The sequence below is a fragment of the Ostrinia furnacalis genome, unplaced genomic scaffold (assembly GCF_004193835.3).
Source record: "Ostrinia furnacalis isolate ACB-3 unplaced genomic scaffold, ASM419383v2 OfSCF0060, whole genome shotgun sequence".
In the NCBI taxonomy this organism is placed as follows: domain Eukaryota; kingdom Metazoa; phylum Arthropoda; class Insecta; order Lepidoptera; family Crambidae; genus Ostrinia; species Ostrinia furnacalis.
This window is the reverse complement of record NW_021130299.1, coordinates 6164-77505: the sequence shown is the minus strand read 5'-3', so window position 1 is coordinate 77505 and position 71342 is coordinate 6164. Positions and strand designations below refer to the sequence as shown.

At 39.6% G+C, this 71342-nt stretch overlaps 2 protein-coding genes and 13 non-coding genes across 16 annotated transcripts; 10 read left to right on the top strand and 5 right to left on the bottom strand.

The window, feature by feature from the left end:
• Positions 1–4393: 4393 nt before the first annotated feature.
• LOC114359040 (rho guanine nucleotide exchange factor 11-like) lies at positions 4394–30860 on the top strand. 2 transcript variants are annotated; one of them, XM_028313317.1, is made up of 20 exons: positions 4394–4626; positions 9033–9136; positions 9739–9867; positions 10376–10617; positions 11422–11606; positions 12428–12589; positions 13639–13795; positions 14341–14453; positions 15325–15438; positions 16276–16373; positions 18896–19130; positions 19658–19797; positions 20345–20485; positions 21363–21473; positions 22459–22722; positions 23214–23269; positions 23412–23526; positions 24986–25180; positions 28170–28225; positions 28434–30860. In XM_028313317.1, exons 1-20 carry the CDS (start codon positions 4523–4525, stop codon positions 28455–28457), a joined length of 2745 nt encoding a protein of 914 aa, XP_028169118.1. In that variant the 5' UTR covers positions 4394–4522; the 3' UTR covers positions 28458–30860. The 2 variants fall into 2 exon arrangements, with proteins under 2 accessions (XP_028169118.1, XP_028169195.1); XM_028313394.1 differs by lacking the exon at positions 23412–23526 and having other exon boundaries at positions 23214–23384.
• Positions 30861–32215: 1355 nt separating this feature from the next.
• LOC114359187 (putative serine protease K12H4.7) lies at positions 32216–68502 on the bottom strand. Its single transcript, XM_028313509.1, has 12 exons — positions 68427–68502; positions 66856–67010; positions 66226–66404; positions 50101–50211; positions 47117–47250; positions 45467–45605; positions 44674–44731; positions 42766–42871; positions 42119–42247; positions 35946–36078; positions 33168–33365; positions 32216–32471 (listed from the first exon to the last, which is right to left on the bottom strand). The coding sequence occupies exons 1-12, from the start codon at positions 68428–68430 to the stop codon at positions 32315–32317; spliced, it is 1503 nt and encodes a 500-aa protein (XP_028169310.1). The 5' UTR covers positions 68431–68502; the 3' UTR covers positions 32216–32314.
• Positions 50589–50680, bottom strand: TRNAR-CCU (transfer RNA arginine (anticodon CCU)). The gene is made up of 2 exons: positions 50645–50680; positions 50589–50623 (listed from the first exon to the last, which is right to left on the bottom strand). It is a non-coding gene; the product is annotated as a tRNA-Arg (tRNA).
• Positions 51897–51983, bottom strand: TRNAR-CCU (transfer RNA arginine (anticodon CCU)). Its single transcript is given in 2 exon segments — positions 51897–51931; positions 51948–51983. It is a non-coding gene; the product is annotated as a tRNA-Arg (tRNA).
• On the bottom strand, positions 52519–52612 carry TRNAG-CCC (transfer RNA glycine (anticodon CCC)). Its single transcript has 2 exons — positions 52578–52612; positions 52519–52552 (listed from the first exon to the last, which is right to left on the bottom strand). It is a non-coding gene; the product is annotated as a tRNA-Gly (tRNA).
• TRNAG-UCC (transfer RNA glycine (anticodon UCC)) lies at positions 53273–53359 on the bottom strand. Its single transcript is given in 2 exon segments — positions 53273–53307; positions 53324–53359. It is a non-coding gene; the product is annotated as a tRNA-Gly (tRNA).
• On the top strand, positions 54683–54769 carry TRNAR-CCU (transfer RNA arginine (anticodon CCU)). Its single transcript is given in 2 exon segments — positions 54683–54718; positions 54735–54769. It is a non-coding gene; the product is annotated as a tRNA-Arg (tRNA).
• Positions 55246–55332, top strand: TRNAR-UCU (transfer RNA arginine (anticodon UCU)). The gene is given in 2 exon segments: positions 55246–55281; positions 55298–55332. It is a non-coding gene; the product is annotated as a tRNA-Arg (tRNA).
• On the top strand, positions 56121–56218 carry TRNAR-CCU (transfer RNA arginine (anticodon CCU)). Its single transcript has 2 exons — positions 56121–56156; positions 56184–56218. It is a non-coding gene; the product is annotated as a tRNA-Arg (tRNA).
• TRNAR-UCU (transfer RNA arginine (anticodon UCU)) lies at positions 56957–57043 on the top strand. The gene is given in 2 exon segments: positions 56957–56992; positions 57009–57043. It is a non-coding gene; the product is annotated as a tRNA-Arg (tRNA).
• TRNAG-CCC (transfer RNA glycine (anticodon CCC)) lies at positions 57614–57707 on the top strand. The gene is made up of 2 exons: positions 57614–57648; positions 57674–57707. It is a non-coding gene; the product is annotated as a tRNA-Gly (tRNA).
• TRNAR-CCU (transfer RNA arginine (anticodon CCU)) lies at positions 58249–58342 on the top strand. Its single transcript has 2 exons — positions 58249–58284; positions 58308–58342. It is a non-coding gene; the product is annotated as a tRNA-Arg (tRNA).
• Positions 58910–59003, top strand: TRNAR-CCU (transfer RNA arginine (anticodon CCU)). Its single transcript has 2 exons — positions 58910–58945; positions 58969–59003. It is a non-coding gene; the product is annotated as a tRNA-Arg (tRNA).
• TRNAK-CUU (transfer RNA lysine (anticodon CUU)) lies at positions 60123–60209 on the top strand. The gene is given in 2 exon segments: positions 60123–60158; positions 60175–60209. It is a non-coding gene; the product is annotated as a tRNA-Lys (tRNA).
• On the top strand, positions 61032–61129 carry TRNAR-CCU (transfer RNA arginine (anticodon CCU)). Its single transcript has 2 exons — positions 61032–61067; positions 61095–61129. It is a non-coding gene; the product is annotated as a tRNA-Arg (tRNA).
• Positions 68503–71342: the final 2840 nt, after the last annotated feature.

The following is a 71342-nucleotide window of genomic DNA, read 5'->3' as shown; positions in this document are numbered from 1 at the left end:
AGCGCAATAACAAAANGAGTCATCATCGTCATCATCATCATCATCATCATCATCAGTGAACAAGGAGCTGCACCAGTTCCTGGCCACGTGCGACCTACTCGCCTGCGTGTGGCAGCGGTGAGTCATCATCGTCATCATCGTCATCATCATCATCATCAGTGAACAAGGAGCTGCACCAGTTCCTGGCCACGTGCGACCTGCTCGCCTGCGTGTGGCAGCGGTGAGTCATCATCATCATCAAGTCATCATCAGTGAACAAGGAGCTGCACCAGTTCCTGGCCACGCGCGAGCAGCTGGCCTGCGTGTGGCAGCGGTGAGTCATCATCGTCATCATCATCATCATCAGTGAACAAGGAGCTGCACCAGTTCCTGGCCACGCGCGACCTGCTCGCCTGCGTGTGGCAGCGGTGAGTCATCATCGTCATCGTCACGTCATCATCAGTGAACAAGAGCTGCACCAGTTCCTGGCCACGCGCGACCTGCTCGCCTGCGTGTGGCAGCGGTGAGTCATCATCGTCATCANCAAATATTTAAACAATTGCAAAACAATATTTATTTATCTTTCGTACTACTGAAAAGACCAAATATTATATCCATCCCGCACCAACGCATCCAGCACCTAAGGTCAATTCGACCCGATAACGCAGTGTGAACGTGTTAAGTATGCTTTTTTAATAAAAAAAAAATCTTTGAACATCAAGTGCCTTTAAATAGTTTCCATCCTTTGACTACAACTTAATAAAAATAAGTACCATAACATAATTATTTTGAAGATTATTTGATATAGACAAAAAATAATTTATACAAATCGAATTATTTAAAAAAGTATCACAATATTGAATATTTGGTGCTCATTTCTTTTATTTTTGAGGACCAACAAGTAACGATCAGATATAATTTTTACATCTCAAATTTTTTTTGCGTAGTTCAAAAGAGGTTAAAATATCGATCGATTTTATTTATTTTATGTCTCAAAGAAAGAGGATCAATCATTAAAATAGACGACCAAATAGATTTTTTTATTTGCCTTTTTTGCTAATTTAAAAAGATCATTTAAATACATGCCATAACAAAATATCAAACTACTCCGAGTAACAACCATGTAGATTTGAAGAGCCAATGTTTGGTCGCCAGCTCATCAGCCTCTATATTTTTGTTGCAAAACAGCATCTATGACAGCGACACAAGAGCCACAGTGTTAGCCTTGATGTGCCGCCATCCATACACTTTATTTTTGCCTGACCGCACAAACGGTGAATTTATTCGCATTGTAATTACGCTAGAGAACTCTTAATTTGTTGTTGGTATTATTATCAGTGCGGAGAAGTGTTGTGTTCATACTACGAGTAGGTACACTTGATGATTTCAACAGGTTATCCAGTTTATCTATAACTCATTTGTCTAAATTTGAAGTCGCCTTGTAAACAAAAGATCGTGTCTCCTTCACTCTAAATGTTATAACAGCACGAGTTATTAATAGATGTTTGTTACGTATTATTATAGACGTTATAAAAAATAATGTGACAAGAATTGACAACGTAGGTCATCACCCCTTTTGTTTAGAAGCAGACCTCTCCCAAACAATCTGTGATTGATCTTGATTGGACGTGATTGTCCTTTATGTAGAACTGCATAAGGCACAAGCTTATCATGCCTATGACCTTCAAAACTTGTGTTGTCTATTCTAAGGTACATGGAATAGGCAATACCTAGTTCGTGATCACCCTTGTTACATAGAGTCACCCCCTATTTCTATGCCAGTCGCGCTTACCGCCGCGCGGAGTTCACACGCGTTCGAAAACTACGCCGAAGCGTTTTTCATTGTAGAAAAGACGTGAGGCGCTAAACCTTTTTTCGCTTACGGTTAGATAGACGATTCTTTTTCGATTCAATTGTGTTTATCGATAGATTTAATCGAAATTAGCCATTGTTTGACATAGGGGAAGTGAGAAAAGTGTGTGAATTTCTATGAGAAAATAACATTTTGGTTTTTCGCGCTGTTACTGTTAGTGATTGGTTTTGTGAATAATATTTCTCGGTGTCTGGTTATAATTAGTTATGGTAGTTGTTTGTTTAATATTGATCTAATTGGGTGTCTTGATAATTAATAAATTGATGTTACACGATTTCTTCGATTGATGTAATATTTTATTGGAAGGTAATTTATTTTTGGTGAGTCTGCTTAATCGATTCGTCTCTTTTGTTTAATTAATCAATTTCAAAGATTTGATCCTCAAATATTTTGAACACTCGTTCGTGAAAAACTCTTATTTGAATTTAAAGTTAGCAACTTTCTTTCTATTTTGGATGTTATTTCAAAGACGAGGTGTCTAAAACACAATGAATTTTGAAAGCTGTTTGCCATGCATCACAAACTGTTGCCCAAAGCGAGCGAGACGTAGTTAATTAAATAAACAATTAGCCATGGAGAGATTATGGAAAGTGCACCCGTGTATTATGTTAATATGTAACTGTATGTAGTGGCAAAACTATGAAGCTATGACTCGTTACTAGGAAGTATTGCTTTGTTTATATCTGGTTATTTTTTGGCTTATTTAACTCAACGAGGGCCAAGAGTTTTAGTGTCATATTATCTATGTAAATGATTAGAATTCTGTTAATTTCAATATACTTTGGTTATCAGGTGAATAAATTATCTCCAGACATTGTAAAACATCGTAAAAACTAAATCACTCGTCACCTGGTCTTGTAGAAATAAAATTAAAGCGCTGCTCTGTTTTGCTAATTTTCAATAATGTTTAGACTTTGCCAAAATATTAACAAGTGTACGTATTCATAAACTCAGTTTAGTTGTCATTCAACTTGAAGAAAATTAAAAAGAAATATCTGCAAAAAATCAATACATACCAGGCGTATCTATTAATAAAAAGAGGAGATGAGCTTCGACTGCAAGAATCTCATTTCCAGCGATCGCCATCTTGTGAAAATGTTTCAGTCGGGACGGATAAAAGAAATGATACCATACAATCATGATTGGACGAGCTAAAAGTAGCATAAACCTTGATTAAAATGTTCGTTACACTTTATCATGCATGAAAGGTATAAGAATAAGCAAAATTGCATGTTCACATTTTCCTGAATACAGACGTGCGCTTCTTTTCATTATAAGTGAGGCAAAGATTATTAGATTTTATCTCATTGTCAACAGCATATACGAAAGGAGATTTGCTATAACTTCCTAAGTTAAACCATTAATCTTTAATAAACAGACAAAGTGTTTTATAACATTAACCATAATGTTCAAACACCATGTACAGTCGTGCGACAATTCCTCAAAGTTTGATTATGGGCATAATTACCATCAGTGTTAGGTCTTAATTGGATCAAAGGCATAGGCATTGACCAGTATGGCATATGGAGCGGCGTCTATGGGTGCAGTGAGTGGCGTTATTGATCATGATGACGTTAACGATGACTTTGCTTTGTTTTTTAATATGGGAGATCGTATAAAGAGATCAGTATCTTCAGTCCTTTTAAACAAAGTAAAACAGATTGCAGAAATTATCAATAAACGGTTTCGGTAAAATATCTTACTCCTATTATAATAATTTATCATTATGCTTTTGTGACTTTCAATTTTGAAGTCAGTTTCGTGACTGATCTTTAGCAATTCATCGAGCATTCGAAATCGAATTCAGTGTCATCGAAATCGAATCATCAATAAAATTATTTTGGTCTGAATCGAATTTAGCATTAAACAAATAATTGAAAATCGATTATCGGTTTCAAGTTGATCGGAATCAGAATCGCCAGAAGCACACCCACCTGCGTCCATTACATTATCGTAAGACAGCGCGATATTTTGATGGGTGTTTATTTCGGCCGTCATTGTATTCTAGATTCCATTTACGCGTGACGTGCGGATTCTACAAGCTTAGGATATTTGTGCCTGTCCGTTAGGTGTGAAATGGGTTGTATTTTAGATTATTATATTGGTTAAATTATGAGTTTCATCAATTTCGTCTATTATGTAAACGTCTTTGTTGTTGGTTTTTATTAAAGTTTGTCTTCTTGTCATAAGATTCTTGTTGCTAATAACTAGGTTCCCTCGCATATACTTATGTAGGTACATTTGGTTCATTTGTACTGGTTTGAACCAGATTGTTAATTTTATTTTAAAATCTTGGTTTGTAGGTTCATCCTTTATCTTAATGCAATGCAGCTAGGAAATGTTATGATCAGCTTACTCGTATTTTAGTCGCCCCAGTTTGCTTTTGGAATATTTCCGAGGCTATAAATTAGATCATTGTTGTGCTCTACATTTATTGTCCAAGATATTCTTGTAAACATTATTCGACATAATTGATGATATAGTTTTGTACATGACAAATGATCTTGAGTCTGTCAAACATTCATTTTTATCTTATTACAGTGAAATCTCTAACTCACACAAACCCTATAAATTAATATCTAAGTATCAAGAACCTTAACCAGTGCTCCAAAACATTATGTGAACAGAATAAAAAGTGCAAGTGAAGTGACAATAGTGTTAAATATCAAAATGGCCACCTCAGTGCCGCCCCGGGTGTCCCGGAATGTGTCGTTGCCTGCTGGAAGACAGCCGCCGACGGTGGCCATGTTGGCTCGGAGGACGCTGTCTGAAAGGTAATTTTAGATTTAAACAGTGTTTTAGATTAAAGTATAGTCACTGGTAATCTTTAACGCCTGATGGATAGAAAACTTACAGGGCAAAAGCACCATCCTAGACTGAATTTCAATAACATCAAGTGTGATTGCAGTTGAATACCTGACTTGTCCTATTTGAAAAAATCTACGTTTTGAAAGGAAATAGTGTGAAATTATGACTACCGATCTGTGTAAGGCTTGCGATATTTATCTTACCTTAATATTAATAGTGTTTGTAGCAACAGAAAAAATATTGTTTTATCGCAATTCCTAATAACAAGATGGTCATAGGCAGATTAACATTACTCTCAAAAAAAAAAAAAACTTCAATGCCTAATTTAAATTCTAATTATTCGTGTTCGCCAGGGCTCAATATTGGGGCCGCTATTGTTATGAAATAGGTCATGATTTTGAAACACGTAAATTATTTACCATCCTCAGTGCTCCAGAATGTTCGGCATTTGCTGAAATGCCTCCGTCTGTCGTGACTCGTGCCTCCCTTTTGTCTCACATTCCCGATTGAAGTAATTGACGGCGAACGAATATTTCCCCAGAGGCTCGCGACTGGGACATAACTAATGGTTTTTTTGGATTTCGTCGAAAGATTTCTTTTAGCTCGGTATTATTATCGGTATATTTCTTGAGTTGTACGAAAAAGGTTTTCTGTTTTTTCTTTTCCCAGGTTATCCGCGATCAGTCGGATGACTTTAATCGGATCAGAAGTTATTAAGGCGTTCGAATTTTGTATGTGCTGGAAATTTTCATGTCTTTTTAATTTGATAACGCTCAAAAAAATTGTTATGTTTGTACACTGCCTTTAAATAGCTAAGTTCAAAATATGTGTATAACCTTCATTTTGCTTGTGTCTTAGATTAAACAAGTTCCTAAAAGCTTTGTCAAAGCATTGACAAAGCTGCTTATGCAAACATGAACTGGCGGGTCCATTAAACATCTGATGGATGTTCTCCTTTTGTCTCATTATTAGATTTTCAAGATTAATTTTGTGCTCGATTAAAGTTATTCTTTTATCATCACCCGGAACTAAGTGGTCGGCTGTCAAACGTGTTGTGTACACGAATGCGGTCGGCGTCAGTTCGTCTATCAGTTCATTAGGCTCTGTAATCGCTCCCTGAGTTACACCGACTGGTGCAATTATGATAACGTTGTGGATGTTTTTACTTGGACTGGTAGGTATTTTGTTTGTTGTTGATGACGCTTTGTGTTTTCGGATTTATCAGGTGCGTATGATAGTTGTGTGACTGTTGTATAGCTGATAGGGTCTGTTTTGATTTGGCGAAGTCTTCTACCATTCCTTTGGAATCATGAACATATTGATCTTGGAAAGTATTGATAAATGTTTGTTGGATACATATTGTTATTGAATGAATGAAAGAAAGAAACTCAGTAAATTTTGAAAACCCACGTAGTTGGTTTACACATTACACAATCTAAGTACCTGGTCTAATAATATTTGTTGAAATTGGTAGAGTTTTGAAAATGTGCCAATATTGACAAGAATCCCATTAGTCTGTCGTATCAATTTCTTTCAGGCTCAAGTGGTGTCAAGGTCCCTTATTATCGGGCAAATCAGTTTCAATTGTCTCTGCCAGTTCGGTGCTCGGTATATGCTTCCAAGATCTTCGTAGACTTTAGTTATTATTCTATGTTATGTGTTATGTTTCCGCCTGGCTAGCTACAACCCTTACCTAAGTATGCCGCCACAACAACAATGTTAACAGCATTGTTGTGTTCCGGCAGTTAAAGAGGTAAGATAGCCAGTTCCTCTGTGGGTGAGGATTCCGGGTGAAGCTCGTTTCCACCTTCGGCCTGATCATCACTTACCATCAGGTGAGTGAGATACAGGCCAAAAGCTTCCTCGTTGTGGTTAAAAAAATGTATATTATGCTGTATACCAAGAATAATATTCGCATGACAAACTGACATAGCCAGGGGATTTGTGAGGGGATTGCGGAATACATATGGGCCCCGTTTGATGCCATTGGAAAGTTTTGTACTCACGCGCGTAGGGATTTGTAATTCAATGAAAGCGTTAGAACGGGTGTGTCTGTGGATACAGCGATTTGCGAAGAGGGTGACAATAAATGACAACTTAATCGTTATTAAACACTGTAATTAAATTGCTTTTTATAGCGGCATTAAAAGGATTTTTTAAATTTAATAAATCGAAAACATATCTTATGAACAAGACGTTCAAGATAGAATCAAATGGCGACCAATTGAGGCGAGGCAGAAGAAGAAGAAGAAAACATATCTTATGTAGTTGGCGTGCTGTGTATGTTACACGATATTTAATTTAATCAGTACATTCAAATGACCTAATAAGAATTCAATTAGTACCGGTGGATTAGTAGATTTTTTTCCAATCGATTTCATAATCTTACGACACATTTTTGAATCAGATAATAATCGCTGGACTCTCGTATTTATATTTTTTGAGGTCGCAATTTCTTCATAACTCTCCTCGGGTAAAATAACTTCAAATTGCCAAAATTTTCATTTCGATGGGATACACTTTTGTTTGTTGTTGTTTTGGAATCGCTGCTTCGAGGGACCCACCCTTACTTCTGAACGGTTTCTGATGACGGCCAGTCTTACAAGGGCGCCGCTTAACCCCTCCATATTAATTACTGGATTGATGGTAATTGACGGAATTTTACAACAGCTATGGCAAGTTTTAATTGCGTTATGGTTCTGAGTGATAGTTCATGTTTAGGTTGAATATATGTGTTAGTATGCAAGGACAGAAGGGTCGTAGTATCAATCGGTCATCTGGATAGCAGCAGCAGTTGCAAGTTCGTATTCGTTGGGGGCAATAATATGATAAATACGAACATCTATATCTTGATGCTCTGGCTCATGTATCTTTGTATCTAGAACAGTATTGTTTTTAAGTTCACCAAGTAATTTATGAATTTTGGTTAGAATTAGAAGATGATTCAGAAACACCTGAGTTCTTCCCCCTCTGTCAATCGATTTCGATCCATAACCTGTCTGATTCACGAATCATTTTAAAACAGCCGGTCCCGAAATAGCGGTAATCGGTAGCAAAGGTCGGCGCGCGCGCAGGAAGCGCCGCGCAAACACACGCGGGATGTTGATGGAAGCGAGTCGCATAATGTCAAGGATTTGGTGGATGGATGAATGGGATTTGTATGGGAAAACTCGTTGTTTATCGCTGTCGCACATGCTAGCGATTCGGTTTTGTATGTTGACGAAAGCGAGTCCGAATCGCATAATGTCAAGGATTTGGTGTATGAAATTGCTTTGTGGCTCTGCGTATCTACGTCTACACAGTAGGGCTACTCCGAAAAACGTTATCTGAAGTTCAAATGTTGCCATCCTTCTCACGCACAGCGAGATGCCAGCATGAGTGACGATGACAGATAGATACGAAACTACGTAAACAGCATTCCTTAGAATCCCTATTGTTCTCTGGTTGGTCTATCGCTGTCGCATATGCTATTTTGTCTTCACTGAAAGGATGAATGAATCCCAAAATACAAACGATGCTTATAGCTCTTCTGATTTGAGCCAATAAATATTTTTAGACGCTTGAAAAATGATTTACTAATGCGAATGACGTATCTATTAACGATCGTCAGCAGTCGTCTTGTAGAATCAACATAATTGATCTTAATTGTGTTTGGACTAAAATGATATCTGTAGTCAATAATAGTCATACCTTAAATACCAACATTCGAGTGATTTGATTTTGATAGATCACAATTTAATTCTGTGTGCATTCAAATCTTGTTTTGTCATAATGATTGCTGTATTTCGTTTAAACTCCTGTGAGATTAGCAGTATGCATCATTTCTTATACGGGGCTAGGTTTGAATTTAACCCATTTAGGATATTTTTGTTCTTCCCTTTTCCTTATTGCCTATCTACAAGAATTCTATCCATCAGATGAATTATGTGCCAGAATATAAGCACTTGAGCAGGTCCACATTTGCAGCAGGACCTTTTTAGACTTGTGACGTCACCTGCGTCAATTTTCGGTATTGTCGACCTCAACCTTTTTGAGAGAGATCCCTAAATTCCCGCCAATCAGAAGGGCAGGGTACTTGTGACACACCGTCGGCGAGTGGAAGACAGGGAAGGCTAGGTTTTCTTCTGGATCCGATCCGCTCCTAAATGAGAGCGACTTATAGATTTTTTGAAGCCACGATAGCCGAACGGTGTAGAGGTCGGACTGGCTGACTTGTGATCCGGGGAACGCGGGTTCGGTCCACGCCGCCGCTCGACTATTGTGGTCACCTCACTCGTGATTCAAGCATATTTAGCTTAGTACGAGGGGCTAAAGGGACTTAAAAAAATTATAATTGGAGATTCGATTTAACATCACCGTTCTTCTTCCGCAGTGACCTGGAGCCGGGAGCAGCTACCGCGCCGTCTGGGTCGTCCAGCAGCTCGAGTCTCTCCTCCCGCAGCAACGAGAGCAACACCGTCGCTGCTGAGCAACAAGGTATGTTTGAGGACCGTTTCAATGAGAGTTTTCCTAATTGCGCTCTAGCAAGTAAGATCCTTTCACTTTCCGCAGTTGTCATTTGCTTTGCACTGGAGTGAAGTCGAACCTTAACTTCGAACTCTTATGTTCTTTTGATTAATTTTGTTGCGGGTCCAATGACAGTTTTAACTTTCCCCCGGGACGAACTTGACCTTCACTGGTTGGGTTTTTATTGGCGGTCAAGCTGTAGATCATAGCTACACAGGAGTTGCAGCGGTGGCAACGAGAAGTGGGAATAGTCCTGTTGCCACAGTGGCACAAATAACCTCATTAAATTGACTTTTTGGTCAGTTAAGAAAAATATGGTCTTTATTTTGGACATGGACCAGCTAAGCTCGAACTTCTGTTTTGGGCGGACAATTGTGGCACCAATGCAGCCTTGAGAGTGAACGATGCATGACTCATCAGATGAGGCGAACAGGAGGAGTTGAAAGCTTATTTTTCGTTTCAAACAAATATGCCGGCTGCTAAATAAAGACCTTTCCCAAAGATTTTAAATAAATAAATAAATTTTGACCTCGACCGCTCGTGTTGCTTAAATGGTGTATTTATCCTAACAGCGTCCCAGTCTGACTGGTCGGAGGAGGACGAGCCGCTGGCGGCGCAGTGGGCGGACAGCCTGCCGCCGCACGTTCTGGAGGCGCTGCAGCTGTCCTCCAGGTTGAGGAAGCGCCAGGAGGTCATCCATGGTGAGTGCTGTGCGTCCCCGCAGCGTCCCAGTCTGACTGGTCGGAGGACGAGCGCAGTGGGCGGACAACCTGCCACCACTGCTGATTCTATTTGGTTCTTATAGAGTTCATTAGATCCTTATCTTGAGGGAGGGACCTCATGTCCAGGAGATCTGACAAAATTCACATATTGTAATAGGGCCGACGGATTTTAAGCTGTTTTTTGAAGAATTAAATTATATACCACCAATAATTATGGGACACAATATATCCTCTGTGTATTGGATACTTCCAAATACGATCGCATCGCCCACTTTGAAATTTTTCTCCATTTTAGTCGAGGACAATAGATGCTGAGATTTTTTTGATTAGAACTGAACTCTACCATATGTGTGCTTAGTGTTAATGTACTGCTCAATGTTCAAGAGTTCTCTAACTGATAGAGAGATAAATGTTTTTTTTTTTGCAAATCACAACCATCATCAAAAATCATCATAACTGTTATAAATGTACCGTCATTCGCCCGCAGAACTGATTGTATCCGAGGGCTCTCACGTGCGCTGGCTGAAGGTCCTCTGCCGCGTGTTCCTTCGTCCCTTGGAGGCGGCACCATCGCTACTGCCGGCCGACGAGCTTCGCGCGCTATTCCCGAACTTGCCCGACGTGCGAGACTGGCACGCAGCGCTGCACGCGCGTCTTCGTGCGGCGAGACATAACGCGCCCTCGCATCTCGTGCCGTTGAACGCGCTCGCCGACGCCATGTTGGCCACGGTAAGTGTTTGTCTACTCTTCACGTACTTCACGCCCTTCAGGCTACTAGCATTACGTTGATTGATGTCTAGGGGTTACTAACAGAACATTCTCGACGAATGGCAACACACAAGCCTTGTAAAGCCAACAAAAGAAAAAAAACAGTACATTCAACTGTCCTTCGGGTTACCGGTACAATATGTGCCCTTCAGGTTTTTACCGGTACATTGACTGGTCTACAATGGCATCTTATCTGTTACCGTTACATTTTGGTTACCAGACTGTTACCGTTACATTGACGAGTCTACAGGCTACCACGTTACATTAATGACTCTTCAGGTTACCACCCGTACAGTGACTACCTTCCAGGCTGCCTTATGTATGGACAGACGTCATCATCAATATCATAATAATATAAATGTTTTATTTGACAAAAAGGGCGAAATCACATTAAAATTTACATAAATTACAAAAAGAAAAACATTGTGCCCTGCTGTCAAATAGGGGCCCGCTCAGCATTAATCGGGCCACGTCGTGGGAATGCCTCGACACTGATTTTCAGCGGGTCTCTTTCATTCGGATTATCAGGTGCCTATTTAGGCTGTTACCGTTACATTGACGGGTTTACCAGGCGACCACCGGTACATTGGGTGCCCTTTGGGGTCTGGCGCATAGACAGGTCATTTTAGGTTGTCACCATAACATTGGCGGATCTACAATCAAATTGATGGGTGCCATAATTGATCAATCTCTAGGCGGCCACCATTGCACTGAGTGATTTCTAGGCTACCTGCGTTACATTGATGTGTGTATTTCCCCTTCCAGCTGGGCGAGCCATCGTACGCGGCGTGTTTATCCCGCTTCTGCCGCGGGCAGCGCCTGGCTTTAGAGGCACTTCGAGAGCGCCGGCGCAAGAACAAGGAGCTGCACCAGTTCCTGGCCACGCGCGAGCAGCTGCCGCTGTGTGGGCGGCTCCAGCTGCGCGACCTGCTCGCCTGCGTGTGGCAGCGGTGAGTCATCATCATCATCAAGTCATCATCAGTGAACAAGGAGCTGCACCAGTTCCTGGCCACGCGCGAGCAGCTGGCCTGCGTGTGGCAGCGGTGAGTCATCATCGTCATCATCATCATCATCAGTGAACAAGGAGCTGCACCAGTTCCTGGCCACGCGCGACCTGCTCGCCTGCGTGTGGCAGCGGTGAGTCATCATCGTCATCGTCACGTCATCATCAGTGAACAAGAGCTGCACCAGTTCCTGGCCACGCGCGACCTGCTCGCCTGCGTGTGGCAGCGGTGAGTCATCATCGTCATCATCATCATCATCAGTGAACAAGGAGCTGCACCAGTTCCTGGCCACGCGCGAGCAGTTCAGATCAGAGATCAGTGCAGATCAGTAGTGCAAGCGCTAATTGGAACTGCGTCAGTTGACTGTGGAGTGAGTCTACTCAGCTAGCCCATGCATATTTAGCAGTACTCACTCAATGGGGATACTAGTAATTAAGAAAAGAAAATCATCATTTAGTCTCTATTACAGCCCATTACAGCCTTCTTTGATTTACCAGAGGAAGTCAGAGGGTTTGACCTGCATTCTCCATAATAGCTAGACGAGTTGGAGAAGGTCATCATATTTTTTTTTTAATTTGACTAGGACTTGCATAATTTGATCTATGTATTTAGGCCCTACCGTTACGTCAAGACACTAATGTGGGCTTTACAGCTGCTTCAGAATAGGCTGGTGTTGAGAAGAAATGGCGGAAGAAGCTCAGGCACCTTTATCAGCCTCATAATACCAGACTTGTGATATTAATTTGATTCTTTTTGCAACTCCCCAGGCTAACCAAATACCGCCTACTCCTCGAGAGCGTACTCAACACAGTGTGCGAGGAAGAGGATGACCCGTCTGATGTGGTGCAGTTGAGGCGCGCACTCGACGAGGCCAAGTATATGCTGCACAGCGTTGATACCTCCATCCGAGCCGCTGAGAACGAGCACAGGTATGTAAGGGGTGGTATAATGTGCAGGGGGTGGATATAATGTGTGGGGAAGAATATAATGTGCAGGGCGTGGGTATAATGTGTAGGGGGTAAGTTAAATTGCGTGTTTGGGGAATGAATACATGCTGCAAAGCTTTGTCACTTTTGCGGAGGATGAGCATAGGTATGTGGGGGAGATATAATGTGTAGGGTGCGGGTATAATGTGTGGGAGAGTCTCCAGGAGTAGACGAATATTGTAGAACGTCCTCAATAGTATGTGAGGAAGAAGACGACCCGTCTGATGTGGTGCAGCTACGGCGCGCGCTCGACGAGGCCAAGTATATGCTGCACAGCGTTGATACCTCCATCCGAGCCGCTGAGAACGAGCACAGGTATGTAAGGTGATATAATGTGTAGGGTATAATGTGCAAGGAGGAGGGTATAATATGTGGGAGAGTCTCCAGGAGTAGATGACTCTTGGGGAGTGTCCCGAGAACGAGCACAGGTGTGTTGGGTGATATAATGTGTAGGGGGTGGATATAATGTGCAAGGGGTGGATATAATGTGCAGGGGGTGGATATAATGTGTAGGGGGCGGATATAATATGTAGGGGGTGGATATAATGTGTAGGGGGTAAGTTAAATTGCGTGCGTGAGGGATGAATACATGCTGCAAATCGTTGAAACATCTATCCGAGCCGCTGAGAACGAGCACAGGTGTGTGGGAGGTGATATAATGTGTAGAGGGCGGGTACATTGTGTGGGAGGATCTCCTGGGAAAATCCAAGATATTGGAGAGCGTCTTCACAGGTACGTTGTGTCCCCGGTAGATAAATGTATACATTTTGGTAAATAAATTGCTAGAGAGGCGGAAACACAAATGTAAAGAATTGGATACCTTCTGTGTGGGGATAAATATAAAGTGTGGGGATATTAGAGTACGTCGGAAGTGAGTACATTGTTTTCTTGCGGGGAAGTGGGTAAATTGAAGAAGGTAACTTCTATGTGTAAAAGACCCTGCTCCTTTTCGAAGTATACACTCGGTTCTAACCAGCCACCTTCAATTCCAGACTGCGCACAATCCAGAGCAAGCTAGAAGTGCGCGTGGAGCGCGGCGCCGGTGCCGAGTGGGACGAGCTCAAGCGGCTCGACCTTACGCAGCATCGTCTGCGGCTTGAAGGAGACCTCAGCTTGCGCCACGAGTCGTCTAAAAAGACCGCCATGCTGGTGAGAATGTTTACATTATCAGGTCATTTACGCCCGTATTCACAAAAGATGCTTGCTTAAGTGAAGCACTCTGTGCGTCCACGTGCACTGCCAGACCTCATAGTAATGTTTTTGAATACGGGCGTTAGTCACCACTGTAGGAGGCGACAACCTTGTCTAATTTATCAGAGGCAAAAGGAGATTTTGAGCCCCATCGTCAGGTCATTTAATATCCACTAAAAACTTTTACTAAAAGTTTTACCTACACTTCAATAATCTGGTACGACGACTTAGGAAGAGCTGATGTTCGCATATTGCTCCCTTAGAGAGCTCTTACAATATCCACGAAAAGAGGGGGGGGGGTCCTATTCTACTCTGCTGGAATCGCACGGCTAATATTTACATCGTAATTGTGAAAGTTTCAAGACGTATACTTCGTCTATGTAAAATAATTACAGTCGCATAGAAAACCAACTCGCAAAGTCCCCTTTCCAGAATACCTTGCTGCATAGATATGCATTTAGACTTGTCATGGAGTTTATGGTATGTGATGTGTTGTGTCGCAGGCGCTGATGTTCGAAGAGATGCTGGTGTTACTGCAGCGCGAGGGCGACAAGTACGTGCTGCGGCCCATCCCGCAGCCCTCGCAGCACGCCGCGCTCTCGCCGCTCATCAAGTGGTCAGTACTACTGTCCTTCAGTGGACTTCTGGTTCACTACCGTTACATTGTCGTACTATAGTCTGCTAAAGTTACATTGAAGAGTCTGTAGGCTGACCGTTACCAGAGTAAATAAAAATGAGTAGGTCATCTTCATAGAAACGCACCGAGCGCGGTTTGTATGTGAGCGCGCCAACACGTATGCGGCGCGCACGCACACACGGTGCGTTTCTATGAAGATGACCTACTCATTTGTATTTACTCTGCCGTTACATTGTACTGCTATTAGAGGCTACTTCTGTTACAATAACTGACCTAGGCTACTAACGTTACATTAACCGACCTCCGGACTACCATAGTTACATTGTTTGCTACTGTTACATCAACTGGTTCCAGGCTACCAATGTTACATTGACTGCGTCTCAGGCTACTATCGTTACATTGACAGGCTCACAGGCTACCAATGTTACATTCACTGGCTCCCATGCTACCAACGTTACATTGACTGTTTCTCAGGCTATCAACGTTACATTAAATGGCTCCCAGGCTACCAACGTTACATTGACTATACTCCAGATTTCTACTGCTATTAACTCATCGTTACACTTGACTAAATTGCTGGCTGGCATTGTTACATTTAATGAATTATACCCCGTCATCGTTACATTGAATGACCTGCTGGCTGTCATCGTTACATTTACTGACCTACACCACCGTTACATGGACTGGTTTCTATATTACCAATGTTACATTGACGAGTTTTTAGACTGCGACCGTTACATTACCAATCTATTACCGTTACATTAACTGTTTTTCAGGCTGCTAGTGTTTAGAATAACATATTTTCGTAATATTAAATAACATTTGCATAATTTGAACCTTATCACCACAGGGACAAAGTCCTGTTCCGGCCAAACGCAGCGGTCCGCAACACGTTCTTCCTGATGAACATCAATGGTGTCCAGATGCACGAACTGTCTGCTAACTCCAACGCTGATTATAACACGTGAGTTTTTAGTTTGTGTTTGTTCTATTTATTGTAATAGGTATAAGTCATAGTAAAATGATGTAGATGAAAGTTTTGAAATATAAAAAACGAGACGTTTACACTTACATTTGTACACACATAAGACTTTGGCCAGCGTCAAAAAAGATGTCATTTCAGTCACGTAGGTATTAGACATTTCCAGGATATAATTCAGAAAAATCTCTGCTTCTTTAACAAGCAAAAGCAGTTCGAGGATACCTACGCTTAAAGGTCATAGCAGACTTATCAACTCAAATGGATCAATATCTTATAGCCTTTTGCGCGCTGTCAACCGCAAGGCGATGCGTTTACTTCACAGAGCGAATAAGTGCGTTGCAGTATGGAGTTTCATACAAAGAATATTGACCGCCTCAAAGTTGATACGGTTACGCTTTCCGAGTTGATAAGTGTGCTACGTGCTTAAAGCCCGATTCGACTAAACTTTTGCCCGAGAATAACTCCTGGTATAACTGGCACATTGATAGTTTCAGTATTTATTCAGTATTTTATTACATTTTTTTGTCCCTGCGTACAAGGTACCCACTGAAAACCAGTGTCTTGGCACTTGGCAGTAAAATGTCAACTGTCAAGATGATACTGAGTGGGTGACAACATTTCTTTGGCAACATTTTTTTTCCTCATTTCATTGTTTTTGTTCTTTTTTAGTTGTCCAATAAATAATTTTTCTTTCTGTCTTTCTTTTCTTTCAGTATGGGAAATATGTTAAAACTGACGATTTATTCAGAGATTAATATTTACTTGTTTGGTCGAATCCACCCTAAGTCGTATAAAATTAACCCCATATATTTGTTACAGGTGGGTGAACTACATCCAAGAAGCCCCGCTAGCGAAGGTGGAATTGAAGCAGAGTGTAACTCCCTCGCACCAGGCCAGCCGCTCCACTGACGACTCGGGTGAGCTAACCAATTTTTATTGTTTTTGGACCCTAATACAAGACGATAAAGTTCAAATTTGAATGGACATCCTGTTATAATAATTGTTAATCGAAAAGTAAGTTGATAAAGATTCAAATATGGTGGAAACTTATTATTTCAGCCTTTTAAGGGGCTAACATCCATACCCGTTCTCCTAGTCTTAGGTAAATGGCAACGCAAACGCGATGTTTTGCGAAAATAGGAAGTAGCTACTATAGTCTGGTCTGCGAAGCACGTAGAATTTTGTCCAATGACCCCAAGCTACCCATCCTTATCGCTCGCGCGTAATTATATTGCTGTCGCGACTGTGCGACGGGCGCCCGCAGTGAGTGTGCGAGTTTATTGCTTCTATAATGTTTACAAAGGGTGTTATTGGTAAGGTAAGATACAATTATGGACCCTGTCGGGCACTGGATATAGGAAGTAACTAGTAAGTGATCATTGTATAATATTTGTAGGCCGCTATTAAAATAGTGGATTACGTTGTCACGTAAGATCCATGTCGTGTGAAGTCGCATTACGATGTGTCGCTTCATACCGCGTTCTGTTGCTCAACTAAGGCCCAGTACATGACGTTTGAAACCGGTCAGACTGGTCGCGTCATGTGTGGTCTCTCAACGGACGCTATGGCAGAAACTTAGATGCAACTCAAACGTAACTAGAAGTTGCAGTTTCGTTGCAGTTGCGTTTCACCGTGTGTTCTGGGCCTAATATAACAAGTAAGCCGGTTGAGATTTGTCACTTTTCTCACTGCTCTCATACTGGCAACCTTTTCTTAATATCGAAATTGTTTAGTTGGTTTAGATATGTCACCGTAAAATTTTGAATTCCGTCAGATTATAATCTGACGTAGTTAAATTACAATCTTACCTAACCTAACCCACTGTTAGTTTACAATCTAACGCGTTATATTATAAATAGTGACCGACCGAATATTCGTTTTCGTTTTCGTTTTCGGCCATTTTCGGCCAAAAAATGGATATTCGGCCATATTTTCGTTTTCGGCCAAAAACCAGCCGAAGCTTCGGCCAAACCGAATATCAGAAATACGTGAATAAGATGGTGACGTTTATCGTTCCGATATCTTCGGGAGTGAATCTGATGCACTCATGGTTCCAACGCGGTATTGTCACACTCTTTTGAAGTTTTGAAGTGAGGTTACATTGAATACAAATAAAACCAAAGAGTTTTCATTAAGTTTAATTGTTTCAAAATAGAGTCTAATCATCATCATCATCATCATTTCAGCCATAGGACGTCCACTGCTGAACATAGGCCTCCCCCAATGCTTTCCATGTTGATCGATTGGCAGCGGTCTGCGTCCAGCTCGCTCGAAGACCTTAATCGAGTTTCCCAACAGGTAGGCCTGAGGATGAACATGGACAAAACGAAGCTTATGTCGAATGTCCATGTTACGCCCTACCCAGTTTCAGTTGGGAGCTCAATTCTCGAGATTGTCGACAAGTATGTCTACCTCGGACAAACGATCCAGCTAGGTAGGTCCAATTTCGAGAAGGAGGTCAATCGTCGAATCCAACTTGGCTGGGCAGCGTTCGGGAAACTACGCAACATCTTTTCGTCCAAAATACCTCAATGCCTGAAGACTAGAGTGTATAACCAATGTAACACACATTGCACCAGTGATAACTTATGGCTTGGAAACGTGGCCTCTCACTATAGGCCTTATACAGAAGCTCAAAGTTGCACAGCGTGCTATGGAGAGGGCTATGCTTGGTGTTTCTTTGCGAGATCGAATCAAAAATGAGGAGATCCGTAAACGAACCAAAGTCGCTGACNTTTTTCTTGTGGGGATATCTCAAGTCAAAAGTTTACAGCAAAACAATCCTTAAATAATTCAGGTTCTGTAAGAAAATATCCGCCGTGAAGTTGCAGGAAAATTATTAGCGCGATTTGCTCTCGCATAGTTGCGAATGTAAGGGTCCGGCTGTGAGAGTGCCTAAAGTAAAACGGGCATCATTTAAAAGACATTGCCTATAAAAAAATAAATCCGCATTGTTAAACTCCAGTTTGCATTAGTAATAAATAATAAAAAAATCATTAATTTATTTGTATGAATCATTTTTGAAGTTGAAAAATTCCCACTGGACACCCTTTATTTCTTCTTCACTTCCCAATATTTCAATATACACGGGAAATAATATTCTACTAAGAATTCATAATTCATTTTTTTGTGTTTTAATGCCGGTTTTCTTTAATCAATCCTTATCAAAAACAACTGTCAAACATCATTATGTTTTTGGTCAAAACATTAACGGTTTTCAAAGTTTTTACATAATTTCAGATTGAAATTTGAGAGTTGAAGGTCATTTTCGTTTTCGTTTTCGTTTTCGGCCGAAAATGAGACTGCAGCCGAAGCTTCGTTTTCGTTTCCGTTTTCGGCTGAAAATCCATATTCGGTCGGACACTAATTATAAACTGACAGAGTTCACAATTTCACGTTGACAGATACATAATCTTTAAGTAAAAAAATATGTTCACAGGCATCAACGTATCCCGTAACCCATCGGACGCATCCGAAAAATCCAACCTAACGGCCGAAGACACCGAGCCAGAGCGAGACAGGTGCTCGTTAGAACGCGCCGAGAGCGACAGGGACAGAGCATCCACCGAGAGGAGCGTGCCGGACAAGGACAGCACGATGGAGGACAAGGAGAAAGAAAATCAAGAGAAGTGTGATAAAGAGCCCGAGGCAGTGGAGAGAGAGGAGAAACATGTGTGAGTGGATTATTTTGATTTTTGTCGGTTGTTTTCGATATTATAATCTCCAGATGGTCTAGCTAGGTCTAGGATGCATGCCAAGATAAAATTTTATCGATGTTTTAGACGATAAATGTATGGGCTTATCGTACAAAATCGATAAAATGCCTCGATAAGTCGATCGTGCCGCTCATCTTCGGCCTACAGAATAATGTGTAAGATGTGAAGTCAAAGTAAGACTGATGTCTAAATATTGTCAGACAACTACGCCGTATCAACCGCTGATGGGATTTATTGAAAGACGTGTATTAGCTGCCGAATGCTTTATTGCACTGCTTATAAAAATGCTACCAAAGTCCCAAATGTAGGTCAGGCGCAGCTGGCCAAAGTGCATGAATAAAATGCAAGTTAACAATAATTCCAGTGACCAGTCCGACACCTTGACCGTTCGGCTATCGTCGTTCTAAAAGCTTTTGGCATTCAACCGCCACTGTTTCATAATATTGATAAATTGTATCTAACTCCATGTTTTCCGTATCCCACAGCCCACGGCGCCCAACAGTGGGCCGCATAAGCACGCACGCCAGCAACACTGCGCCGGGATTAGAACCTACGGGAGCCATTACTGTGCGCCCGCCCGTCGCCGCCTCCGCTCATACTGCCGAGACAGCGTATACCTACCAAGGTCAGTCCCACAGCCCACGCCCAACAGTGGGCCGCGAGCCCACGGGAGCCACCACTGTGCGCCCGCCCGTCGCCGCCTCCGCTCACACCGCCGAGACTGCGTATACTTACCAAGGTCAGTCCCACAGCCCACGCCCAACAGTGGGTCGCGAGCCCACGCCCAACAGTGGGCCGCGAGCCCACGGGAGCCATTACTGTGCGCCCGCCCGAATCGAACCAACTAAAATTTGTTAAAAATTACAACCTGTATTTTTATTGCATCGATCGTTGGGGTCAAGTATAAGGATAAAATCTCTCTAACAAACTTGATAAATCAAATGAAAGGAAATCCATAAAATCTTAAATTATTTTAATTATGTACAGAAAATTGTATGCTACGTAGTGAATTTTCGAAAAAAATTCGAAAATCTATGAATGCAGTTCTCTTTCTTTTCAAAAATAAAGGAATGTTTTCTTTCATTAAAATTTTCTATCTGCAGTATTAAGAGTACTTTCCCTCCAGGTGGCATTACAAAATTCCACCCTGTATATGTATGTTGTGTTTGCAGAGCGTCTCCGCCGCCTAGACGAAGGCATCGTGGCAGCACTAGCGGCCAAGCGCGCGCTCGTGGGCCGCGCGCTCGGCGTGCCCGCGCCCGCGCACGCGCATCTGGCTGAATTGGCCGTCGCAGAGGCGCTGGGAGACCTTGGTGAGTCACTGCCTTCCAGTTTATAAGGGTAACTCTAGGATTGATACTCCAAGTTTGTAATTCCAAACTGTATCCCCCTTACTAAAGCCTGGTCCGTGAGCACGTAGAATCCCGTCCAATGACCCCGAGCTACCCATCCCTATCGCTCGCGCGTAATTATGCTGTATTAAAATAAGTACTTTTATATCCTAAGTAGGTATATTTGAAATGTTATTTTTTCAAAGGTAGAATAACAGTAATATTTACCTACATACATACCTCTTTACAAATAAGTAGAATAATTATTTTTTCACGAGACAGCAACCCTAACAGCGTAAGAAGGGTTCAGAGGCACGCGATAGAAAGAGACAAAACTTGTAGGTAAATAAAATTGTAGGCACGCAGTGTTGTGCGAGCTGAATTCCACTGTATCGCGTCGTAGCAAGACTCGCATTTGTTTAAGGCCGGGTAGCAGAGAAAATGGCGAAAATGAGGTTTTCATTTTTCATTTTTGAGGTACTAAACAGTAAAATTAAAGGCTAAGATTTTTATTGGGCATAGTTGAGGATATTTTCTAGGGCTATTAACGGATGGAAACACGATTTGATGAAGTTGACTCGATAGAATAAATTCCCAAAGTCACCTCTATTCGTTTTCTAATTATGGTTTTATTTTTAAAATAAGCGATTTGAGATTCTAAATCTTTTACTAAACTAAAGTTCAGAAATAACTTGAGGGCTTTTAACGGATGGAATTTTTATATTGCGTCTTATTTAGTTACTATGNTAAATCGTCTTGGGGAGTAAACCTTCTGTAATACTATTACTTATTCTGTGCTTTGGGGCTGACGCTGTGTGAAATTGTGCAAAGATTTATTATTATTATTACATTCCCGCAGACATCAACCGCGAGCTGCGCGCGACGCGACAGAGTTCCCGCGAGAGCAGCGACGACGACGCGCCGCAGGAGCCCGACGTCATGCAGCTGCTGCTAGCTGCTCATGAACAAGGTATGTTTAAAGTTTCCACGGTAACAATAACACTTGCTCCTTACAATAACTCTAGCACTTTACAATAACACTTATACTTGGATTAAGATCCAAGTTCAATCCAAGGAAACTTTAGACTATTGTAAGCAATAGTCTAAAGTTTCCGCGGTAACAATAACACACTTCAACATTACAATAACACTAAAACTTGCACCTTACAATAACACTCGTACAATAAAATTAACACTTGACAAAACCACTAACATTTGCACATTACAGTAACACTAAAACTTGTGCCTTACAATAACACTTCCACCTTACAATGACAGTAAAGCTGAGTTGCACCACCTAACTTTGACGGTAACTATAACGATAACCGATGTTTTTTATATGGAGTTTGACAGATTTTTGACGTTTGTCAAAGTTAAAGTAAGATGGTGCAACCTAGCATAACATTTGCTCCTTACAGTAACATTACTTCTACCTTACATTAACATTCGTACCTTACACTTCTAATCTACTTTTCACATTATTACTTTACACCAAGACAACTAACAATTTTATCTTACTCTAACACTTCTTCTACTCATAACTTCTGAATCTCATACTAATATTTGTAATCCACATATTTCTATCTTACACATACCTTACCTATACCTTAAGCTAACACTAAACAGATTTTTCAAACATCAGATATATTTTATCTGAAGAATAACCTTGTGTTTTTGACATATTTCCCATACTAAAACTGTAAATGTGCCAAAATTATTCTTCAGTTAAAAGTTATCCGACTATTGAAAAATCGGCCCTGACACTTCTACCTCACGCTAACATTTCTACCTTACACTTCCACTTCAACCTGACAATAACAATTACACCTTACACTAACAATTTTCATGTTCAGGAAACTTTCAAGTGATTTTTACTTTTACGTCATGATCTTGACAGAAGTGTCTTGAGTAGAAGTGATACACGTATAGCTAACGACGACATGTTTCGCCCACAGCAACCCAGCTAACCGAAGCGATCTCCAAAGCGTTGACCGTGAACGAAGCCGCCGTCGTGGCCGCCCGCGCGCGTCGTGGCCGCTGCAACAACTGTCGCGGCCCCGTCGTGTCGCAGCAGTCCGTCGCGTCGCAGCACGCCACGACGCCGCCCGTCGCGCCGCCCGCGTCGCCGGCGCCGCAACAGGCCGTCGCGAGCGTGGCGAGTGTCGTGACGCCTGTAGCGAGCCTTGTCACGCCGGCGGTTAGCCGGACCAGTGTTGCAGGTAAATTAGTTGATTACATCGATATCGATAGGTGGAAAATATTAACTACGTCTCGTGAAACCGCTATTCATAGGTTGCTGGTTCATATCCGGCTCGAAGGACCAAATGGAAAATTTGGGTGTAAATTAAAATTGTTTTATTAATTAAGTAATAAGTTATCAGTCCACCTAGTGGGGGGGCTTGTCAACACTACGTCCGCCACTCGAGAACTTTTCTGCCCCAACGGCTATTATCTCATCGGGCTATGTGCCCCGCCCACTGCCACTTGAGTTTAGCAAAATGAAAAATTTAAGAAAAATCCTTGGGGAGGCCTTTGTTCAGTAATGGACGACATTGACTAACACGAAAGGACAAAACGGGACTATTCCCACCTCTCGTTTCCACCGCTGTAACTCCTGTGTAGCCAGGATCTACAGCTTGACCGCCAATAACACGAAAGGTCAGTGAATAGGTCAATAGTTACAAGTATTATAACGTAGTATCGTCCACAGATACCCCCGAGTTCTCCAGACCCCTCGAAGACGGCGACCAGTCCCTAGACCGGCAGGTGGCGTCGTCGCTGGCGCTGCTGGAGCGCTCGCTGTCCAGCGACGCGTCGTACGACATGCTGCGCGAGCTCGACGCGACCGCGCAGCCCGAGCCAGACGCCGGGGACGCGCTCGGTGAGTCACACGCCAGGCGACCCGCAGGCGGCGTCGTCGCTGGCGCTGCTGGAGCGCTCGCTGTCCAGCGACGCGTCGTACGACATGCTGCGCGAGCTCGACGCGACCGCGCAGCCCGAGCCAGACGCCGGGGACGCGCTCGGTGAGTCACACGCCAGGCGACCCGCAGGCGGCGTCGCGCTCGGTGAGTCACACGCCAGGCGACCCGCAGGCGGCGTCGCGCTCGGTGAGTCACACGCCAGGCGACCCGCAGGCGGCGTCGCGCTCGGTGAGTCACACGCCAGGCGACCCGCAGGCGGCGTCGCGCTCGGTGAGTCACACGCCAGGCGACCCGCAGGCGGCGTCGCGCTCGGTGAGTCACACGCCAGGCGACCCGCAGGCGGCGTCGCGCTCGGTGAGTCACACGCCAGGCGACCCGCAGGCGGCGTCGCGCTCGGTGAGTCACACGCCAGGCGACCCGCAGGCGGCGTCGTCGCTGGCGCTGCTGGAGCGCTCGCTGTCCAGCGACTAGCTAGAATGACCGCGATAACGGATTTTGCCCATACATTTTGACGTCGATAAGAGTATATCACGGCGCGTATCCTAGCCGGCAGGCTGCTAGAGATGACCGGTCCATCGAGCGACAGTTTCAAACGAGTTCAATTTTGCTTGACCCAAAAAGCACACTGAAAACCAGCGTGGTGGCCTTCCTCACCGGGGGCCACGGCATATGCTGAGTGGGGTCCCATTGCGATGGGCATCGCTGTGCGACAGGGTGGCACTGCTCAGTTTACTTTCTCTTCCATTGTATGTTTTATGTCACCTCTATCTTATTTGCTTTTTTTATTTACATCTTTTGTCTTTTGTGATGTCCAATGTCCATGGCAATAAATGTTTCTTTCTTCCTTTTTTTCAAAAAGAGCTCCCAGTTAGTCCTGCCAATTAAGGCCTGGTTTCCACCAAAGTGGAGACGAGACGAATATGCGGCGAAGTTATTTATTAGGTTATTTACTCAAAAGCAGAGCGGAGAGACGAGCCGAAAGGTCAACTGTCAGTCTATTACTATCTACGAATCGTAAGACGTTTGTGGCTTGGGAAGAAGATAGCTAGTTCCGCTCGAGTCCGCCCGAGACATCTCCGTTCCTCTCCGCCTTGGTGGAAACTGGACCTAAAAGTGCAAGACTGGATTTTTTAGTGGGTTCATTATTTCTTAGATAATGTTTGGGACTATTCCCACCTCTCGTTCCCACCACTGCAACTCCTGTGTAGCCAGGATCTACAGCTTGACCGTCATAAAAATCCAACCAATGGAGGTCAAGATTGTCCCGAGGGAAAATTAAACTATCATTGGACCCGCATTAGACTCTTAAGCCTTGATCACACGTACTGAGCAAACGGGCGAGACAGTGCTCTCGGCCGAGTACTTGGTGTGTATGAACATTACGCCGAGTATGTGACTCGCTCACCCAACTGTCTCGACCGAGTAAACATTTTACTGTCTCGCCCGCTTACTCGATACGCGTGATCAAGGTTTTAGAGCAGCTCAGTCGGTAGAGCATGACTCTTAGACAATGTTCGACAAAACAAATTAATGGGAGTTTTAACTTATATTCTGTTTACAGAGAGCAACGCATCAGCAGCGCTACTAGCCGCCAAACTGACGCGGCTCGCGTGCGGCGTGCAGAGCTCCCTCTCGGGGCTCATCCTGGCGCTGCCGCACGACGCGCCGCCGCGCGCCGCCCTGCGCGCCCAGCTGGCTGCCGCTACCGAGCGCGCGCATAGGTTGCACGCTGCGCTGGCTAGCCAGGCGCCTAACGGTTAGTGCACTAGTCACTGTCAAGAGTCTTAGTACACACCGCCCTATGGATAGCAAACGCCGCCCTATAATATACACCGCCCTATACTTAGTGCACGCCGCCCTATGGTTAGTACACGCCGCCCTATGGTCGGTACACGCCGCCCTATGGTTAGTACGCTGCCCTATGGTTAGTACACCCCGCACGACGTGCCGCCGCGCGCCGCCCTGCGCGCCCAGCTGGCTGCCGCTACCGAGCGCGCGCATAGGTTGCACGCTGCCCTTGCTAGCCAGGCACCTAACGGTTAGTACACGCTCTATGGTTGGTATGCCGCCCTATGGTTAGTACGCCGCCCAATGGTTAGTATCTTAGTACACGCCGCCCTATCGTTAGTGCACACTGGCACGGAGCGCGTGCACCGTCTACACGCCGCGCTAGCTAGCCAGGCGCCCAACGGTTAGTATCTTAGTATGCGCCGCCCTATAGTTAGTACACGCCACACGACGCGCCGCCCTGCGCGCCCAGCTGGCCGCCGCTACCGAGCGCGCGCATAGGCTGCACGCTGCGTTGGCCAGCCAGGCACCTAATGGTTAGTCTCTTAATATGTACCGCCCTATGGTTAGTACACGCCGCCCTACGATTAGTACAACGCCCTATGGTTAGTATACGCAGCCCTATGGCTACTACAGGCCGCTCTATAGTTAGTACAAGCCGCACGACGCGCCGCCGCGCGCCGCATTGCGCGCCCAGCTTGCTGCCGCTACCGAGCGCGCGCACCGGCCACATGCCGCCCTTGCTAGCCAGGCGCCTAATGGTTAGTACGCCGCCCTAGGGATCGTACAAGCCGCCCTATGGTCGGTTCGCGCCGCCCTATGGTTAGTACACGCCCTATGATTAAAACACGCCGCCCTATAGTACACGCCGCGCTCGCTAGCTAGGCGTCTAATGGTTAGTGAGCCGTCCATAATAATACACGCCGCCCATGTTAGCACACGCCTCGCTTGCTAGGCAGGCGCTTAATGGTTAGTACGCCGCCCTATGATTAGTACACGCCGCCCTGTGGTTAGTATGCCGCCCTATGGTTAGTGCTCGTGGCTCTATGGTTAGTACGCCGCCCTATAGTGCACGCCGCCCTATGGTTAGTACACGCCGCCCTATGGTCGGTACGCGCCGCCCTATGGTTAATGGCCGGCCTATAATACACACTGCACGACGCGCCGCCGCGCGCCGCCCTGCGCGCCCAGCTGGCAGCCGCTACCGAGCGCGCGCATCGGTTGCACGCTGCGTTGGCCAGCCAGGCACCTAACGGTTAGTACACGCTCTATGATTGGTATGCCGCCCTATGGTTAGTACGCCGCCCAATGGTTAGTATACGCTGTCCTATAGTATACGCCGCCCTACAGTACAAGCCGCACGACGCGCCGCCCTGCGCGCCTAGCTTGCAGCAGCTACCGAGCGCGCGCATAGGTTGCACGCTGCGTTGGCCAGCCAGGCGCCTAATGGTTAGTACACGCCCGCTTGCTAGGCAGCCGCCCAATGGTGAGTACGCTGCCCCATAGTGAGTACACGCCGCCCTATGGTTAGTAAACGCCACCCTTTAATATACACCGCCCTATGGTTAGTGCACGCCGCCCTATGGTTAATACACGCCACCCTATGGTTAGTACGCCGCCCTATGGCTAGTTAGACAACTTGCAAATACCCACTCGTTGGCTGGAGTCTGACAACAGACACCCTATCGGGTGCAGTCCTGTTGTCCCCCCTGGCTAGGGGAGACAACGAGACTAGATTTTTAATCAATGATTTAAGGACTGTTGTCCCCCCTGGCAAACATGATTTAAAAGCCATATATTATTTGTGTAACATAATTTTTGAAATACTGAAGTACTTGACTGAATGCCAAATTGCCAAACTCAATACCTAACCGTTTTTTAAATAATAATTACCATTTTGATAACGAAAAAAATAAGGTGTTGGTGCCGATACTGACACCTACAAACTTAAAATTTGGCAGGTAGGTTCCTTATAGAGTGTAGACATCTGCCAAGAACGGATTTTATTTAACTATTTATTTAAGGATATGAAATAATACGAAGGATGTAATAGAATTTTACGAAATTCCACACATAAGGGGGTAAAACGGATTCCACGCATACGAAGTCGCGGGCGGCGGCCGCTAGTTGAATCAATGCAGTTTTAGCGTCCTACCTACTAATATTATAAATGTCAAAGTTTGTGAGTATGGATGGATGTTTGATACTCTTTAACGTATTTAACTACTAAACGGATTTTTAGTAAACTTTACAGAAGATAATATTTTTTATACATGAGAATAGCATACCTTTAACTTAGCTTTTGCCCACGGCTTTGTCTGCGTAAAATTTTGTCTGTCACAGCAAAAATATATGAGCCCCTTCCTGTTTCAAAAACTGGCATAAAAACTATCCCACGTCCTTTCCCGGGACTCAACACTATCTCTTTACCAAATATCAAAATCGGTTCAATGGTTTAGGCGTGAATTCGTAACAGACAGACAGATAAAGGTTTTCGCATTTACCTACTTGATATTATTTAGTAGGGATAATAATTCATAAAGATTTGTTAAAAGCAAGTAAAGCAGATTTCGGATACCGGTACTGCCGGTACCAACAACTTATATTTTTTTCGTTACCAAAATATTAATTATTATTTGACATTCGTTTAGGTATTTAGTTTGGCAATAAGTATGACATTCAGTCAGGTACTCCATTTTCAGTTCATCTTAAAGTTATAAAAATATATGGCTTCTAAATACTCAATGTTTGCCAGGGGGGACAACAGTCCTCAAATCATTGATTGAAAATCCAGTCCTGTTGTCTCCCCTAGCCAGGGGGGACAACAGGATTTCGAAATCCTGTTGGCTCCCCCAGGGGGGCCAAGCAGGGGGGACAACAGGACTGCACCGACTATCGGAAGTAAATACACTAACTAAAAATAAAAATTCCTTGACCTATTTATTTTATCGTTTCAGATTACCAAATGACAGATGAGTACTTCATCAAACCGGAAGGGGAGCTGCCTATACAGGTGAAATATTTACACATTTTTTTTGTTATTAATACTTAATAATTATTAAATAACAGCAGGGCATATTTTAACGATGAATTATGTCGTTGTGGGAATCCTTGGGGAAGGTCGTTGTCTAGCAGTGGACGTCATTTGGTTGAAACGAACGAATGTTTTAATTTAGTATTTTTAAAATACGTTTGATTTATTTAAATAAATAATTTCGCAGGACCAACCAAGCAACGGAGGGTGATCGACTCGACGAGTGAACTCAAACCGACTACCGCTCGCGCGATGACCACGACTAACCACAGCATACGCGTCACTAACCTGGCAGGTCCAACGCGACTAAACCACGATAGAGCTAAAACCATCCAGTTTTATCAAAATCGATCAAGCATTTACGCAAAAATCATCAGTAACGATTAGCAAATCGACAACCATTATAGAAACTGTATATTTTGTAATAATTGTTTTTTTTTTTCGTTAGCTTTACCAACTTGTAAGTACGAATCTAATGTAGTATTAAAAATATAATGTTATTATTCCATACGTAAGTTAATGTGATCATTTGTAAATGGACAGGTTAAGAGAAAATGTATTTTTTCTTCGTAACGATATATGTATTTTATTTCTATATATTTTTTTTATTAATTTGAGTGTTAGAAACGTTGTAAATAACTAAAAAAGTAATAAAGTCACTCTTCCTGTTATGTATATTTTTTGTATAAAAATACAGCACTTCGAAAATGTATATTGATCTTTGAAAGTATTATGTATGACAATATTGTTGATTGCAAACAAAATGTTGAATCCGCGACGACATTTCTGTTTATGGATGAGATTGTCTTTCGTCAAGAGTGTTTGAACCTAATATACATGAATTAAAATATACTTCATCTTATACTTAGATATATAAATTAGAATGTCTTGCGAACGATGTGTAGTGCTTTTAATAGCATCTCATAACACTCTTGACTCGAATATACGAGATTAATATGATCTTCTATGTATAATATGTGCATCTGACGTGACTGGTCATTATATCGTTCACAATACGACAACGTAGTACCAAACGAGCTGTAGAGGCAAAGTAGGAGACAGCTAAATAAAAATAACTGAAAAAATACATAAATTAGTTGGAAACGTATAAAAAATAAATAATAAAAATATTTAGCAAAGTAGTGATCTAGTTTGTGATAACTTTTTGAGTACACTTATCGCTTTTTATATAAAAACCAGTAACATATTATTAATAATAATCACATGGTTAAAACTTGCATATATAACTTTTGTAGTTACTTTTCTCCAACACTAAACCTAACTTGTTTCTACAGTTCTGTATTATTAAGCTGTAAGTATATACGGATTAATATATAAATGTATGTTTAACACAAAGTGCCCTAAGACTATAGTACCTTGAACCATGCCATATTTAGTACAGATATAGCAGAGCGTGTTAACTGGACTGTATAAGCCGTTTAATATATAATTTATACAGGCATTCATATCTCGTATACGACTTTTAATGTATAACTAAAAATTTAATACATATAAACTTCACTTTTATGATACGTATATTAATGAAATCATATTCATAAAATCCATTCTCCTGAAATAATTCAAAAGTAAAAACTTGCTGGTTTAAATATCTTTTTAAATACATTAATCATGGTAAGTATTATCGTTTTGTAGTAGTTTTTATTTACGCCTGTATAATTATGTTGAGATATATTATATTTTGAACAGCTTGTATAATTTACCAAATGTAAAACATGTACCTACTGTAAGATATCGCCATTTTAGCAGCGCAACGTTTTATATAAATATTATACACGTTTAATATGTGCATTATACAAATATATATTTTATACATTAGGCTAGGTTTAGACCAAATGAATCCCATCCATTTTCGTCTGCGTATTTGTATATTTATATATATCGTGAGCTTTCATAGGTTCTTTTTATTGTAAAATCGCTTGTATCTACGACTGTATGGCAAATATCACATTTTAAACAACTACGCTGTTTATCAGTTGTTAGCTTTTGTAAATTGTAATATAAACCATGTGCCTTTTTATTTATTTAAAGTTGAATCATTATACTTTAATCGATTCGAAATTATTTAAGAATAAGTTTTGTTTTATGATTTTAAATGCGTGTAAATTACCCTTATAATAATTTGTTATAATATTTTCTTATTTTATATTTTAATAATGTGATAGTTGTCATTTCAGTTTATAGGATTTGATGGAATAACTATTGCCCCAACCATTTGGATATGTAACGCACCAATCGCTAACTTCGCTTCATACAATATATAAATTATATGACATGTATTGGAAGTCATCAAAACTTAGTGAATTGTATATTATACTTATATAACTAATATAAATTGTTTATTGTATCCAAGAATATGTGCAAAATGCACGTCTGTGTGGGGCGTTTAAACATCAAGGATCTTAAAAATAGGGTCAAATGCCCTGTTATAGTCCAAGTGACCCGACAATGGGTCTTCACAGTAGTTTGTTTTGCGCATACTTTTGCAATGACCCGATGTATTCCATCGCTTCCTGCTCGCTTTAATAACACTGCGTACGAGAATATGTAATAAATAGTTAGTGGTATAAAATAAATACCGTTACATTCAAATGTATACCGAGTTTTCTTTCACTTACCTTTACAAGAACCTGTCGAAATATAAGATTAATTTCAACCTTATGTCAACAGTATAGGGATCAATTCCGCAAAACGCAATCTTTATTTTTGTCGTCAAAAAATGCATAAAATCACAATTTTTTTTTGTAACTGCTACAGTAAATAGTGTTACTCAAAAGACAAACTACACAACTAAATCTACAATTTCCACAAGGAAAGGAATTTCTAAACTACAAGAATTAAGAGAAGTCAAGTATTTAATTAGAAAGTATAAAACATGCTTTAATATTTATCTTAGGTTAGTAACAGCTTTACCTGTGTTGTTGAATGCATTATTTTAAAACCCTTGGTAATAAGAAATCGGTTGATTTCTTCCCACGTTGGCCATAACTTGTGACCACTGCCCTTCCTATTAGCTCTTATTTTAGTATCCCGCTACCTCAAAGCATAATATCAGTCACTATTCAAGGAGGGGAATATCTAAACTAAAAGGACAGGTCAACTAGGCACTAAAATAACGAAACTCACCTCAACACATTATCTGTGTGCTTACCATGAGTTTACGTTAGGTGTGCTCGCTAGCAACTGCGTAAAAAAATGACCTTAAAATGTACGACATACTGTGCATCGTCCCTAGCGGCTACTTTCGAGAAATAAAATCTTCATAGTTTTTTTTGACGTACTCGCTAGCGAGCATACTTAACGTAAACTCATGGTGAGCACACTGGAAGCATTGAGTACCAGCGTTTCAAGGAAAAGTTTTTTGCAATAACTAATGTGGACAGCGTGGGAAGAAAATCAATTTGAGTTCGAAGCCGGCAAATGGCGTTAATTTTGATACTTAGGCAGCCTAATATAATTGAAATTCACCAAAAAAGCTCAGACGCTACAAAATACCTACTTGTTAAATAAATTAGTTACCAATATCAGGTTTTGCACTACTCAGGCCCAGTTTTTTGATTCATGATCAATGACATGTGGTTAAATAACAGAAAAAAATGTTTTTCGAACAATGGTTAGCTTGACTTTTAGTACATTTTTTAACTATTAATTTACATTTTGTTAATATTTAACCATTAGTAGCAAAATTTAACAATTTGTTATTTTAACTACGAATCAAAAACCGGGCCTAAGTACTTACGTGTTAAAAAAATCTACGTAGGCAAGCATCTGCGGTTGCAATTTGTGGACTTCCAACAATTTCATTGGACATGCATTACTTCTATAGTCTGGACCGTGTGCACGTAGAATTTTGTCTAATGACCCCTAGCTACCCATCCTTATCGCTCGCGCGTAATTATGTTGCTATCGCGCTCGCACACTCACTGCAGGTGCCAGTCGCACAGTCGCGACAGCGATATAATTACGCGCGAGCGATAAGGATGGGTAGCTAGGGGTCAGTGGACAAAATTCTACGTGCTCACGGACCGGGCTTTACCTATAATACACTATCTACAGCAAGCTGAGAGCCACTCCTAGCAACAGTACCAGCGACAGGGCGGCTCGCTCGGCGCCGGCGTCCATCACGCCGTGCACGATTTCGTTCATGAAGTTGATGACGTGCAGCTTCACCTCGCGGACTGACTCCGTCTCGCTGTTGTTTAGGGAACTGGAATGAAAATTACATTTAAGTACATAGCTGTCGAGAGCAGTTAGCTGGCATATAGCTGGCAAGAGCAGTTAACCGGCACATAGCTGGCGAGAGCAGTTAACCGGCACGTAGCTGTCGAGAGTAGTTAACCGGCACATAGCTGGCGAGAGCAGTTAGCCGGCACATAGCCGTAGAGAGCAGTTAACCGGCACATAGCTGGCGAGAGCAGTTAACCGGCACATAGCTGGCGAGAGCAGTTAGCCGGCACATAGCTGGCGAGAGCAGTTAACAAACTCCGAGCATAGCCCGCTCCATCGCCCTTTGAGTGACCTTGAGCCTTCTTATGAGGCCCATAGTAAGCGACCACGTCTCAGATCCGTATACCATCACTGGCAACACACACTGGTCAAAGACTTTTGACTTGAGACACTGCGGTATTTCGGACGTGAGTATATCGCGAAGCTTCCCGAACGCTGCCCATCCGAGTTGGATTCGACGATTGACCTCTTTCTCGAAGTTGGACCTACCTAACTGGACTGTTTGTCCCAGGTATACATAATAATTGTCAACAACTTCGAGTGTAGTCTCCAACCTTCAGAGGAGTGGGTGCAACACGGACACTAGATATGATTTTTGTCTTGTCCATGTACATTCTGAGGCCCATAGGTATTAATGAGTAGGTATATAAATAAGTTTAAACTTTAAACCACTCACTAAATAATCCTACAGTGCGATATTTCCGGCACAAAGTGTACAGGGGCGGTGGGACGGGCGTGCTCCGCTCCTGGGCCCATGGGATGCCACGGGTCGAACTGCCCCTGTACAGTGATGACGCGGTCGGGCAGCTGCGTCAGGCCCCCGAAGAATAGGTTGGTACGACTGATGCCGTACTGCGTGCGGTTGGCGTCAAAGCTGTGAAAATAAATTATTGTAAAAAAAAGTTCTAGGTAAGAGCTCTTTCTTTCTTTACGAGATCGAATCAGAAATGAGGAGATCCGTAAACGAACCAAAATCGCTGACATAGCCCGACGGATCAGCAAGCTGAAGTGGCAATGGGCAGGGCACATAGTACGCGGAACTGACGGCCGATGGCGCAGCAAGGTTCTGGAGTGGAGGCCGCGTACCGGAAAACGCAGCGTGTGACGTCCACCCACAAGGTGGACCGACGACATCATAAAGGTAGCAGGAAAGCGTTTGACGCAGGTCGCTACCAACCGGGCAGCATAAAATAACCTATGTTCAGCAGTGGACGTCCTATGACTGAGATGATGAAGATGATGATGAAGGGCTCTTTCCCAAGGAGTTATCCCGTTTTTTGCAGGATCTGTTTTTTTTAAGGACAATGATCCCGTTATAGTACGAGAGGGGACCGTAAGATACCCTACGTCACTCGATACTAAGATAAACTCCCTGGTAAAATTGTTTGTACTCTCGGCCAAATCGGAGTTTATTAATTAATTGTTCCATGCTTAGTACAAGTTTTCTGAACTTATTGAAGTGACGTAAGATTTCTTACGGTCCCCTATCGTACTAGTAGTACGTAAACGTGTTTTAAAAATTAACATTAACACAAACATCCCGTTTCGTCGTACAATTGTTTAAATTATTCTATTCGAAACAATAAGAAAAACATTATTATGCTGTTAGGTAACTAAATTTAATGATTAATTACTTAGTGACGTGCTCTATTTCGGTTGTAACATAATTATTTGTACCGAATTCCTCGAATTTCACTTACTTAATATTTAGCCTCACCCACTCTTGGCATAACTTTTAAAGATTCCTGGAAGATTTCTAAAAGGTATATAAGTAGATATAACCACAGTAATGGTTATCCATTCATAACGTAAAAATACCTAAAACAAATCATAATTATTCATCATCCTGCAATAACAAATGAATAATCACGTTACGTGCGTTTTTCAGTGGCATGATTTGTGGTAAAGAAATACTACAAAAGACAATTAATTGTTTATTTAATCAAAATAACGAAGTTGACGTACATCTTATAAATACCTACCTATTGTAGTAAGCTCACAAAGCGTTATGAAGGTATACCTACTCGTAACATTTAGTAACCTAAGTTGATTCTTTATTATTTATTAGTTTAGCTGTTTTAATAAAGAAATAGGTTCCTAGTATTTCATTTTTGGTTGTGGCGGGGTTAAACTTAAAGGCGGTAGCTAGCTTACTTACGATCGAAAATTATGTATACCTACCAAATTTTACATAGTTTTAGATGATGAGGTTTAGTTATTTTAGCACAGAATTTATCTCGTAAAAATTAAGTGGTTTTAATCTATACTATCTATACTAATATTATAAATGCGAAAGTAACTCTGTCTGTCTGTCTGTTTTGCTTTCACGCCTAAACCACTGAACCGATTTTGAAGTGGCATAGAGATAGTTTGAGTCCCGGGAAAGGACATAGGATAGTCTTTATCCCGGTTTTTGAAACAGGGACGCGCGTGATAAAGTTTTTCTGTAACAGACAAAATTCCACGCGGTCGAAGCCGCGGGTGGAAAGCTAGTTATAAAGCTAAAATCATTTCCTGTATTTTAAAGTCAATGATGAGTCTGTTTCTTCTGAATTATTTAATTTTATTTACTTACCGATGACACATTTCCCACGAATCCAATAAAACGTAATAGGTACTTACACGTAATTATTACAGAAACAGATGGTTAAAGACCTTTGAGACTTCAATTAAATTTACTTGGAATTGAGTTGAAGCTGATACATTATTACTTTGTTATGTTTAGGCCCTTGTAACATATTTAATTAAAACTAAACGTACCGATTAATAAAATTAAGATGTCGTTTACCTAGCTAAGTACCTACTTTGAGTTTATTATCTATCTTTTTGTTTCGGATCTCGTCTATCAGAAATGTTATTGGAGTTTTAAGGACTGAATGAAATTAAAGATATTTAGGCAGAACGAATGGTTTTATATCCTCATTTCCGGAAAGTTCAAAATAAGAATAGAATATGACAAACATTACTAGGGCGTAAAATAATTCGTCAAACTGAAAAATCGATTTTCAGCACGTCGATTTTCAGTTGAAAACTAGAGTAATTTTCAAGGAAACTTTATTTTCTGCGTTTCTTCCATTTGGTTATCATGTTTTAACATTAAAGTAGTACAGTTAAAAATCGTCATAAAATGTTATGCTTAAATTAATTAGCAATGTTTCGACACCCACGATATTAAGTAGCATTAATTGTACAATAAAGGCATACTTTCGTGCTAGTAAGCTTGTTCCTTACATCCTACCATCATCAACAGCCCTTTACAGTCCACTGCTAGACTATGAGCCTCCTCCACTATAGTGGAGGGTTTTGCCATAATCTCCACGCTTGGCAGGCGGGTTGGAGATCGCAGTTTAAAAGATTGATGTTTTTCAGAGAGCGCTGCTACCCGTTCTCTGTTTGATATGTAGTCCCTAAGTCGCCTCTTACATCTACATCCTATATCATGTAATATACTCACAAGGAGGAGAAGAAGTCGGTGCACATCTGTTGGAAGTACTCTACAGGCACGCCAGAACCGAAGGGCTGCGACTCGCCGGCGGTGGACTGGTACCAGCCGTACTCCACACAGGTCTGGTAGAGCCACGCCCGGCCTGCGGGCAGAATAGTATAAAATCTACATTATTATGATAAGCGAAAGTCTGTTGTTTCCTAGAGCCAGTGCCTGAGGTACGGGAGCGGCACGGGAGGGGTGACATTGACATAATATTATGACTTGACAGAGCATACAAATCTGAAGGAGATCTGAAGTCTCGCTGACGTTTGGCGTCACAACAACACCCTCCCGTGCCGTTCTTCGGGCACTGACTCAATGAGGGCTATCGTTTTAGCGCTCACCAGTTAGCGCCACTGTAGAGTAAGGTCCTGTCACTTGCTAGTAGCGAAGACAGTGGCGCCAACTGGTGAGCGCTAAGGTGGTAGGAGGACTATCGCATTTGCCCTCATCAAGATGGCGCCACTGTAGAGTAAGGTCCTGTCAATCGCCAGGGGTGCCAACTGTTAAGTATAAAAACGATAGCCCTCATTAATCTAGACCTTTATTATCTAAACCCTTTTCAGGGCACAAACACACGCCCCAAATATAGCTTGCCCTTCACCACTTCGGGACTAAGTACGTATCGGCTGGTACAGATCAGTGGCGGAAGAAACTTTGTTACCTTTTGGCACGGTAATCACTGAATCGGTTTAGATGGAAGCTATAGAGACAGTTTGAGACCCAAGGAAAACATAGGATAGTTTTTTTACCCCGTCTCTAAAGGAGAACACGCGCGCGATATGTACCTACTACGACGCCGTAGCACGTAGCTCTGGTACACAGACGGCGAAGTTTGCTATAAATAGCTGTTAATTCTAATTTATAGCACAATGTTAGAATGAAAAAAGATGCTTTAATACAGTGGTTCTTAACCTTTAAGTCATGAGGGACCATTTTACCAAATTTCTGACTTGTCAGGGACCACCTCATAATCGGTCAAAACCAGTTTGACTGCAAAAATCAGTGAAAAGTGTTTTTAACCAAGGTGTGCAAGTGCACTTCGTGGACCACTTGGAATGTCTCCAGGGACCACCAGTGGTCCGCGGACCACCGGTTAAGAACCACTGCTTTAATATAATATGAAAGAAGCTTATTATCACATTCCCACGGCATGATGATATAATAAGTACACGTTTTCTTTCATAAGTCGCCTTTAAAATGATTAAACATGAACTTATTTTCCATTCAGTAAATCTAAGGACTGGCAGAGTCAGTTTTACTCGAAATAAATTGTAAAGCGATGCCAATTAGCAGGCAATTGTGGCGATAATTAATGCAATGAATCACTTGTTGTCTTTTGTTCAAGCTTAGGTACTAACTAGGTACTCTGTTATATAACCAGGATTGTACCAATAATGAATTGTGCTCCAATTGCTTTTAACTAACTTTTAATTAATTATTTGCCAGGTTCTTACCTTTCTTGCATGTTTTTGTCTCCAACACACTCTTTGACATGTTTATGTTTTGGATCAGGTCGTGAGCAAACCCATTCAACATTATTTTAAATAATAAACATGTACCTCTGATGTGGTGAACCCATTCCCAACGCAAGCAATTAGTTGGAGGACTATATGGGAATATTTAAAATTATCATTCCATTTTAGAGTATTAACAACAATAATCAAATATGAATAATAATTATAAAAATTAATAGTATTTAGGAACAAAATTGAGGGCAGCACCTCCTTAAGGTAGACTGACGATCTGGTGAAGGTCGGAAACTCCAGAACCTTGTATTGTTGCCTTATCGGCCGTCAGTTCTGCGTACTATATGCCCTGCTCATTGCCATTTCAGCTTGCTAATCCGTTGGGCTATATCAACGACTTTAATTCGTTTAAGTTCTACATTAACTTAGGAAGGTAAAAATCGTTAATTATTTAAGCAAATCTTTTCACAAACGTCAACAACACCGTAACAAGTTGTTTCAGCAGATCAAGCTGACAAACGGCGGAGCAGCTGCCCCGAGCCTTAATGAATACAGCGGATTGTAGCTGGCGACGATCTACAAATCAAATGTCGCTCGCGGACGCCACGCTACACACTGCCGCGGCGGACGGCGAACTTGAAGTAGATAATTGAAGACATAACTGGAAACAAACATTTGTGAGTCTTAAGGCCTTATTTCTCACAACATGTCTTCTTATTTGTTTGTTGAGCAATTATTCATCCAGTACAAACAACAAAATCCTAACAAAACCGGGATAGTTTAGCAAGTGGCTTCCGGTTACCAAATATATCGTGTAATCTAAACCACAGCCGGTCGTGAATGTTAATAAAAGGCACAAGGTAATTGATATTGGTTGTCGCACAAACAAAATCGAACAAGATTCACTTTACCTATTTTATATTGTTACTAGAACCACAGCCGTTACTAAAATAAACGAAATGATTAGTCATACAGTGTGGTTGGCAACACCCTTCGCCATACCGCAATGAAACACTTAAATAAATATAAAATATCACAAATACCTACTCGCTACACTTCCAATCTATATGTCTCTTTTTACGTACAATGTTATCCAAGCTATCTATTAGCATGCATCTCCAATGCAGACAGCTTGGAACTTGGCGCTGCGCTGCCGTGCGCCAAGACAGATGTTCCGATGCATTCATTATGGTCTGGTTTATTAATATTCCGCGGATCAGATTGGAACTACCCGCAACGTCAACAAAGCGGAAGTAGGCTGCCAAATCTCTTATATTTACATTATGGGTATTGTACATTTTATACAAGGAAAATCTACTTGCTTGAGTACCGATGGAAAATTAAGCTGTTGACAATAAATGTTTTTACAATAATTAAATTTTTCTTTGTGGAAATCCGTGAGTCAATCTTTTGTTCAGCAGTGGCTGAAACCATGGCTTAAACGAACGATAATTAATGTAACAAAATGTAATTTAATTTAATAGACTATGCTGTAGTTCTACATTTAGGTGGAGATAATGAGGACGAAAGGTCACTAAATAAAGTTAGATACGACAATCCAAGGACATAGCAAAATGCCGCGTATTGGAGGTGGTCTAGTTTAGCATTAACTGCTGAATTTCTATAAGCTGATGATGACGAACAGTATTTGTCACCCTAAGAATTAAAGGCTACTTCATATTCAAAAGTACTTCACAAAAAATACATCCTAAAAATTGTTTTCGCCATAATCTCTCCTCATAAACTAACCAGCGTCTATGCTAATCGGCCCCACTCGTCGGCGGCATAAATTAACGCCAGAAATCATGCAAATGGGCGTCGATAAGTTTCCCGAATATTCCCGATAAATTCCCTACAAGCCTTCTAGACCGGGCGCTGGAGAAGCAATCCAACGCCGAATTTTAATTCGTAAATTATACGCAGACTGACATTATACAACAAAATTTGAAGTAGGAAATAATTTTTAAGAGCATAAAGAGATTGTTAGGATTGATAAAAGCAGATTATTAAGAAGACATTGTTTTTTATTACCATTTTGACTTTTCATAGAAACTTTCATCATATTATTATTACGTTACTTAGTTATTTTGGCACCCCTTGCCACTCCATTGAGAGTAAACGCACCAGCGGCAGAGCGCCAACTCTTTGATTCGATGTCATTTGCAAAGTTGGCAAAGTTTTAAAGGTACTTTTACAGTTTCACGACTTTTACAGTTAAAAGTCGTGATTTTCAGTAGTTTGGGAAAAAGCAGACAGTAAATCCACGATTTTATTCTGAATCCAGGGTACGGTAAAGTGTTGCAAAAATATTGTTTCCAAATATAAAAATAAGATTGATTCGTTCAGCAATAACAAATTAAAATACAGGGTGTTACTTTGCATTCTTGCCATATTTACAGAGGTAACTATATTACTGATACTGAACACAAATCCGTTAAAAAATAATGCCCGAAAATTTTGATTTTTAATTTTGAATATTTTATTTTATCGACAATCTGTTAAACACATCACTAATTATCGTAACGCATGCACATCACTTGTTAGCGATGGCGATGGAGACTTTTTTACTTTTTATTGTATTTTTAAATATCTATTGCAATCTATTGTATTTAAAATGTCTTTTTGACACTTGTAAAAAACTGAGAAATCCATCAATCACAAATCACATTAAAATAATACAAAAATGACTGAAGTGTATTCAAACAACGAATAATTTAATCAACATGGTGCTTGGAGTGTCTGCAAGACGTCTTAGACGAAATGCTTGATGACGTACCCTTAGCGTTACACCAAATGCTCTACTACCAGCAGGATGGTGCTCCCCCTCAATAAGGACGTCAAGTGCGCGAATAATACGTTTGGTGAACAGTGGATTGGACGAGGGGGTCCAGTAGCTTGGCCACCACGATCCTCGGACCTAACACCAATGGACTATTATTTTTGGAGTGACTTGAAACGACTTGGTATGCGCAGAAGAGATAAATAGTGTAAACGTGTTACGTAAAAGGATTGTTTCAGCGAAACTGTGAGACAAAACGTTTATGTGTTGCGAAAACTAAAGCGAAATACCTACGCTTCGCTGTGCTAGACTGTGCCATCATCAGAACGGAGGACTCTTTGAACACTTGCTTCTTTGTAAGTAGGAACTTATAAATAAATAATTAATTGTGAATAAGGTGATTTCATTTCATACTTAATTTATTAATTTGTAAAAATAGGGAACAATGTTATTATAAATTAATTAAAAGCCTAATAATTATTACGTATTTTTGACGGTCCTAAGCCCGTAAAGTAGAAAGAAAAATCTAAAATCAACTGAAGAGTATTATAAAATAATTACATATTATGACTGGATAAAAAGGCTGGTACCCAGAGCCATAAAACATCACAGATTAATAAGAACTAAGCCACGCCCACTAGGTTTATTCCACTTGCACCTGTAGAACGTGTGAGACAAAATTGGTTTATTCCAATTTGTACTGCAAAACCAAATTTACTAAAAACTCAGTGTACTTTCTTTATGGGAGTCTCTTGTTTATCTTAAATAATAGGTATTGTTCTCTACTTTTATCTCTGTGAATATGGCAAGAATGCAAAGTAACACGGTGTATAAATATTATGAAATTGGTAGAGCAGTGTTTCAGTTCTTTTGTCGCCCGGACTAAACAACATTTCGTCCCGAAAAACAACCCGCGATAAGAGTTTAATAATTAATAAATCACTCGCAGAAAAGAGCTAAGTGGCAAAGTGGACGGATTTCCATAGTATTACGCGACGCTATTAGCAGCTTTACATATTTCATATTCCGAGCAAACCGGACGGCTTAATGAATTCAGTACAAGAATACTGCTGGGTAAAGCTGAAGGAAATCTGTATTGAAGGCGAATCAATTCAAAAGTGAGTCTCGTTTGTAAACAATGGGAAGCTCTCGATTTGACTGAATTATCAAGTTAAAAACCTATCTACAGGTAATTAGTACCAAACCAAATTAGAAGGAAGTCCTTAATGTAAGTAAAACATGTAGTCAGGAGTACCTTATATCTACTATATAGGTAAAAATAAGTCGGGTTTTCCTTCCCAACGCTATAACTCCAGAACGCACGAACCGATTTCCACGGTTTTGCATTCGTTGGAAAGGTCTCGGGCTCCGTGAGGTTTATAGCAAAGAAAATTCAGGAAAATTTAACAAACGAAATTCCACGAGGGCGAAGCCGCGGGCGGAAAGCTAGTTTTGATATAAATTAGACTTCTTAATAAACATCCCAAATTTTTTTTAAGTCCCAATTCCTAACTCATGAAATATTTAATATTTATGTTTTCAACACACAAAGCTTCCCAATTTGTAAATGTAAACCTATAACCATAGGCTTCTACCTATAATCAAGAGCACTGCGTATTCACATACTTACGAGTTTAAAAGGCACAGATGAAGAAATATGAGACCTTCATTTTTCATCATCATCATTTCAGCCACAGGACGTCCACTGCTGAACATAGGCCTCCCCAAATGCTTTCCACTTTGATCGATTGGTAGCGACCTGCGTCCGGCGCTTCCCTGCTACCTTTACGATGTCGTCGGTCCACCTTGTACTATTCCACCACCACCTTCATTTTTGCCTCTGGTAAAATAGATAGGTCTCCTGTAGTGACCTGATGATGAAGGGTACGTACCAGTAGCGATCGGTGAGTCGAAACTGGTGTTGGAGTAGATCTGTATGAGCTCGGAGAATCTGGTCTCGATGCAGGATTCGCCCGGGAACTGCTGGAGAGTCCATTGTGCTAGGCGCTCCACGGGGTCCGCTGCAGAAGAGTAAAAACTTAGAAAAAGCTAAAATATGATGAACGTTCATATTGATATAATGTTAAATAAAATGCAATAAAAAACAGAAGTTTCAACAAAAAATAAAACTCTGCGGACTTATTCTCTTCATTCTACTGCTACTTAATTTTAGAATTTTTAGAACCACGTATTTAGAATCAGTTAAGAGCAAAGTATTTGACGATTTGAAAGTAATATTTAAATAGTCTATACAAATAAAGACACTTTGACTTTGAATTTGACTTTGTTAAAATGGATCGATAGGCAGACGTGGTTCCATAAAGGCTGAAGAAGATTTTCAAGAAAATACTGATTTTGGCGAAGTCACAAGCGAAAAAGATGGGAAAGCTTATAATTAAAAAAGAATTGTAATAAATAAAGTTTATGATTGTGAGTGAGAGAGCGTAGGAGAGAAAGTAAGGGATAGATTCACAATTAGCATACTCTGTCTCTCTCTCGCTCTCCTATGAATGATTACTACAAGTACAGGTACACTCACAGATGTCAGGGCTGGTGAGCTGCGTGCACGCCTCCTGTATGTCCCCGGGCGCGGCGTACTGCGCGAGCGCCGCGAACGCGTACACGAGCCCCAAAGTCAAAGTCAAAGTCAAAATTTTCTTTATTTGTTTAGACTAATAAATAGTTCTTACAAATCGTCATTTTGCTCTTAAGGAGCCTCTACATGTCTCATAATCTTTTTACCCTACCAGCGCTTCGAGACCAACATTTGGCAAGTGCTGAGAAGAAGCGCCGCAACAAACTCAGTCACCACTGTCTGCCGGTTAATATAAATAAATAGAAATAGCAGTAGTAGGTACATTCGATTCAGGAGCAGTTCACTGAATTTACCATGCAATCTTGTATAGTGTATCTTATAAGAATGGGTATACAAAATTGCGTGGTTTATTAAACAAGGTAGTGACGTGCTAATATCTAGACTTACAGATAACACACTTAAATACTAGTAGAAATGACTCGCATACATAAATTGGAATAACTTGGATTGACCAGTCCCCGAAAGCAGCGCCTGTTCACAGACATGACGAGTGAACCAGCCATCGCTTCACTCGACCATATTAGAGGGAATGTAACGACCCGCCTCACTACGCCACCACCCCAGAGACATTTTAGTGAGAATGACAATTCCAAGTTATCTTTTAAAAAAAAAACTAATAATAAAGCTAAGTAACAGTCCAGATTGAGAAGCATGACACTATAACATTTGAGAAATTATTATTAGTTTATACATTACTTTTCATTTTAATTCTTTTTAGTGCGAGCATGAGAGGACCATAATCCTACTCCCAGGATGACTTATCATTAAGAAAATCTCGAGTTGTATAATAGGCTTTTTTAAGCATGTGATCTTTAACTATACCTTTAAATTTATTGTACGGTAGCTCTTTATATTTATCAGGGACTTTGTTATAAAAATGGATACCTTGTCCCATAAAGGTGGCAAACACTTTATTAAGTCTAAAAGCGGGTATAGCCAATTTATTTTTATTTCTAGTATTGATTTGGTGAATATCACTTTTCTTTTTGAATTCATTAATATTTTGTTGAATAAATAGAATACAGTTTAAGATGTATTGTGAAGCGGCCGTGAGAATGCCAATTTCTTTAAACAATTCTCTAAGGGACGCTCTTGCTTTCATTTTATACAAGTATCTTATGGCACGTTTTTGCAAAATAAATATTGTTTCAAAATCTGCAGCTTTGCCCCATAGCATGATTCCATATGACATTAGGCTATGAAAGTAGCTAAAGTAGACTAAGCGAGCTGTTGAAACATCGGTTAATGACCGTATCCTTTTTATTGCAAAAGCCGCTGAGCTGAGCTTTCCCGCCAGAGTTTCTATATGGGGGCCCCACTGGAGTTTTGAATCCAGGGTAATTCCCAGAAATACAGTAGATTCTACCAGATCGATTGCATTATTATTAAGTTCTATTTGGGTACTAATTGTTTTTACGTTAGGCAAAGAGAATTTTATACATTTTGTTTTCTTTGCATTCAGTTGTAGATTATTTGTAGTGAACCATCTTAAAACTCTTGTTAGTGCATTATTTACATCGTCAAAGTTATTTTTACTTCTATCAATATTAAAAATCAAAGATGTGTCATCAGCAAATAACACGATTTCGCAAGAGTCTTTAACAAAATATGGTAGATCATTAATGTATATAAGAAACAAGAATGGACCCAGAATGGACCCCTGCGGAACTCCCATTTTCACAGGTGACCCAGAAGACAAAACACCATTTATGTCAACTTTTTGAACTCTAAAGTTTAAATAGGATTGTATTAAATCCAAAGCCGAGTCCTTTACCCCATAATAGTGCAGTTTGCGAATTAGCGTTTGATGTTCTACGCAGTCAAAAGCTTTTGAGAGATCACAGAATTTACCCCCGACCAGCTGAACGTGGCCAGGTCCAGCGCCGACGCCGTAAGCGGCGTGCAGGTGCTGCGAGGATAATAACGGTCTTTATAGATTAAGATCGTTCCTTTCACGAAGACGCGCCCCACCATTCTTCCGCTAATGTTTGAGTGTTATCGGTACACGCTAAATTATCCGTAAGTGCACACGAACAATACAATAATGACGCTCGGATTGCTGGGATCAAACTCTCTTCTTCTTGCCTCTCTCGACTAATATTGGTGGGGCGCGTCTTCGTGGATAGAACCATCTATAGATGGCTGCTATAAGCGTTAAACAAGGCTGTCCGGAGTCATGAGTAACCTTTCTCGTCTACAAAACTGCAATACTTGTATAGCTAGGGTTTACAGCTGTGCTGCGAATGGACCCAACAAGTGAAAGTTGAGTAGTACAATTTCCAGGACATCTACAGCGGTGATCTGCGCTACGAAGTCGTATCCCACACAGCTTGCTTTTTTGAGCATAGCTTCTCGAAACGGGGCTTAAGGTTTTATTACCACTCTCATAGCTTTCTACTTTTTTTTGATAGCCTCACAAGTCACAACGCATTTGGGATAAAACCGCGAGCAGGACGCCCCAGAGCATCAGGAAGCATAGTTTGGGAACCCCTACCCTAAGTAGTCCAAACAGCTGAAACTTACTTGAAGGTCTGCGAGATTTGCTTGGCTGCGCTAATCGAAAAATGGTCATACCATAACAATAACAGCATGCTCTGAATCTAAATATACACTCTAGTAAAGTGAAAATACAGCTGAAACTCACTTGAAAGCCTGCGAGACCTGAGCCCGGCCTGCCGTGGAGGTAAGGAGCTGCGCCACGGCGGCGGTAGCCTGCGCCACGCTGTTATAGCACGCGCTGCCGCCCTGCGACGCGATGGCTTGCCCCACCACCGTCAGGTATTCTGGGGGGTAAAAGAATTGTCAGACATCTGTTGCGATTCATGAAGTTTGACTAAACGCTAGTGGAACCGTACTGTCGAGGGACTTGCCATACCACGGTCAGATACCTGACTTCCCCACCACGGTCAGACTTCTGGGAGGTAAAAGAACGTTGTCAGACATTCTATTGACTTATGATACTTGACTGAAAGCTACTGCAGCCGTTCGTACCAGTGTCAGGTATTCTGAGGAGGTAAAAGATTGTCAGACATCTATGACAGAAGTTTGACACAAAATTGTACCACAGTGAAGTAGGTATAAAGGTATTGAAGAGTAAAAGACCGTTGTGAGACATTGATGGCGGTTCATGAGGTTTGACACAAAATTGTAGAGTTAAATATTCTGGGGAATAAAACTGTTTCTAGACATCTATGTCAGTCATTAACTTTGAAACAATTTAATGCAGCCCACAAGCTCATACTCGCACAATAAATTGAGACTTTTCACTATGTGTTTCCCTATTTGTTCAATTACAACCCAGATGCAGGTCTGAATTTTGAATGCACAAATATTCACTAAGATTTGCCCTGGTCAAGATTCAACACGTCGCAGCTAGGGTAAATACGCAAATCATCGGGCTTGACGTCCATAAAACTTCGCCATTTTCTTGTTTTTCCAACGACAAAATAAATTAAACTCGCACGTAAATTAAAACCTGCAGCTCTTGTTAATTGTTTAAAACGCACTTAAACACTTTTGTCAGCTCTTTTATCCGGAAAATGCCGTTTTCCCAGAATTTTCCCATTTAATGAAACTAGTAAATCTCGAGTGACGCGAGTGGCGACGAATCGCACAATTAACAAGGACGCATAGTTTAAGGGAATTAATTAATTTCACATTTGCCCAATTCGCGAAATTGCAGTTTAAATGTTTTACAAATAACATGCATGTAAATTATTAATTTGTAATTAAACGCTGCTTGCCTGGTATTGTTTGGATTACAGTGGTAACTGGGGTTGCGGGGTATGAATCCCTTTGGGGTTATAATAGTGTGATGAGCAAGAGTAATTAATACTCGTAGTTATAATTGAGTGATTCAGACATATGTTAGTCAACATTAATTTATCTATCCACAAATTGTCTTTCTAGAGAAAGGTGCTTTGATTTGATTTTGATTTAAAAAAAAACACAAAGACCATAGAAACAAGATAACAAGAAAAATCCATATTATGACACCATGTTGAGTTATATCACTTGACCGTTCTTATTCTTTCCTATCAGGGAAATTGTATAATCCCATCCTTGCAAAACCTTAAAAAATAAAAGCACTAACTAGATCTATTCTCATTACTCACCGGGGAAAACGTGGATGTTACAATATCATGACCAGGGAAGTCAAGTGTCCATTATTTTAAACTTCTTCCCAGGACGTTTCAGGCCTTTAATCACGTGTCCAGGTCTAACCAGGGTAATCGTGGGCCTTAAATCACCTGTCCAATGTTAACCAGGTAACCAAGCGCGTGTTTTTACTTACCAGGGAAGTCGTGCTGCGCATGCAGCGGGCCGCTGTCGGAGAAGGCGCCGTCGACCAGGTGTGGATACTGAACCCTCATCCAGGTGGCCATGCTGCCCGCGTACGAGCAGCCCACCAGGAGGACCTTGGCGTTTCTGGAATAGGGTTTAGATTTGAATGATTTGTGATATGGCGCCATGGACCAGATGCGGGCACTGGACGCACATCCAGGTGGAGGACCTTGGCGTTTCTGGAATAGGGTTTAGATTTGAATGGTTTGTGATACGGCGCCGTGGACCAGATGCAGGCACTGATCGCGTATCAAGGTGGAGGACCTTGGCGTTTCTGGAATAGGGTTTAGATTTGAACAATTTGTGATATGGCGCCGTGGACCAGATGCGGGCACTGCTCGCGTATCCAGGTGGAGGACCTTGGCGTTTCTGAAATAGGGTTTAGATTTGAACAATTTGTGATATGGCGCCGTGGACCAGATGCGGGCACTGCTCGCGTATCCAGGTGGAGGACCTTGGCGTTTCTGAAATAGGGTTTAGATTTGAACAACTAGCGATTTTCTTTCCTCCTTTCTCTCTTGCTCAGGGTTTGGATTTGAACAATTTGTTATATTACAAGTAGGTATCTATGTCACACTTGCGTTTTCCTTGCCTTGTGAAATTCTGATTTATAGAGGCTTTTTTAATAGTTCTTTTACATTTTATTGTGTTGATAAGTCTGTTACACTTCTAGGGTTGTTTTGGTGGACTTACGTATTGGGTCCATTTTTAGCTTCTAAAGCTGTTTACTTGCCAAATAAAAAAAATACCTCCTAAAACTTACTTATTTTTGCATAGGCTTTTAAAAAACACTTTTACACGTCCCAGTATTAACCCCACCACTGCTATGCTGCTACATATAAGGGAGAGTCCGCTAATTTGGACCAGTTTTTTTCAATCCCATATTACACATAGTTTTCTTTTGTTTTTGCTAATGTCCATGGTATATAATAAAAGATACATTATTCAACTTACTATTTCATAAGTATTAATAAACATGATTGTTGTATATTTAGCACAAATCAACAAAGTACGAGTTCAGAGCTTCGGTCCAATTTAGCCAACCGGTTCGATAATTTGTACCACAGGGTTACTAAATTGGATTTCAATAAATTTCAAGCCTATAAAAAAACTATGGCAAAATATTATACCATACATTCTTAACAAATTAGGAAACGAAAAGGAATAGTAGTTAATAACATAGACAATCGATATTGTTTTACACGTTATCACGATTTTGAGTACAAGTTTTGTAATTCCAATTATCGTAACGCACACTTGTATCTAATCTACTTTGGCAGTCTTTTGCTTTCATTTATTGTTAGTCAAACATAACTACGCTATTATAACTTCAAAATATGATTTACTAAAAAAAAATTCAAAATCCTTTGGTAAAGTTCCATACAACTTGATGAGGTACAATTTAGCCGACTAGGTGATAGTGCTTTTAAAAAATCGGTAAAAAATATAGCTTATAAATACCGAAAAATGTTTCAAATAATTGTGATCCACACTAATTTACGCTTCTAAATAATATATTAGAAACACCCTGTGATTAAATTTAACAAAATTACAAACTAAACATGTATTGTCAAAAGTTACTTGAAAACAATGAAAAAATACTTTTCAAAATAAAACACACGTGTTTGTTGTCACGGCAAAAACCACATGGCCGATATTAATTGATTTTAGTTGTGTATCGCTGAGTGTTGCAATTACAGACATTCAATAAATACTTTACGAAATATGAGGGTGGTACAATTTACCCGGCGGTACAATATACCGAACTCTCCCCTATGTTTGTAATGTGCAATAAAGAGTTTGAATTAGAATTTAATTGAAAATGGTCACAAAGCATGATCCTGTCTTGAAGTACGTAAGCTATTATATTCCGTTTTAAACTGAGTACAGCTGCTTTAACGTAACTCAATGAGATTACAAGTGTAACAATTTGAGCGAATCCTGAGCCTAAATGTTCTAAGAAAAACATGACCAAATAAACTTCAACGAACGGGCATGTGTGTAATTGATGTGACGGAAGGAGCCAATGATGGTAATAAGGCAAGGTGCCCTGACTCAGGGGCCAATCAACTTGACTTTGTTAACACCGCGGTTAAATAGTGCAGTTGAAGTGATTGGTACAGCTTTTGATTCTTTTTCCGTTCTGGGGATTGTCACAGCTGAGGCAACAATCTTGGTGTCAGACTTATGGAGTCCAAAGACGTCCAAGGTGGTCCCAAGTTCCTTTATTTATTTTAACCATCGTTCGTTGTTGACGTCCACTGCTGGACAAAGGCCTCTCACAACGACCGGTCATGCGTCGCCTGTATCCAGGCACATCCCGCGAATCTCACGAGATCGTCGGTCCACCTAGTCCCCCACAACACTACGTCTTAGAAATATTGGCTGATAATATTTATTTAGGTTTGTTCAAACACTTTTTGTTATTAACAAAATAAAATCAGTGTCTGACTGTAGATGCTATCTCAGTATCCTTATTATCATTGATTAATTTTTAACAATCAACAACAACACAAGATATGTTCACTCAAATTATTAGATCCTTGGATAAATTGTTGTCAACAGTTTTTGATAAAAAAGTTGAATAACATGGACATCTATTCAACCTTTTTATCAAAAAGTATTGCCAATTTCTATAGGCGTGGACTATCTTAACACTTAGTACAGACTCACAGACTATTGTGAGTGACTGACTGACTACACAACTATGGTGACTGAGTTTGTTCCGGCGTTTCTTCTCAGCACTTGCCATTATGTTTGTCTCGAAGCGCTGGTAGGGCCCAAAAGATAAGGAGACATGTAAAGTGCCCCATAAGGGCTACCTTTTCTTTTTTTATTATTTACATTTTGACGTTCATAAGTGCCACTTGTGGTCTAAACTGAATAAATGATTTTGATTTTTGATTTTTTTGATTTTGATTACAAAACACGTACCTATAGCGGCCGTCTTCGAAGTCGTTGCTCTTTACGTAGGTGATGAACTGGGCCAGGTCAGCCAGGGCCTGGTCTACCGTCAGGAACCGCAGCTCCGAAACTGAAGTACCACTGGAACAAATTTACATCATCAGCATCTAAAAGTCCACTGTTGGATCCCACTGTTACAACTAGTCCACTCATTAAAACACATACTTTAGCAAGTAGACTTTTAAAGCACGTTCCAGTATTAACCCTACCACTGCTTCGGGACAATAAAGGGGCCAGTGCTGAGAAGAAGCAGCGCAAGAAACTCAGGCACTACTTGTTCTTACACTTTTGATTCTTACAAAAGACACTCTAAACAGCTTATAAAAATTTTCTAGATTATTTCTCTATGTCATCAATATTCATCATCGTCAACTTATTTAATTTTAGTCTCTACTGTAGTGGGCACACTTCACCTCATCAACAAACATAGACAAAAAATATTGAAAAAAAAAAAGGATTGACTCGTGAAGGAATCGAACCTCCGCCTCCGATGAAAATATTTGGATACTTAAGAGAGGAAATCGGCGCTCTACCACTGAGCTAACGAGCCGTGGGTGATGCAGTCGTATTTTGGAACTACATATATGCCAGTTCTGAGTTGCAAATTATTGTGTAATATTGTCTTGAGCTTTATATTTTAATTATAGCTTCCCAATATACCCTTTTTACACCCCCTTCAACATTTTTTTTGCAACCTAAGGTAGCTTAAAGTTATTCTGTAAGGTGTAATCTATTTCTATAATAAAGTTTAAACAAATTGGTTTACAGGTGAAGCGTGAAATCGTAGCAAACCAACAGAGTTAATAAAACGTATGAAAAATGTAAAGTCAATCGAACTCTGAATATGTGGAAATACCTATTTTTATAAAAATACACTACCTTTAAAAAGAATAAGTATGTACAAATAAGGTTTTCTAGTAGTGATTATTTTCACACCAAAACTTTCAGGCAAAAATTAAAAAAAGTTGTCTCGTGAAGGAATCGAACCTTCGCCTCCGATGGAAGTTTATCGTATTAAATTGTAAGGGAATCGGCGCTCTACCACTGAGCTAACGAGCCGTGGTCGATGCAGTCGTATTTTGGAACTATATGCCAGATCTGAGTTGCTAATTATTGCGCAATATTTATCTTTAGAAAGGATAGCTTCCCAATATATAATCGGTGAAGGGGTCGGAGTGGCCGACTCGAGATCCCAGGAACGCGGGTTCGAATCCCACCGCCGCTCGACTATTGTGGTGAGCCCACTCGTAACACAAGCTTATTTAGCTTAACACGAGGGGCTAATGGGACTAAATTAATTAATTTTAATAATTAAATTGCTAACAATCTTTAAAAAAAAATTTTTTTTTCTTTTTACACCCTGTCAAGATATTTTTGCAAACCAACGTAGCCTATGTCCTTTTCTAAAGTATAATCTATCTGTATATCAAAATTAACCAAAGTTGGTTCTGTGGTTAAACCATGAAATAGTAACGCACACAGTTAATAGAGTCAGTAAAAGTACGAAAAACTTATTTTTAATCGAACTCCACGACTAAATTTTATTAATTTTCACCAAGTGAAAATGTTTTCATAAAAACGGTACCTATCTTGAACTGTTTACTTACTTTATGTGTAACATACATTTTCAGACTGAAAATCTTAAAATCCTGTGTGGTGTTCGATTTCAGAATTTTTCACATTTTATTTATTTTTATCTCAGTAGCAACTCAGTGGCAATGTCTAGCGTTGTTTTTTTTTCTAATAAAAACGTAAAATAAAAAAGTTGACTCGTGAAGGAATCGAACCTTCGCCTCCGATGGAAGTTTATTGATTGCAAGGAAATCGGCGCTCTACCACTGAGCTAACGAGCCGTGGGTGCAGATGCAGTTGTAATTTTCAACTATATGCCAGATTTGAGTTGCAAATTATTGTGCAATATTGATCTTCAGAAAGGACAGCTCCGCAATATTCCTTATTTTACACCCCTTCAAGATATTTTTGCAATCCAAAGTGGCCTATGTCCTTTTCAAATGTCCCATCTATTTGCATACCAAAATTTACTTATGTTGGTTCAGCGGTTTAAGCGTGAAATAGTAACGAACAGACAGTAGAGTTATTAAAATGTATGTAAAATTTTTATACAGCCAAACTCCATCGAACTCCAAATCAAACTAGATTGCTACCAGCTACCAGATTTCAGCTGAAAAGCTACTGAAAATATTATTTTCCTTTCGTTGCTTTCCTAAACCGTTTATTTTATATGTACCTACATTAAATCTTATAATCCACTGTGATCTTTAGCTTAAAAAAAAACTATTTTATTTTGTTTTTGTATGTTGTCTCAGTATCAACCCAGTTACAATGTCCAGAGTTGTTCTTAAAATAAAAACCACGAAATAAAAAAGTTGACTCGTGAAGGAATCGAACCTTCGCCTCCGATGGAAGTTTATCTGTATTAAATTGCAAGGGAATCGGCGCTCTACCACTGAGCTAACGAGCCTTGTATGTTGCAGTTGTAATTCCCTACTGTATGCTAAATATTGCGCAATGTTTATTTACATTTGGAGTACATAATTCAAATTCATTATAGCTCCATGTAAAGTACAAACTTGTGCGTCCTTGTCAAGGAAAATACCTCATAATATTATTATGGCACGCTTATTTCTTGACTTAAAATACTTTATTTTATTACCAAAAGCTTTACAAATAGTTTTCATATTGTTCATTTTAGATATCACCAAACTAACACTGGCACACCATTTATTGGCTGATGCTGAGAGGAAGAAAGAGAAGCCATTAAGTGGCTTGCTTAATTTGGGACGTGTATAAATATGTGCCCTAAAAAGGATCTAACAAAGAATTTGAATTCGAAAATCCTTTGAATATTAGAGGAAACAATTTTTTCAAGATGTTAGGAACAAGATAAGTAACTTATTATCCACCTTATAGTATCTTCAGGCCACTGAAAAGTTATAGAAAAGTTAAAGCAAAGTTCCTTCTGCCACAACTTCTGCTTAGCCCAAATGTTGATTAAAAAAAAATCCTTATGACATTAAGCACATCTTATCTTCTTATGTGCTCATTAATGTGGCAAAGACAAAATAAATAAATATACGAAGTCGGTTTTAATTAATAAAATTAAAAAAAATGACAAAAAGTTTGACTCGTGAAGGAATCGAACCTTCGCCTCCGATGGAAGTTTATATTTAGTCGGAAAATCGGCGCTCTACCACTGAGCTAACGAGCCTTGTACGATGCAGTTGTAATTCCCTGCTGTATGCCAGATAACAAATGTAAAATATTGCGCAATATTTACTGGAGGAGTTCGATCGCCTCTGTGGTCTAGTGGTGAGACCACCCGCTTCAGACCCAAAGGTCCCGGGTTCGATTCCTAGTGGAGGCAGATTTTTCTGAACGGTTTGGTTGATGATAGAGCTTAGCTAAGTGAAATGCAGTGTATTTTTCGGCTGTATATCGAGATCCGAGTTACTTATAGATAGATTGTATTGTGGTATGGCACAATAATAATCTGTATTATTTTAAGGTGACACTCGACTATTGTGGTGAACCCACTTGTAACACAAGGATATTTACAAGGGGTTATTCCCACCTCTGCAACTCCAGTGTAGCTAGGATCTTCAGCTTAACCGTCAATAAAAACCCAACCAGTGTAGGTCAAGTTTGATTAAACGGGATTGTATTTACAAATTGCTAATATTCTTAAAAAAAAAAACAATGGAAAGATGCCATTTTCCACTAACTACCTAATGATTTCAATTTCACCCTCTATTACCAATACTAGCTTTTGCCCGCAGCTTCATTCGCATTTTAATTCTGTTCGTTGCAGAAAGACCGACATACTTGGCACGTATTTTGGAAATTTAACTCGATAAACCTGATGACGAAAGCATATATTATTTTTATCAAAATCCGTTCAGTAGTTTTTGCGTGAAAGAGTAACAAACATAAATCCATCCTCACATTTTATAATATTGGTGGAAAGTAGGATAGGATAGTTACACGTCACCGCAGGAGTGTGTTAGTATCACAATGCTTATCAACTGGGTAAACCCCTTCTGTTTGGATTTATTTAACACGTTAACTCTGACCTCGTGACCTAATCGCTATTATTTTACATAATATAATATCAGTTTTAGATAAACTTCGCTTGATCATTGGCTAGAATAAACTGTATTAATTGACTATCAGAAACCACCATGTCTAAAAACATAACCTTCCTTCTGGCGCAGTCGGGTAAAAAGAAGAACCTATCGTGATTTTTTCCCGCATTGGTCACGTTGCCAAAATACGGGTAAAATGTGACTAAGAGACAAATATGTAAATATCAGGCTTCCCCAACCCGTCTGGCCAGGGTACGGGGTTGTAGGTCACCCTGGTCAGAAGGGCCCAACCCTTCTAGGCCTAACATAATTGTTTATTTTATAAATATACATTCTGACGATTCATAATACTTATGGTATTTCCTCAAATATTAGATAGATTAATGTGATATAGGTAAATATTGCGCAATATTTTGTATACAGTAGGGAATTACAACTGCATCGTACAAGGCTCGTTAGCTCAGTGGTAGAGCGCCGATTTCCTGACTAAATATAAACTTCCATCGGAGGCGAAGGTTCGATTCCTTCACGAGTCAAACTTTTTATTTACATTTTTTACGAATATTTTTTATTGTACTTAACGAAGTTCCTACTGAAACAGGACGTCAAATACAAAAAATCTCTCACAATTAACGTCATTACATCTCCAAAATCCTTGTTTCGGAGGTAGTTTTTGGACTCAGCTATTATTAAATTCAGTTTACGAAATTTCTTTCCGATACACTTATAAAAGTCAAAATGTTTCGCTTATTATATGAAACTATTAGTAGTAGGTATTAGATAAAATAATTACGTGTACTTTTTAGATCATTAAACTACAAGATGTTCCGCGGGAGACCCTTGAGAGACCCTAAGTCCAGTCAAATTAGCACAAAAGCTTTGGTAATAAACTAATGAACGTGAGCAAAGCCGAAGGCAGAAGCTTGTACTTCTGCAAAAGTAAATATTGTGTAATATTTTGCATGTCATAATTATCTGTCATACAGTAGGGAATTACAACTGCATCGTACAAGGCTCGTTAGCTCAGTGGTAGAGCGCCGATTTTCTGACTAAATACAAACTTCCATCGGAGGCGAAGGTTCGATTCCTTCACGAGTCAAACTTTTTATTTTAATTTTTTTTCCAACAACCTTCCACTTGCCACTGAAGTTGCTATTGAAGCAGGATGTCAAATGTAAAAATCTCAAAGTAATTTTTCCTCTAGTAAATTAGAAAGGGGGACCCTTGTCCCTTTCCTCTAGTATTTAAAAAGGGACAAGGGTAGTGCTCCTGAACCGGAGACTAAAATGACCTGATGATGTTCTTGATAATAAATAAATAAATACTGAGCTGTTGCTGTTTTACATTGCTGCGACACACATTTCTGTATAAAGTGTGTACCTATATTGTACGTCATAATGTTTTTTTTTTTTTATTTCTGTCTTACCATACCATGTCATTATTGTCCTGAGGGTTCTATTTTATCCTACTTTTGGTACTTTCTGTTTGTAATGTGTGTTTCTGTTTTGCAAATAAAAGTTTTATCTATCTATCTAAATAAATAAATAATATCTCTACTAGAAATTATTTGTTTTTATGAAAATATTTTACAATCATTTTAGTACTAAAATACAACTACAAGTATTTCTGCAATTCATTGAGTAGATTTTTAAGTGTCGTTTTTTCGTTACAACTTCACGCTTACACAGCTGGACCAAATTTGGTAAATTTTGGTATACAGATAGATTGGTCCTTAGAAAAGGACATAGGCTACCTTGGGCTGCAAAAATCTTAAAGGGGGTGTAAAAAGGGAATATTGGGAAGCCATCATTTCTCAAGAAAAATATTGCGCAATAATTTGCAACTCAGATCTGGCATATAGTTCGAAAATACGACTGCATCGAACACGGCTCGTTAGCTCAGTGGTAGAGCGCCGATTTCCTTGCAATTTAATTAATACAGATAAACTTTCATCGGAGGCGAAGGTTCGATTCCTTCACGAGTCAACTTTTTAATTTTACGTATTTAATTTTCTTTAACAAGTTTTTTATTTTTTAGGATTGATGCGGCACGTTATTGATATAATAGCGAAGGTACCAATTTAAAGTAGTCTTTTTGCTTAAAACGAAAATCAATACAAATTCTAATAGTCCCGTTAACCCCTCGTGTTAACCAAAATATGATTGTGTTACGAGTGGTATCACCACCATGGTCCAGAGCGGCACAGTAGGGATCGAACCCGCGTTCTTCGGCCCTGACCCTTCATCTACTACGACTGCTATTTCTTTTTATTTATCGGCAGACAGTGGTGACTGAGTTTGTTGCGGCGCTTCTTCTCAGCACTTGCCAAATGTTGGTCTCGAAGCGCTGGTAGGGTAAAAAGATTATGAGACATGTAGAGGCTCCTTAAGAGCAAAATATTGGACGATTTGTGAGTACTATTTAAATATTCTATACAAATAAAGAAATTTGGACTTTCACATCGACACCATTGGGCTATTGTTGTTGTAATTGTCTCTCAAGCTAACGATATGAAAACAAATTAAGTTTAAGATTTGGTCTTTGTTATTATCTTATTTAGAGCGAGAGACGCGTGCGCGATAATTAAGCACCTTCCTTGACAAACCTAAACACACGCGAGCAGAGCCGAGGGCAGAAGCTTGTACTTCGAAAATGTAAATATTGCGTAATATTTTGTGTTTATTATCTTGCATACAGTAGGGAATTACGACTGCAACGAACAAGGCTCGTTAGCTCAGTGGTAGAGCGCCGATTTTCTGACTAAATACAAACTTCCATCGGAGGCGAAGGTTCGATTCCTTCACGAGTCAAACTTTTTATTTACATTTCTTCCGAACAATTTTCAACTTTCCACTGAAGTTGCTACTGAAGCAGGACGTCAAAGTAAAAATCTCAAAGTATGTAATGTAGTTTATTTATTTTATTTTTATTTTCCTCTAGTAAATTAGAAAGGGACAAGAGTAGTGCTCCTGTAGCGGAGACTAAATGATATGATGATGTTCTTGAAAATATCTCTACCAGGAAGTGCATTTTTTTTTAAAGAGAGAGGTAACTAGTGTTTTATAATAAAAATATTTTTCAATGATTTTAGCACTAGAATACAACTAAGAGGATTTCTGCAGTTTGATTAAGTAGATTTTTAACTGTTATTTTTTCGTTACAACTTCACGCTTAAACAGCTGGACGAACTTTGGTAAATTTTGGTATACAGATAGATTGGTCCTTAGAAAAGGATATAGGCTACTGAGGGTTGCAAAAATATCTTGAACGGGGTGTAAAATAAGGAATATTGCGAAGTGTCCCTTCTAAAGATAAATATTGCACAATAATTTGCAACTCAGATCTGGCATATAGTTCCAAAATACGACTGCATCGACCACGGCTCGTTAGCTCAGTGGTAGAGCGCCGATTCCCTTGCAATTTAATACTGATAAACTTTCATCGGAGGCGAAGGTTCGATTCCTTCACGAGTCAACCTTTTTATATTTTAATTTTAAACATTTTATGTTGTGCCTGGGTTTACTACACTTGGTACTTAGACAAGATAATATTATAGTGTGAAAACTTCTGTCATCGCACACAACAATGGATTTTTAAGTAGTTTTTGGATTCTGAAAATATTATTTACAATTTTCAGATTATTTTTAAACGCCCTCCAATTTATTCTATAAATGGTTTAATGTTTTCCAACTTATTGAAAAGAACATTTTCATGTTGTATCGCTTTTCTTCTTTGAACCACAAGAGATGGTGCGGGATAGGTATCCTTTACGGTCGTCGCATACTACATATATTACCACCCCCTTGCTACATAATAATATAATATGAGTATACGAGTAATGCCTGCCTTGCTTAACCGTAGATGGTATGGTATGGATAGGTACTTTTTTTGACAAACTGTAATCCATGCGAGCAGAGCCGAGGGCAGAAGCTTGTGCTTCTAAAATGTAAATATTGCGTAATATTTAGTGTTAATTATCTAGCATACAGTAGGAAATTACAACTGCATCGTACAAGGCTCGTTAGCTCAGTGGTAGAGCGCCGATTTCCTAGCAATTTAATACAGATAAACTTTCATCGGAGGCGAAGGTTCGATTCCTTCACGAGTCAAACTTTTAATTTAATGTAGGTATTTATTTATTTCTAAAGATTTTACATTTTTTAGAATTTAAGTAGCCGTTATTGAAACAATAACGAAAGCTTCAATTTTAGAAGTCAGTAGAAGTAGTTTAAAAATGAATTTTGAAGCTTTTTATTAAGAATTTTAGGTTTGGAAGGCTCAAAAGCTTTTACTGCTCCAAAAAATAGTAATGTTCCGGAACTTTCGACGTTTGATTGTGACTGTAGCATAATTAGTGATGTGTCTAACTTAGGAAAAAGATTAGACATAAATGTCCATACCTACCATTTGTAACAAAAATGCATCTCAAAGAGGGTTAAAAATGGGATGTTTTTTATCAAATAAAATTAGCAAAACAAAATTTTTAGGCTTTCGTAATATAAAGTAATGTAAATCGAGAGATGTGTGCGTGTTAGTTAGGTACTTTCTTTGACAAACCTAAACACAAGCGAGCAGAGCCGATGGCAGAAGCTAGTACTCCTCCAAAAGTAAATATTGCACAATACTTTTTGTTCAATATCTGTCATACAGTACGGAATTACAACTGCAACAAACACGGCTCGTTAGCTCGGTGGTAGAGCGCCGATTTCCTTGCAATTTAATACTGATAAACTTTCATCGGAGGCGAAGGTTCGATTCCTTCACGAGTCAACGTTTTAATTTTACGTATTTAATTTTCTTTAACAAGTTTTTTATTTTTTAGGATTGAAGCGGCACGTTATTGATATAATAGCGAAGGTACCAATTTAAGGTAGTCTTTTTGCTTAAAACGAAAATCAATACAAATTCTAATAGTCCCGTTAACCCCTCGTGGTAACCAAAATATGATTGTATTACGAGAGGGATCACCACCATAGTCCAGAGCGGCACAGTAGGGATCGAACCCGCGTTCTTCGGACCCGATCCTTTATCTACTACTACTGCTATTTATTTATTTAAAATCTTTATTGCACACATAAAAATACAGTGGTACAACAGGCGAGCTTAATGCCATGTGGCATTCTCTTCCAGCTACACAGAAAATTAAGCAAAACAGAGAATTTAAGTAGGCGGTGCAAAATAGTACAAATACAAAAAAATAAAATCTAATATAATACATAAAATATTATAATATAAATTAATACAAAATATATATATACCTACATAAATATATGCATATACATAATATACAGTGGATAACGAGAAGGTTTAAGAGAGATCAAGACGACGAGATATGTTCAAGGAAATGCTTGCGCACAGAGTATTTGAACACCAACTTGCTGGGAGCCTGCCTAATGTTCTCAGGAAGAGCGTTCCAAAGGCGAATAGATTGGAGAAGGAATGAGTTAGAGAGGAAACCTTCTATTTATTTATATTAACCTGCAGACAGTGGTGACTGAGTTTGTTGCGGCGCTTCTTCTCAGCACTTGCCAAAAAAAAAGATTATGAGACATGTAGAGGCTCCTTAAGAGCAAAATATTTGACGATTTGTAAGTACTAATTTTAAATATTGTACAAATAAAGAAATTTGGACTTTCACATCGACATCATTGGGCTATTGTTGTTGTAATTGTCTCTCAAGCTAACGATATGAAAACAAATTAAGTTCAAGATTTGGTCTTTAGTTTTTATCTTATTTAGAGCGCGATAATTAAGCACGTTCCTTGACAAACCTAAACACACGCGAGCAGAGCCGAGGGCAGAAGCTTGTGCTTCTAAAATGTAAATATTGCGTAATATTTAGTGTTCATTATCAAGCATACAGTAGGGAATTACAACTGCATCGTACAAGGCTCGTTAGCTCAGTGGTAGAGCGCCGATTCCTTAACTAAATACAAACTTCCATCGGAGGCGAAGGTTCGATTCCTTCACGAGTCAAACTTTTTATTTCCATTTTTTTTTTCGAACACTTTTCAACTTTTCACTGAAGTTGCTACTGAAGCAGGACGTCGAAGTAAAAATCTCGAAGTATGTAGTTTATTTATTTTATTTTACTTTATTTTTATTTTCCTCTAGTAAATTAGAAAGAGACAAGGGTAGTGCTCCAGAAGCGGAGAATAAATGATATGATGATGTTCTTGAAAATATCTCTACCAGGAAATGCATTTTTTTTTAAAGAGAGAGGTAACTAGTGTTTTATAATAAAAATATTTTTCAATGATTTTAGCACTAGAATACAACTAAGAGGATTTCTGCAGTTCGATAGAGTAGATTTTTAACTGTTGTTTTTTAGTTACAACTTCACGCTTAAACAGCTGGACCAGTTATGTTATATTTTGGTATACAGATGGATTGATAAAAATGTTTGGGATGCGTAACTGCCTAGCTCGCATAAATATATTTTATAACTATGTATTTTGAAAACCTGTAAACCTTTGAAAAAGAGGCTGACAATAGTGTCTGAGTTTCTTGCGCTGCTTCTTCTCAGCACTGGCCCATTTATTGTCCTGAAGCAGTGGTAAGGTTAGGTTAGGAAGGATACTGGGACGTGTAAAAGTGCTTTTTTAAAGCCTACTTACAGAAATAAATTAGTTTTACTGAGTTTTACTGAGTTTTTATTGGTCCTTAGAAAAGGACATAGGCTACTTTGGGGTGTAAAAAGGGAATATTGGGAAGCCATCATTTCTCAAGAAAAATATTGCGCAATAATTTGCAACTCAGATCTGGCATATAGTTCGAAAATACAACTGCATCGAACACGGCTCGTTAGCTCAGTGGTAGAGCGCCGATTTCCTTGCAATTTAATTAATACAGATAAACTTTCATCGGAGGCGAAGGTTCGATTCCTTCACGAGTCAAACTTTTTATTTCCGTTTTTTATTTTTGGGTTGGTGCTCAGATAAAACATCGTCAAATATAAAATGAATCCACATATCACATTACAACAAAATTAGGAAGGGATTTTAGGGATCAAGAATTTTCTATTTGGATCTATTATTTTCATAAGACATTCTTTTCTAAGTCATTGATAAGAAATGCAATAATAACTAACACACCTTGTCGGGATTCGAACCGTAGACGTCACCAAATAAAGCATTGTCACCGGCTCATCTGAGGTCAGTGGGACGGGGCCCTGTTAACCCCTGCGACTCGGGCTAATCGTGTCATTGAGCTTATTAATGCAGTGTGATCAGGAACGTCATTTATATTTATGTACGAGGGGCACAGACAAAGTGACACAGCAAAAAAAATAATCCAGAAATCTCTTCGGTTCAAAAATACAATTTTACTTAAAGTACAAAAAGGAAATGAAGAAATGTGTTTTAACCGTTGTTTTATATCACTATAAAATGAATCGTAAAATGTGTTGGTAAGCGCATAACTCAACAACACCTGGACTAATTTTACCAATTCTTTTTTTTTAATCTACGAATTTTCGTGACGGCGAATTTTGAAAAATTCAACCTCTAAGGGGGTAAAACGGGGGCCACGCGTACGAAGTTGCGGGCGGCCGCTAGTATTGATTTAAAATGATTTAGATCTGAGAATAATAATATTATGTCGCTCGTGTATTGAGAGAGATATCAATGATACTTAGTTTGTGCTATAAGAAAGAAATAAATAGGCTTTGTAATTTTTTGTGAATGCGTTTAAACCTACTATAAAAACTTTCTGTAAAAGACTGAAATCACGAGCAAAGTCTTTGGCGGAAGCTGGTAAAAATAAATTCAGGCAGAATATGAATAAAGAAAATTTCCAGATGATTTCCTTTTCACACTTCACCAAACCCTCAACTTGCCAAGCCATCCAGTGCTAATTAGGAAAAATCGCTTCAGAAAATATTCTTCAATCCAATTCCTTCTTGTCCTTACTAATTACAATCATTACTTCATTACCAACTTAAATTACAACCAGCTGAACCAAAATATGCTTTATTCATTCAACATAAAGGCCAATAACACAGCAAAGGAAGCTGTTATCAGGGCATCAGTATGCATAGAAACGGCGCCAATACTAATATTTTTCCCAAATTAAAATAGCTTTTGCGTGAAAAGGCGAAGTCGAAGCAAGGGCGGGCCTCTAGGGGTTAAGAGATGGGTTTTCGTAGATTTGAACGGTCTATAAATTGACTTGGATAACGCTGGAGTGGTAAACCATTTTGCATATTCGTATTGAGTTTTGAAAACAGTCCTTTAAACTAGGGAGGTACTGAATCTGCTTATGATCGTAGTCCGTTCTGTTTGCACCAATTTTAGATAACTAGTAGATTTAGTATAATGACGATTTTGTGGATTTATATATTATTATTATGTAGGTAGGTAATAAAAAATCGGCCAGGAGCGAGTCACGTTCGCACTTGGATGTTTTTTGATTTAGTTACAAATACTTTCCTATATGGTAACAATAACAAAGAAGAGAGGTCTATAGCTACATGCAACGATTTTTTTTATGATGGATAAAGAAATGATAATTTTAACTGCCTACCTATTATGGTTATTTAAAGATTAGGCCCTACTCCCAGGCAAAATATAGACAGGTTAATTAAGTTCCTACAGAATACCAGCATTCATGTTCTGAATGGAACATGATACAAGCTGAGTAGGAGCCATTTTGGTTCAATAAATTATGTATGTAATTTAAATTGTGTAAAACGTCTGTTTGAACCAAATAAACCATTTTTCTTTCTTTCTTTCTTTCTTTCTAGAGCTTAGTCGCCAGGCAAGTTAAAAGCCGCAGGTTGAAGTTCCACCTAAGGATTTCAACAGATTTTTTTTCCATCTGAGACAGTCGATTTTTCAACTGAAAATTCAAACTATAGAGTACGAAATATATAAATAACTTGAAAACATTTAACTGCCTCAGGCGGGAATTGAACCCATGACTTTTCACTTGTCGGGTGACTGCTCTTCCATCTGAGCTACTTGGACACTGGACTAACCGTGGATTACTATACGTCTATTTTAATCATAAGAAATTAAACAACTACAGCATGTTAATGTTCACATTTAAACGCTCCTGTCAGAATGCACTGCAACTCATAGTCCAGTAGACAACGTAAGTAATGCGTCGCTGGACGGTAGCCAACTGGACTGTATCGGACGGCGGACTAGCCATGTACAGTGTAACGAAAATTCGAAAAATGGCTTCCTAGAAATGGGAGGTGAAAAGCTTTGTTTGTGTTTCATAGGACGCTGTCATTGGTGACATGCAGTAGATATGTTACGGTTAATGTGATAAATTGAAAATTATTAATAATAACCGGTTATTATGAATAATCCCCGACAGTCGCGGTAAAAGTGATAAATTAATCACATTTAACAGTGATTATTTAATAATTCAGCCTTAGTACTAACAAATTTCATAAAAGAGAACAACATCTTGTGTACGTGTTCGTGTACAGCCAAACTTTTGAACGTTTTGATATCATATATTAATATAATTTGACATAATGAGTTTGGAATGTTTCTTGCATAATATTACTTTTCCATGATGCCTATAACATAATGTTTTGATTTAAAGTGAAAAATAGGTTAAGGTGCGGCGGGGGTGGCCCTTGGGCCACCCCTAGGCCGCCTATTTAGTTTTATACACACATAAATGACCTCATATTAATCACATTTACCAAATCATGCGGTAATTATTCATAATAACCGGCGATTATTCATAATTTTCACATTTATCACTTTGACCGTAACAGATACACAAAAATGTAAGTATAGGGCTTCTGCTACTTTGACTTATAAGCCGAGTTTGAATTATTTATTCCAACTATTAAACCCAAAAAACGTGGCCACAAACTAAGTAGAACTAGTAAAACACAGAAAACTGCACGCATCTATCACACTAAGATAAAATCAGCTTTGTTCACAATAAAAACAGTAACATAATACTAATAATTCAAAAAGTTATCGTGTAATTAAAAACATTAAGAAGCAAGGTTCTTTTTTTATTAATGTTGGTAAACATCATGCCAACATTCTAGCGGAACTTCGTATGATGACAATAATTTTTAACAATAATAAAAGTGCCATATTTCAGATAGCATCTAGGTTTGTGACAAAAGTCACCGACCTCTCCCGTTAAATTGTGTTACAATGCCACTATACTTAATCTAATATTCTAATCTTTGTGTTACGTTGTCACCACAACCCAATATTTATGCTAATCGTTGAAGATAATTCGTATTCGCTTTGAATACAGGAGCATAGAGGGCTCTATACAGGGTGAAAGCGTTAAGTGATCTCACTCAATTATTTCTAAAGTATACAAGATATCAAAAAACTGGTTACTGAACCTGAAAGTGCATCACGAGCTCTATCAAACAGTATCAATAATTGGTGCCATTTTTGTACAGTCAGTGTCATAGATTTCGTGACACCCAAAGTGGCCAAAAAGTTGACAACACAAACTAAATTGTAACTATGACGTTTTGCGAACTTATTGGCCACTTTGAGTGTAACGAACTATTTGACGCTGACTGTACCAGTGATTCACGAGCTTTGTCAAATGGTATCTATTATATAAAAGAAAGTCGTGTTAGTTACTCCACTTATAACTCAAGAACGGCTGAACCGATTTAGCTGAAAATTGTCAGGGAGGTAGTTTAGAGCCAGGAGAAGGACATAGGATACTTTTTATCCCGTTCGAAATTAAAAAAAAAGTCTGCTTATTTATTGCCATTAAGGCGGAACAAAGTTCGCCGGGTCAGCTAGTTAATAATATATATCGTCGAAAAAATGGTATCAATAATTGACACCGTAACCAATTTTTCGCTATCTTGTATAGTTTTAAAATCGAGTGCGATCACTTATCGTTTTCACCCTGTATAGAGTTCTACACCAGTCTCTAGCTCCACATAAACCAGCGCGATCACAAACAGAGCTAATTTGTGTGATACCGGAAACGTAATGAACGCATTCCGATTCTGAGGCACGACTGGGCGGGCGGGCGGCTGATAACGGGGCACAATTATTGATCCCACTTACAGTTAATGCACACGGCGTGACGTAATTCGTGACGTTTCTTTAGAATTGACAACCGTGGTGTAGCTTGGCGACTCTATCAAAATGTATGTCATGCTAGGGGCATATTAGTGCATATACGTAAGTAATTAAGGAGTACCTAACTGCGTGTAAAAAGGCGATTTGTTGATGAGAATCCACGACTTAGGGCTTCTTTCAAGTTCTATGTAGTTACGAGGGGGCGTAGTGCGAGTTTACGTCAAACGTATTTGATATCGACTGCATTAAAAAACTAAATGAAGATTTTATTTCTTGAAAGTTTCCGCTAGGGGCGTAAATTTGCTTCCGGAGAAGATTTACATGACAACTTATTTAAATAAGTAGAAGTTAATACATAGAAAACTTATGTGTGTTACGTGTGTGTGAAGTTTTGTTTTTGTTTTTTGTATTTAAAATGTTGGTTGGAGAGGCACCCGCTGAAAATCAGCATCGGGGCACGCGTGGCTCGATTAATGCTGAGCGGGCGCCTTTTTGGCACAAAATATGCGTGTATAGCTTTAAAATCAAATCAAATCAAATCAAATCAAATCAAAATTCATTTATTTGCTTGAGTCCCTATTTAAGTATTTAAGTCCCTTTGTTCTGTTTTTCTGTTTTCTTTTGTGTCAAATAAAGTTTTTCTTATTCTTATTCTTATTCTTATACGGCACAAGGTACTTAATATTATAGTCATTAACTCAGAGGTCTCTTAGGGAGGTTTCAGTATTTTAGATCTTAGAGGTTTTAAGGCGTTTTATACAATTTATATAAATGTCCTACGTGATATTTATTTATTTAATAGGAAAACCAACAAGACATCAATTAGGAAGATATTATCGCAATCAATGTCTTCTTACATCAAAGCGTGGTAATACGCACGTTGACGGTTAATAAAAAACGCGGTGAGCATGAGCTCTTCGGTTTTGCCTATTCAAATACCGTAAAAAACTTACTTGGTAGGTCTGGTCAGGCCGTAGTATCTGTGCTCGGTGTAGAACAGGCCTGCACCAGTGAACCCTGCGATGTCGTACGCCAGGCCGTCGGTCACCCATCCCTCCGTGATCTCCCACTCGCCTCCCACGAAGATTACGATGTTGCGCTCAGAAGTTTGTCTGCTGTTGTAGAAGAAACGCTGAAAAAAAAAGAAATATGCGTTAAATACAGGGTGTCCCAAAAACAATGGATATCCATTAACAGGGTTATCCCTGTAACCGTCGATAGGCCTCGCCATGGTCTCCCTAACGTCCAATTTCGACCCATGTAAAAATATCACCGTTTTCAAGATTTTTAAGTTTTTGTGCATTTTTAGAAAATTGCCACCTGCGATTACTTTTTCTCATACCATTTCTACAAATGAGGATACTTTTCAATTTGGCTATTAAAAGAAAAGATTAAAGTTCAACAAAGTAGTTTAAAAGTATGAAAATTTTAGGAAATTGCAGAGAAGAAGGAAAAATTAATTCATTGTCTTGCACTTTTGATCCGCCATCGTGTAAAAAAAAGGACCGTTCATTGTGGAAAATCTTGGGGGAGGCCTTTGTCCAGCAGTGGACGTCATTTGGCTGAAATGAACTAACCCTTACCATGGGGAAGGTGTCAGTGTTGGTGGCATCAAAGTGGTTGACCCTGACATCCAGCCAGCGCGTCTCGACGTTGGACCGGTGGAGGGGCGTCGGCGGCGGAGGCTCCTTGTTCAGATGGAGGCCTAAGGCTGGCGCCAAGAGAACGAGGAACAGCCCTGGAATCATGAGCATTTGAAAAAGCTATAGTTATGTTGTAATTTTAAGTATAACTTAGGTTTATTGGTCGCGTAACACTGCTACCACGAAATGGTAACGACAACACAACTTACGAGTACGTAGGAAACAAAATGTTATTAGGTGTTTTACATTGCACCATTTCTAAGGTAAGGCTAAATTGCACTTATTAATATGGAAAACATCCTTGTCATGTAAAGGTCTGTATTAAGATAATATTTTTCAGATATGTAAAAGGCCAAATTTTCAGCGATAAGTGGAAAAGTTTATATTTCACTAATTAAAACGTTTCAAGAAGTTTTTACTACAAATGATTAATTTTGATTAACTTTCTTAACATAACTTAACTTTTGAAAGAAGTTTACAAAATTGTATCTAACTAAAATGTGACGTTTCAAACCCACACATTTTCTCTATCAAATAACCTTCTAAATGTAGGTTTTAAATGTTATATTTCTACAAAACTCCACGTTATTCAGGCATCAGCTACATAAGCTGTCCGTTACTGCTTCGTTCAAGCCATCAGGGCGTACGCTGTAGAGCTGTATAAATAAATCTAGATCGAAAGTTCAAGTTTTAGCGCTAAAAGCTCTCTGGAAGCTTCGAAATAGACACTTACGGATCAGAAGTGGTTTATTTTGGCGGACGTAGGCACTTGGATGGTGGGTAGCGATTAGAAAGAAAACTTGGAAGGTTATTTTTAAAAGAAAAGGAGAATCTATGTTAGGTACGTATTTATTTGAAATTAACAGAACTAGGGACAAATATATCTATTTAAAGGTTTTTGAACTTAGTTGTTATTTTATTTTTTACTTGTATTGAATAAATACTTTTTCTTTCTTTATTTCTTATAGTTGGTCGTCCGTCCATCAGGCAGGTGATCCTTACACGAACCAAAGAATCTCACACAAGCAAATTAAAATGTATAATTCTGTGGACCAAATTGGCTATATTTACGAAAATTATACGTTTCTTAATCTATCTTCGAAGGATAGATGAATGTTTTCTCTGTGAACTCCACTTTCCAAAACTGCTGAACGGTTTTTGACGAAACACACACAACGAAAGTAGGTACAGTGCTATAGCTTATACCTAAAATTTTACGTTTTATCGATATATACGCGGACAAGGTCGCAAGAAAACGGTAGTACCTACAGCTTTATTATCATCATCATCATTTCATGCAGGACATTCACTGCTGAACATAAGCCTCCCCCAATGATTTCCACATCGCCCGGCTGGTAGCGGCCTGCATCCAGCGCCTTCCTGCTACCTTTATGAGGTCGTCGGTCCACCGCTACGACTTTTTATACAATAAACATAATTGTAAAAACTTAAGCGCACTCCCATGGCATGCATTGCACGTATAGTTTTAAAAATAATATAAAAACACTTACACATAATGATACACTAATTTACTTAACGTAATGATATCGGACTGATATTACCGAATTCAGTAGATTCCCTTTCGCCCTCGATCGGCGGTTATCAGCTTATCTCTTGATAAACTATGTTAAGCATGTATTCTTTTATCGCGTAGTAATTTGAAGCTGCTAAGAAAAACCGTGTATGTCGATTTTTGCTAAGATACTGTGAACAACTTAACACCTCAAAGGTTCAAAGATTTGTTTACGTAGAAAAGGTAAGTAGTTCTTTTTACATAGCTACAGAACTTACTATTCTGTTTAAAGTAAATTTTCGCTGTCAGCATGTATAGGTACATGAATTCTGGGGTTAGTTTTGAGTCTAATCTAGCCAAATTTAAATACCATTTAAAGCTAGGCACTCTATTTAATGTAAGATGCATCTCCTAATCCAAAAAAAAAATACTTTAAAATGAATCTTATGCATAACAAGGCAGGACCTTATTTAAAGTTATAAATGAATATCTGAAACTGGAATATTAATATTTTTGTATAAAGTGAAAAATATGAATTTTTAACTTATACTACTTTCGTTATACGCGCTTATCTTAATATTCCGATTACATTAAATCTTATCTTTGCCAAATTAATTATGTTAGTAATTATTATCACTGGCTTGTAACTCGTTAGTCTAAATAGTTTTCATTTAATTTTTATCACTTTAGTACTGGAATATATGGGTATTTATTTATTTATTTATTTAGGACAATCAACAAGACATACTAGAAGACAATCAATATTTACAACGTATTTAAACTTAATCAAAGTGCTGCCTTAATTATAGGGTATTTCCCTTATCTAAGATTTTTGGGAACGTACTTAGCTCTTAACCAGGCTTACGAAAAAACATCATTCAGACATTAATTTTAAACATTACAGCAACAAATTTCTAATGTTGTGGCATCTTTATACCTAACTAGCGGCCGCCCGCAACTTCGTACGCGTGGATCCCGATTTACCCTCTTAGGGGTGGAGTTTCGTAAAATCCTTTCTTAGCGGATGCCTACGTCATAACATCGACCTGCATGCCAAATTTCAGCCCGATCCGTCCAGTGGTTTGGGCTGTGCGTTGATAGATCACTATGTCAGTCAGTCACTTTTGAGTTATAATATTTATTTATATTAAGGGGATAATGTGACATCTTTTCAACTGGTTGAGGGTATAAGTTAAATATGAGGCCGATTCCCTATTGCCCATTAAATAGTTGATTGTTTATAACATGTTATTTAATTTCTATACAAATATTACGTAAAATAATAAATTAATTAGGGTTTTTAAATAAGATAAGGTCCTGATGATGTGTTACGCTACAGGCGATTAAGTAATAATTACAAATGCCAATTAGATGAAGGGAAAACAGTGTTTTGTTATGAACGGTAAATGAGCGTAAACTCTAGACTACGCATGCGGCCTGTTAGTCAGCAATTGAAACACATTTGTTGTGGATAAACTTGGAAAATAAGTAATTAAAGTATTAAACTAATTTGGTTAAATAAAAATACTTAATTTTATACTAAGTAAGCAGTAAGTATGGATCTATCTATATGTAAGGTCACTTCCCTTTAAAGTAAATAAATAATGGAAGTTCAACCAAAAGCATTTTTTTTTCAGAATAAGGCAGGTATTTGATCGCAATCGCACTTGATGTTAAGACAGATGTTTCTTTGTCGTATAGGCCCTCTATCCGTCTGGTCAGGGTGGGAGTGGAGTCCAAATCTTTCATTCAATCCAAATCATCTGATAAATTATGAAACAGGGGCCGTCCTCCTGCAATGATGATGAATATGATTGGGTTGGAACCTGAGAAAGAGTATCTTGTCTACGTGTTACGTCAATACGCTACTTTTCTCAGGTTGCGCACGAAATAAAAATGCATTTAAATCATGAATATTCTAAATCTAACTCGCAAATCGCGATCGTGTGTTCTCTACTATTCATTCTAAGGTCTTCCCAATTCATAAATCTCTTGGAGATTCCAACGGACTCCAACCATTTTGAGTTTCACTGCCTAGAGAAACCAACGAATACAGAAATCTACAAATCCACACTTGCACTGCAACTCTACGAATGACGTCACGGTGATCTTCCTTCGTCCATAGTTTCCTTGTGGCGTGGGCGGCTGTTATTATCCTTGTTAAAGAGGGACCTTGTGGCAAGAGGTAGGTTTTACGACCCGTATTATAAAACTCATACTTAATTCGATCTCGAATAGAACGAAATCTAGAGTAGGGAGTTGAGTGTAGTTCCAATATCGGCAATATCCAACGCTCCCAAATATTTTTACTAGATGGCGTACAATGCCATGTTTTACTTCGCGGTATCATTCATTGTTTTCGAAAATTGATTTACATATTTATTTATTTGGAAACTCAACAGATACCTATTCACATTTCGGTTTAGAGTAGACAAGTGTGCTTCAAATGTCCAGTGGGAAAGAAGGGTCTGATTGAAATAGTGATGACAGATGTCACAAACTGGTTGTTGCATTACAAAAAAAATCTGACACAGTTTTTCTTATAATTGTTTCTTCGTATTGTGATTGAGTCTTTATAAAATGCAGTTTCAAAAATTATAAGTGAACATAATATACAAACGAAGGAATACTGTTTAACGCTATAGCATTTTAAGTAGTAAACAGGCGTTTATTAATTACGTATATTAATTTTATCGTCACTATTTTCAGTTTCCCTAGTAGAATAGAATAGAATAGAAAACTTTTATTTGCAAGAAAGGTATACAGGCAAGACATAGATTAAAACAGAGAGAAATAAACAAGAGGACAATTAACTGCTTGTGCCCCTCTGACAAAAAGGCACCCGCTCAGCGTACATCAAGACCGCCAGGGCTTGTCTTGAAACTGATTTTCAGCGGGGGCCCTCTGTTGTCAC

Excerpts from the sequence above, each read along its gene's own strand:
- LOC114359040 (XM_028313317.1), top strand. The coding sequence starts at position 4,523 with ATGGCCACCTCAGTGCCGCCCCGGGTGTCCCGGAATGTGTCGTTGCCT. Across the intron at positions 10,618-11,421 it reads CCGACGCCATGTTGGCCACG|CTGGGCGAGCCATCGTACGC; the intron begins GTAAGTGTTTGT and ends TTCCCCTTCCAG. Across the intron at positions 13,796-14,340 it reads CTAAAAAGACCGCCATGCTG|GCGCTGATGTTCGAAGAGAT; the intron begins GTGAGAATGTTT and ends GTTGTGTCGCAG.
- LOC114359187 (XM_028313509.1), bottom strand. Across the intron at positions 33,366-35,945 it reads ACCGACTTCTTCTCCTCCTT|CTTTGACGCCAACCGCACGC; the intron begins GTGAGTATATTA and ends TTATTTTCACAG. Across the intron at positions 32,472-33,167 it reads TCGCACTGTAGGATTATTTA|TTCCCTAAACAACAGCGAGA; the intron begins GTGAGTGGTTTA and ends TTTTCATTCCAG.